The sequence below is a fragment of the Melospiza melodia genome, chromosome 1 (assembly GCF_035770615.1).
Source record: "Melospiza melodia melodia isolate bMelMel2 chromosome 1, bMelMel2.pri, whole genome shotgun sequence".
In the NCBI taxonomy this organism is placed as follows: domain Eukaryota; kingdom Metazoa; phylum Chordata; class Aves; order Passeriformes; family Passerellidae; genus Melospiza; species Melospiza melodia.
In genome coordinates, this window is record NC_086194.1 from 122,029,275 (window position 1) to 122,090,222 (window position 60,948).

Below are 60,948 nucleotides of genomic sequence, written 5' to 3' on the forward strand. Positions count from 1 at the left end.
AAAATGGTAATGACTTTACTCTCTTCTCTCAGCTCGCCAGTTTTTGACTCATAGGAAAGAGAATATTAAGTAGAATAATCCACAGCAACAACTAAGGAGGCCTTGTAGGTGCCACAAGGTGTGACATATTCTAAAGCATCCTGACACTTATTGACAAGAGGGACTGTGGTGATCACAGCCTGTGGCACACAGACCACAGAAGTCATTCAGAAATTCCTGCAGTCAGACTTGAGTGACTTGAAAGGTCTAGATTACAAAGGTTTGGATGCTGGAAATTATTTTGGATATTTGCCTCAAACAAGAAGAAAGAACTACCATCACATGGTAGCTCTTTTTCTTTCAAAAGGTAGTCGTCTTCATAGAGTCTAGAAAAGGGAGAATCTCAGAGGATTCTGTCTGTGATAAATAAAGGAAGGAAGGAAGGAAGGAAGGAAGGAAGGAAGGAAGGAAGGAAGGAAGGAAGGAAGGAAGGAAGGAAGGAAGGAAGGAAGGAAGGAAGGAAGGAAGGAAGGAAGGAAGGAAGGAAGGAAGGAAGGAAGGAAGGAAGGAAGGAAGGAAGGAAGGAAGGAAGGAAGGAAGGAAGGAAGGAAGGAAGGAAGGAAGGAAGGAAGGAAGGAAGGAAGGAAGGAAGGAAGGAAGGAAGGAAGGAAGGAAGGAAGGAAGGAAGGAAGGAAGGAAGGAAGGAAGGAAGGAAGGAAGGAAGGAAGGAAGGAAGGAAGGAAGGAAGGAAGGAAGGAAGGAAGGAAGGAAGGAAGGAAGGAAGGAAGGAAGGAAGGAAGGAAGGAAGGAAGGAAGGAAGGAAGGAAGGAAGGAAGTGCAGCCTCCAAGCTGGGTCCCTGTAAGTATCTGAGACACAGCGCAAAATCAGAATTTCTGGTCCTAGTTAATACAGTACGGGTAGACTCTGCTATATGTGGTATATGTATATCCAATGTTTAGCCATTCAGCATGCAGTGTTCCTTGTCTGCTCAATCTTTGCTTTGGCCTTTGAACCTCACTTGTAATTCCCTACTTAGCTCTTGACCCTTCTTCACAGAATTCTGCTTTGACCTTTGCTAATTTTCTTTCTCTAATCCTGACCTGCTTGTCTTACATTGCTTAAATCTTATCTCATGTGCTATCCAAGAATCTGCTGTGCAGTTTATAGTCCCTAATTTTGTGGTTAAGCCCCTAAGGACCCTCTTGACCAGACGTTCTGGTGAAATGCAGCATAATTCCCAGATTCTGAGTGCAGTAGCTTCATCCCACCTCTAAACCTCATTCCAATTTGACTCTCATTGGGGAGCCTAATTATCCATTCCTAATTATCCCTTCTGTATGTGCTTTATCTGCCAGGGCAGAGCAACCTGGCAGATTAGCTCTGGAGTCATCCATGAGGGCTACCAATATCCAGCCTACCTTCTCTGCTAAGCCACCGCACCTCTTCTACAACTGAAATTCTCTTCCTTCTGGGCAAGTTTTTGGGCATTTTTTGCATTTCTTGTTACATTCCTGTACTTAAGCATGTGAATGCAGCAGAGGCCCTGAACCATCAGTAGATCCCCTGGATCTACCTTGCACACTCCAAGTAAAAGATGTCTTTTTTTGTTTTGTTACAGAAGGCAACAGAGAACATCCTCTGGCAGCAGACAGCCCAAGGCAGGGCTAACCATTCAATCCTCACATTGCCCTTCCAGTCTTGTCATATCTTTTGTGGTACTTTCCTGTGCTGCCTTGCTTCTCCTTCCCAACTTCACCCTGATCTTCATAGTCCAATGAGTGTGTTGACCAAGAGAAGATTCCTACAAGTCCCATCCTCTTATTGATCCCATCTTGCACAGCATATTGTCACTTGTCACACATCTGAATATTCAGTGATATCACAGAGTGACTGTACACCAAGGAGTCATGAGGACATTGCCTTTCCTTTTGTCTCCATCTCCTGAACTGAAAGTCCTTTTTCTCAGAGTGAAACACTTCTCCTGAAAGAAGAGAAGCCCAGCCCCATAGACAAATGTAGCTTCCCTTTCCACACCCTGGCTGGGTCTGCTGGCTCTTTCCAGTGGCATGGGGTGAAGAAGGCAAGATGCTTCCTGCCTGCAGTCCCAAGCTCTTTGGAAGCACCCAAGATGTGGGTGCTACATCACTCCCAAAGAGCTTAAATTATAGCTCTGCAATATGGGTATGGGACTGGTGGAAAAGTATTGTCCTCTTCCGTGCCAGCACAATCTGAATCAGCTCAAAGCTACTAAAGCAAAATTGGCTGTAGTTGCTGTTAGTTAAGTCATGACTTTTCAGAGTAATTTTCCCATAACAGGATACTCAAAAACAGGTGAAAAATCAATCTGACTAATAATAGGAAACCAAAAAGAACAAGGCAAATATTATGCACAGATTCTTCTCCAGGCAGCACAAAGGCAGGTTTTCTCAAAGTCACAGCCAATTTTAATAAATTCTAGATTGCATACTAGATCCCTTCTTTAATCATCTCCTAAGATTTGTGAAGCAGTGTGATCCAAAAAGTTGTTGACTTCTCTAGTAAAGGAAGGTGGGCTGGGTGGATGTCTGTAAATCCAACAGCTAGAAATTATGATTTTCCTCCTTACCTGCAAAAGATACTCACAGACTGACTCCTTTCCTTTCTGGAGAAATAATCCAACATGTATGCACAAGCATACTGATGATTTTTTTACTTTTTCCCTTACTTTTCTTCTGATGGACTGTCCAAGGAACTAAATAGGTGTAGGTTTACTATTTTATTACTTCTGTAGCCTTATTCTGATATGTTTATAAAGAAGGAAATCGACCTCTTCCTGGATACCAATGAACTGTCAGCTTCATGCAGCCAGCTTCTTTGTAATACATGTAAAGTCTTTCTCGTAGGCAGGCTTACTAGCCTTGCTCCACTATAAAAGGAAAAGAAAGCAAATCAAATTCTCAAATCCTTCTCCTGAACTCCTCCTCATGATCACCAGAAGCAGGTAGGAGCTCAGTATGTGGTGCACATCTCGGGCTGTGGTCACTCCTCTCTGTTTTGGGAAGGATCTGAGCAAGGACAAGGCAAGCAGTGTGTCAGGGCTTCCACTGAAAGGAGAGGGCTTAAGCAGAACCCCTCCTGCACACTGAAGTACCCAGAATAAATTATTCACTGTTCCCAAATACGTGAACAAGAGATTCTTCAGCTTTCACCCAAGCCCTTACAATTTCAATTCTTTCCTTCACATGTGTATCTGGAAATGTTTTTTGCTAATATCTAAATGCCCCCTTTCTCTGTCCCAGCAGGAAACCTGGGATGTCCATTAAGAGCATCACAGCTTGCCAATACCCTGAAACGCATAACACTGAGTGAAACACCTGGCCTGATGGTTCCTAGGTTCAGTTTTATGCTTTTTCTCTCTCTCTCTCTCACACACACACACATACACACACACACACACCATAAACCTACAGGCAACTACGTACTTTCCTCTGCAAGTGTCTGGAGGAGAGTTCTGTCCCCTCTACCTTAAGGGAGGGTTAGATTTCAATGGTTTTCCAAGCTGGGCTGGAATCACAAATCAGGCTTAAACTATGGACCCACCTCTCTCAAATTCTGGGAGGTAAATTAGTGAAATTCATGCACAATATCAAATGTCTGAGCCAGGTGGGGATTCCTAATGGCTGGGCCATTACCTTTAGCAGGATTAGGACAGCGACCCCTCTTTGCTTGGGCAAAGAAATAGGTATTGACAAAGAACAGTTAATACATATCTCCCATGATGTGATTCTGAGTCCTCATATATGGTAAGTTTTCTGGGGAAAGACCCTCCTGTACAACCAGTTGGCTCAGTGACCAAAGTAGTGCATTGCAAGGGGGTAGATGAAAGCCAGGATCAGTGCAGGAGGTAGGAGGTTAAAATGGATCCCATCCCTGGGAGGCCTGAGCTCTTTAGGACAAAAGTAGCTAAAGCTTCCTAAAACAGCCCAAGGGCACAATGGAAGGACCCAGGGAAAGAACCTGTTAAAGTTATTTAAAGTCCTGGTGGGTGGCAGTGGTGGGATTTTTGAGTTTTGATACTGGGAAGAGAGAGGAGGCAGCTGCAGTAGGAAGGAGGCTGGGCCTCACCACCCTGGGGGGAAGAAAGGGCTAATAGGGAAGTTCAGGGGGAAAGGGAGCTCTCAATCTGAGCTCAGGGCACCATCACAGCTCCAGAAAGCTGTCCTGCTGCAAGGGTGGTGAGCAACAAAGGACTGGGAAGACAACATTTATTGCAGGGCTGATGGTCTGAGATTGATTTGATGGCAGGATCCCATGTTAGGAAGCAGGAGAATTTTATAGCCATGAGACTCTCTCACAGGTACAAGAGTACTTCAGTTCTCTGTTTTACAACATGCTTTTCCCCGGCATGAGCAGCCCAATGGCTCGTCGGTTCATGCTATCAACAGAGAGAACATTTTGTCTGTAGTGTACCCTTGCCCTCCCAGCATCAATCCGTAATTTTATTTCATTTTCAGCTTACAGAATTTACTGGTATGAAGTCAGAGCTGCTGCACTTCCCTTTGCTTCCTGGCAAGGGAAGGAGAGAAGGAAAGATAAAAAAGCCAGGGAATTGTACAACTGTCAGAAGTAGCCTTTCTGTAGCCAGAGGGAGACAGCCATCAGCAAGAGGCATTTTGCCACTCCCTGTAGGGAAGCACAGCACATTTAAAATGAACATTTTTCCCTGGATTGCTCATCTACTTTGAGCTGTCCTTCTCTCATCATTTTGTTGTTCTATTCCAAAGGTTTAAGGGGATTAGTGACTACTTTATGCTGAGTCTGGAATAATGCCAGGAAGGCTGAAGGAAGCTGAGAACAGCTGTGTCAGATACCCAAATTTCAGGACATTGCTGTGCCCCTGTATGTCCCCAAGACTGCTTTCCAGTCCTAAAAGAGCAGGGTCAATAAAAAGGTGGGCAGATCTGGACCCACCAACATAACCTCTCGGGCTTATTGACACAACAATCGGTTGCTACTTATATTCTTTTAGTGCAAGGCACAAAACACTAGGTAAACAAAATGCTGTTTACCCAGGAAAAAAATCAGTATAAAGGTAGTATATATCACCTTGAGGGGCTTTCCCTAGCTGTGTCACTTTGATGCAGCTCTGCAGTCTGTGGTTTTCCTTCCAGCCTAACCATTTCAAAATGCTTCTGTGCCCTCCCTTGCCAAGCATCTTGTGCAGAGTTGCTCCAAACATGTGACAATCTCAACATTGCTCATGGAACTGGAGTCAAAAACTGTTCTGCCAATCCATTGGCAAACAAGCAGGCCACCTTCTCATCCAGCTCATCTCTACAGCCACAACAGCCCTATTTTCCACAATACCAGCAGTTTCGCTCCTAACTCTACTGGTTCTCTTCTTACTAACTCTCCTAGATGAAGTAGTACTGATAATCCAAGCCTATGTCCTCATGCTCCTATTGAGCCTTTACCTACTTAGAAAAAAGAAAGACAAATAAAGGAAAGAAAACTAAAGTACTAGTGAACAGGTGTCTCAGTTCAAGAAGCCTACTCCTCCAAGAGCATCAAGCATGGGTAGCTGAGAATGCACAAATCAGGCCCAAAACAGCTCCAGTGCCAGCCCACTTCTCCCCAACCTCCTCCATCCAGCCCATTCCTCTGCCTGCTCCGACTGAGGGCCTGATGCAGGAGTGCACATGTGCACAATGACAGGAGTGATGTGTGACTTGGTTCTGTGACAATTGCTGCCTGCTGGCATCGATACACTCTGTCAGACAGAGGCAGGAGCTACGGAGGCAGGAGCTGTTCCCTGGCAGGCACACTGGCCTCACACACTGGGCTTGGCTCTCCAGCACGGAGCCGGGCCTGCCTGAAAGGCTCATCCCTGCCTTTGCCCTCACTCTCCCGCTGCCAGTGTTTCAGTCTTGCACTTGCATTTCCTGCAGTGAGCTCGCCCTGACCTTTGACAGGCTCCACACAGTTAATTAAGTTCGTCTGAAGTTGCTTCATTTTTAGAGGGGTTTTCATTTTGGCTATTCCCTTTCCCGTCACACTGCAGGATACAGCTCCTCAAGGAAAACAGATTCTGTCTTCAGCTGAAAGTCCAGAGAGGTTTTTTCATTGACCTAAATTAAATTCCGGATTTGCATTGACATCAGAATTTACTCCCAGAACTTTCAAGTCCTGCCAAATTCATAGAAATTGAGAGCAGCATACTTAAATATCTGCTTACACTCTTTAATTAAACAATATTTATAGTACAATTGGACATACGTATATGCATTTTGAGTGAATATTAATGCTTTAAATTATACAATTAAATTAATCATGAAAATAAATTATATGCCTCTATTCAGGGAGTCAGCAAAAGCAGGGACAGAAAGGATTTCTCCTCTTTTACCTGCTTAAGAAAAGAGTTGAAATTATATATGTTAATGCTAGAAGGTGGTTCATGAATTAAAATATCACAGGGCCCTCCAAAGAGAATAAAAAGCTAGGTAAGGATGATTAATGTGCTTTTACACAAAGAATGATACATTTTATATATCTTTGACCTTCTAAGGTCAAAGGGATTATAGGACTGTTTGAAGTTCAGGAGGAGCTGAGCAAGGAAACAAGAGGGCTTTTCATGGGGTGATGAGAAGCTGCAGCTGACATTTCAAGAGCAAAAAGCCTATTTTTATTAACTCCTTCTTTCTCAGGTCAAAAATGTTTCTGACAGAAGAAATAAAAACAAGCATGCAAATGCGCAAAAAATTAATCCAATTTCCTCTGCAAGCACACAGACCTCATCTTGAAGCTGAGCAGATGCAGCAGCACCAGCGCGGCCGACCATGAGGAGAGAGAAAGGAAAGACCCACGGGAGGCAGGTCACTGAAGGCAGGATGGCATGGCACTACTGGAGCTTCAGTCAACTCACTTCTGGAAATTTATTAGGGCAGCTGCTCAAATTCTGCAGCAATCATAGCATATTGTTATCACAGATCTTTCTGTTCCAACTTGTGAGAAGTGTGTCCTGCACACTCCTGTGCACAGCTCAGTGGGTAAGTGAACATCAGGGCAGTTATTTGAGCATGCAAATAATGGCAAATAAAGCATGCAAACCAGAGAAAGGAGTGCAGCATGAGGTCTCAAGGGTAGATTAGGTTATTTATCCTCAGTGAGTATTTTACATGCTGAAAAACACTTTCTGCAAGGGAGTAGCGGAAGGATAGACAAAATTTGATTAAAAGTTTTGACAGTGAGATCTTAGAAACATGAATGACAGACCAAAGTGTTTCATTTTATATTTTCAGTATTCTTTCACTTTTTGTTTTAAAATGGCATTTTTACTTTAAAGTTGTCCAATTATTCAAAGGGGTTTAAAAAAGGTTTTACAACCTTACAAAGGAAACTAAATATTTGACTTTCCATCAAATGAAAATTTTTGATCAAACCGAAATTATTTTCAGTTTTATAGTGTAATTACAAATTACTTTTTATGTGACTTTTAGCATAAATTTTCATATTTTGTACACATATGTGCTATATAAAACATAAAGTAAATTATGTGCATCTACTTACTCAGCCACAGTGGTAAAATGTGGAGAAGACAAGGTTGTTCTTTATCTGTTCTGAAATAAACTGAAATTTTGTATTTTAATGCCACAAGAAAGTCCTGAAGTTGAGTCCTGGCAAAACAGGACAAGTACAAATATAAACAAGTATTGGTGACTTAGGGGTCACCAGTATAGAAAGAGTTTGTTTCAGCATCCTCAATTCAGCTACCCAAGTGAAAATTCAGTAGAGACCTTGTATGGAACACTTGGATCAGAGCTTGCTTCTCCCTTTTCATTTTTGTCTGGTTTTCCTGATATTTTATAGACAAAATGAAACTTTCTCAGTTTTCCAAAATTATTTTTCATTTTTTAGCTCTAACAAAGAATTGGGGAGAAAAAAATCTCATTTTTCACTGCCTCCCCTTGCTTACCCTCAAGCTCTGAACACTAATGCTTGACTGCTATTAATGCAGCTTGCTCAATTGAAATAGACTTTGTGAGCATAAGCTGAGGTCACCAACAAAAGCTCTTCATCTGCATAAACCAATTCACATACACAGGTACCATTTTCTACAAAAATCCAGTAAATTGGAAAATTAAAGCTGAACTGGAAGTAGATTGCAAGTTTCCACAATCTAAGGGATGAGTAACTTGATTGCATGCAGAGCAATTGTCTTGGTCTCAGACTTTTTCCTTGTCTTTATCAGGAAAACACAAGAAGGTTCCCTGTTCATAAATATGCTACCACAGAAATGTACAATTCTGGAAAACCTATTCAAGGCTAAACCTGGCCTCTCTCAGCTCATCTTCATAAATAAAGTATTTTTTTCCTCTTATTCTTTAATATTCTCTTTACAGACACCCAAGTGCTGCAGGCAACTTCAGCAAAGATTATTCAGTCAAGGGCTTACTCCAAGCATAAAACTATACCTAGAAAATATGGTATCTACCCTATAAAATCTACAATTCAAATTTCTTTGCTGCCTATAGACTACTCTGCTATAGCTCTTTTTGTGTTGAGAGAAATGCCATGTATGGTCTTGATTTCCAGTGCTCTCTGAAAGGAAAGGTGAATTTCACCTTAAAGGCTTAATTCAGTCCACTGTTTATTCTGGACTTGTACTCTAAATTCACACATGTTTGAGGACATTTTTTCTTTGGTGGGATACCTGCCATGTAATATATGTAGCAAAGGGCAGGCTGGTCAAATTCACCAAATCATTTTGGCTTGAAGAAACGTTTAAAAAGGCAGACTTGGGAGAGTATTAGTTGTGGTATACTTTTAGCTAGTATTATACCAGTGGGAAACCCAGCTGGATGTGAGAAAACACCGCTTTTCCTCCTCTGCCAGAGATGTAACCAATGGCCCTCACTTCCCAGAAGTTCACTGATGATATCAAATCTTCTCATGTTCAGGGCAGGGCATCTACCTCAGTCTGCAAGGCTATCTTGTTTCACTAGCAATCAGTAACTTTAAAAAACCCTGAACTGCAGGTTTCTCACCTTCCAGGTGAGCATCCTACCCCTTGGGGTAAGGAGGCACATTCACTTCCTCTAGCTGTCTTACCTCCTAAAAATCTAAAAAACAGGGTAAAAGCACTTCAGCAGAAAAGACTGAGGGAGCACCAGTAAAACCTGGTGGTTTGGATGTTTGCTACAGAGATCTGAGTTAAAATTCACTACTCTGTGCTCCAGGGGCTTGGTAGCACAGGAAAAGTAAGCTGTACATGTCAGGAGTGGTTAAATGTTTTGCCATGCAAAGAAGGTGTGTGTGAACTCACCCTTCGTCTTTACCACTGCTGTGCTTCAGGAATGGATGGGAGTGAAGATGCTGCCTTCTGGTCTACTTTTTGTTGAATATTTTTTTTTTAAATCTTCAAGGGAAACAGACACAGGAGGAGGTCTAGGTAACCTGCAAGTTGGAACAGTCCTCTGGGCTCATTTCTGTTTTCTAATAAATATTTATACAAAGTTGAAAAGTGACAGAACAGTTCTCTGGCACTAAGCTAAAACTGTCCAACTCTCCATTTCATTTTCCAGTTCTGTGACTCTATCCCTTCATTTCCTTTGCTTTTCTTGTAAAGGCTTGGGAAAACAAATGTTTCATTTGGGATTTAACAGAAGTTTCATTTGACATAAAATATAATTTGGGGACTTTTCATTCTTCTTTGGGGAGAAAAAAATGTTTAAAAGTCTAGATTTATTTTAATACAAACCAAAATCTTGAAAATTTTTGTTTGTTTTTTTTTCCTGGTTGTTTGGTTGTTTGTTTGTTCATTTGTTTGGGAGGTTTGGTTTGGTTTGGTTTGATTTGTTTTTTTACCTCATCACTAGAGAGAAACAAAATCAATTCTTCACATAGCCTTAATGGCACCTTCAGTCAATTCCAACTGTTAGGTCTCATTTCCTTGGCCTCTGTAAGAATTCCAGACTATAAAAGAAATTGCTGCAACTGGAAAAGGTGAACTAAGCAGGTTTAAGGAAAAAACAATATGATTATTGTAAGATAGATGAAAAAGGAAAAAAGAGAGAAGAGAAGAGAAGAGAAGAGAAGAGAAGAGAAGAGAAGAGAAGAGAAGAGAAGAGAAGAGAAGAGAAGAGAAGAGAAGAGAAGAGAAGAGAAGAGAAGAGAAGAGAAGAGAAGAGAAGAGAAGAGAAGAGAAGAGAAGAGAAGAGAAGAGAAGAATTGTCTGATACCGTTTGCAACAAGAGAAGTCCCACTGACAGCTAGTTATTCTGACTTTGAGAAATGTGAAAAGCAAGCAGGCAATGGGAAATTTGCATCTGTTGTTTTGTAGCATTAATGAAAAGAATTAAAAAGAAAAACCAGTCCAAACTCCTACACTCCAAGACTCCTCTGCATGCAAAACCAGGTGAGCCTACGCCAATTCTTTCCAGTGTGTGTGTTGAGACTTGGCTGATGATGCATTCCACAAATAATTCCTCTTCTCTGTGCCTGCAAGACATTTTGGTGTAGGAATTAGAACACAGTCCAGCATTTCAGTTAAAGTAATTATTGAAAATGAGCAAACCCTGAGATACTTCTTTTGTTTTATGCTTAAGAGGTGACATTTAAACTTTCCGAGATATGGAGAGAAATTTTGTTTATGGATCAATGCAGTTCTAAGGAAATCCTGCATCTTGCTTGCTTCTCCTAAAGATCACAAAACCCCTCTCTAAGGCCTCCTTGTCAAAGGACATTGTTAATATGTACACAAAAGGATCTTATTGCACATTCAGGAAAATGTTCCCAATAAAACATAAATTACAGTGCCACAAATATTGGGCAGGACAGCACATAAAATTATTCTATTGCTTGCATAGAACAATTTGCCATCTCCCTTTCTAATGCTTTAATATTAATTAAGCATGTCGCTATCCTTTTTACATGCTCAATTTTAGTTTCTCAATTAATATATAGGAAAACAAAGGAAAATATGAGAGATCATTTTATTTTTTCTTTACTCAGACTGAGAAAAACCAAGGCTCTTGAGAACAGCACACATAAACAAATAGACTTTTTTTAATTACAAATAGCTATTAAGTCTCATTTCTTATGCAAGATCATTCTCAGAGAGAATCTGGTCTGGTGCTACCAGACTGTGACTTCTAAGCCCTACTAGATGTTGTGTGTATATGCATCATAGCTTTGCTGAGGCAAGTTCTATTCTTTGACTCCAAATGTCTCCCCTGTGGCTCAACCCTTTCCTGTTGCTTTCATGAAAATGAGAAATAGTCCTTGATCACAGAGTTCCCAGGTTTTTCCTCACACTGACAAAGGAGATTGTTGTCAGCCTGCTGGCAAGTGTTTTGAAGGATACCAAAGAAATGGGATCCAAGTGAATATCCTCATGCATCAGGAAGAGGGTTGTTAATCCTCGCTAGAAGCATTATGGACACAGAGATGGGAACATGCAAGAGAAGCCAAGGGTGGCAGGGCACTTAAACACAGATCTTTGGGCAGTTCCCCAACTTCTCCCTCTCCTGACCTCACTTCCCAGTGCACTTCCAGGCTCATGACCCCACTTCTGATTGCCAGCCCTACTCCTGCAATCAACTTCCCATCAAGCCACCTCTTAAGTACCATGACCTCTTGTTTGTAACCCGGTGTTTTGAGAGGCTGGTAAAGAGGCAACTCCCTTGTGATTCCCTCAGCACAGATGCTGCCAGCAAACCACAGAGATCTCAGCCTGCCTGCTCTGTACTTCCTCACACCAGGATTGGAGGCATTTCCACCAAGGATTTTGTCTGGAAGAACAATTGTCTTGCCATTATGCACTCCTGTCCTTCAAACTATAGAAATAAGAAGTTTAAGCCTTCAAAATACAAGAAGGCCAAGATGTCTCACCCTGGGCAGCCTGGATGCTCAGCCTGTGATCTCTTAGGATCAAAGGCACATTTCCACTGACCACCCAGACTTCTATGGAAGAGAGCAGCCACTAGACAATGTGAAGCCACACCTTGCCATGACTCTTTTACAGTCACTTCACCCACAATTTGCAGTGTTCCTTGTGTTACTAACAGAGGGAAGGGGAAACTAAGCCATTCTGGTAAACCTCCCTTCATTTTAATCCTTCCTCATCAAGCAATGCCTCAGCTCCTGACTCTCTGTCCCTTCATCTCTGGCTTTCTCGCATTTTACCATTGAAGTCAGAGTGTTTTTAATAGTGTGAACTTTTTCTGAGGTGGTCTTTAAAGGAGAATGTGTATCTAACCACAGAAGAACTACAGACCCAAGTCATTATTTAGGACTGAAACTGATGCCTAGCCAGCGTCACACATGCTTTCCTCTTCTTGGTATCTCCTCTTCTGAACTGCCCAGAATCCCACAATGTTTCATTTGCCAGACTGCAGATGTCACTGCAGATTGGTAGAATCCCACAGGGACCCACATTCAGCTCTCCATGGAGGATCCACACAGGCCAGCTTAAGGTACACACATGCAGGTCCACTAAAGCAACAGAGGGGAAAATGCATCCAACAAAATGTTTTTCTTTTAATAACAAATATTTTCTTACAGTGTGTTGGTACATCTGCCACACATTAAAAACGCCATCTCTGACTGCAGTAACCATATCAGGAATCTTGGATTCAACTGAAGATTTCAGATGCCTGTTAGTAGTAATGCCACATGACTCCCTCTCCCTGACCCTGTTTTTGTGAACACAGGGGAGATCCTCACACCTTTGCACAAAAGCACAGAAGCATGGATTGATTTTCTTTTCCCTTAGTGAACATGCCTGCCAGAAAGCGAGCCAGGAAATACCAGCTTCCATCGGCACTGCTGCTGTGGGTGGCTCCAGGCCGGTGCACCCATCCCTCTGGGGGAACAGATGTTGCCACTGATTCACTTTGCAAGCATGTGAGTCAAAGTTTGCATCTGTGACAACTTACACTAAAGAATTGTGAGCAGCTGCAGAGCAAAAAGCACAGAGCGAAAAGTCAATCAAGATGTAAGGCAAGATACGGCATCAACCCTGAAAACTGACAAATGGAATCCATTTGATTCAAGCTGCAGCAAACCTACCTGAGCAGAAGAAAGAAACAGAAAGAAGAGACAGGCAGCAATTCACTGAGTGCCCCATGTACAATCCACAGTGACTGCTCTCTGATGCCTTACATACCTCCTCTGACATAAGAAAAAGCTGGAAGGAGTCTGTAAGATACAACAGAACTTCTGATCTGAGTGCTGCAATCCCTCCCTGACTAGTGAATTGCTCAGAGGGTCTGGCTGAAGCACCTGGCCATTTGCAGCCACAGAAAGATCTAGGACATTCTTCATTGCAATGAAAATGTTGGTTCAAGTCTGCTGGTCAAATTCCACTTTTGCCATTTATTTCCTCTTTGATTCAATATTGGCACAGTGTCAAAACTAGGGGAGATGGCTTCTAATTGGTATGCTCTGCCTCACACCACAGGCTAGTGCAGTTCAGCTCACACCAGTGCAATTGAAGTTTATATGTTGCTTGTTGTCTGCAAAACAGGTCGAATTGTCTACAGGAAAAGCACTGCCTACATAAAGAAAACTTCTTCACTACTTCTGTGCCTGCACAGGAAAGTGAATACTGGGCAGAAGGAAAAAAAGTGTGCAAATATTTGATCAACCTCCTAAACAAATGTTTCCCAGCTGTTTTTTCCTCCTTTACGTCTGCTTTTTCTGGATATTCATGATATTGGGTTTTACTAGCTCAAATGCTTGTACAAGGCAGAAAAGCACAAAGTTGCATATTGAGGAAAAACAAATTTTAAATGGGCTTTATCCCCTAACTTGGCAATCAGCAGGATTATGTTACTACACAGGTCAGTCACAAAAGAGAAACAATTCCACAAGTCTTAAGTAAATTAAGGCAGTGATGTGAGAACTTTCTCAAACTTACAGGTAGCATTGGTAGACCAAAAGATAGTTATCTTTATAATCTTCAAACAACTTATAATGATAATTAACCTAATTTAGTCAAATTCAGAGGTTTCACCAGTCAGAACACTTTTCTAGCTAGTTACCAAGACTATAATTATGCAAAGGGAAGCAACATCTTCAAAATTATGTTCTTTATGAATGTTTTGTCTTCCAAACCCATGTGGTCCAGGGACTTCTTAAATTTAAAAGGACCGATTTGACTACATGAATAGTTTCTATTTCTTCTTTGGGTAGGACTTTCCCTACTGCATATGCTACTTGTAGCAGCTTAGTAGCTACAAGCTGAGCAGATATTTTTCAATGTTTTCTTGAGCTGCTGTAACATAGGACTGTCTTCAGCATACAGAGCACTTCCATACATTTGCACTGTGTTTTTCCATTGTTTTTATAACGAACACTGCAGTTATAAATTGCATTTAGCCATACTGAACTTCATTTATCTAGATTTCTTAAGCTTCACCAAATTTTTCCCAGTTTTTGTCTTCCTATCTACATCTTTCATCTTGACTTGTCTAAATTATTTGGGGGCCATCTGCTGACTTTCTGCCTCTGGGCTCACCATCCTTTCCAAGTTATTATTGTATACACGAAACATTGGCTGTAATACAGAAACTTGTCAGACCCTGCTCTTAGGATTTTGTAATAATGATAACTGATCACCGATAGAAATTTATTCCTTCCTGCTTTTTCAGCAATAACAACAGCAGTGACTACTTAATTTTTTAATAGTTGCTGTTAAAGGTCTTTCGAAGTCTAAATAAATTTTAACTCCTTTTAATTTATCCACTGACCACTTCATTGACACAGTCAAAGAAGTCCAAGGATCTGCTCAGCACAATCTCCACTGCAAACACTCATTGTGATCTTCTAGATTAATTTTATTTCAATAGTTCAAAGCCTTTTGCAAGGCTTGAATGAAGGGTTCCTGGCCTGAAACCTTCTGAATCATGCCTAAACCACTACAATATTTCTTTACAAAATAAAGAAAGACAAATAAAGAAAACTTTCAAAGAAAACCTTTTGGAAAAAAAAAAAAAGTGAAAGGAAAATTTTTGTTAATTTGCCTAGAAGAGTTTATTTTCATTCTGGATTTTAAAAAAATCATCCTGTCCATCTTGAAAGAAACCTTGTTTTATTATTTTTTTATAGCTATGCTTCAGCTTGGCTGGTCTAGTCTAGTTCTCTAGACTGATAAAAAATCATGATCTCTGAGACAATTATCCCTCTAGAGTACAATCCTTTATGTGGATATTGTCACATAAATATAGGTTTTGTAGCAAGAAGCCATCAGTAAGGAAAATAAAACAGTGGGGTTTTTAGAGAAAAGACTGAAAGTTGTTATTATGCCACTGTGTTATTTCTCATGCGACTGCACCTTGAATGCCCTGTGCAGTTTTGTTCCTCTGAAGCCAAAAAGGATATATTTGAAGTGGGGAAGGTTCAGGAAAAGGTCACAAGGATGATCAAAGGTGTGGATCAGCTTCCCCACCAGGAATCACTAAAGAGAATAGGCTGGAAATGAAATGAGGAGCGGGGGTAGGACAGAGGTCCATAAATCACACACACACACACACACACACACACACACACACACACACACACACACGAGTGTGTCATGGGAGCAGACGGGGCACAATGGGAGCTCTGTACCCTCAGGGCAGGGACCGGGCACGGCTGCAGAGAGGAGGCACCAGGTGGAAAACAAAGGAAAGGCAGAGGCTCTTCACACAACGTGTCATTAAACTCTGCAGCACCTTGCCTCAGGATGCTGTGGATAGCAGCAGTTTCAGCAAACAGCCAGACAAATTCACAGAACAAAGGCTTGCAGGGGATTGCTGCATTTTACAGATGCAACTTCCAGCTCACGGGAGATTGAGCCCCACATTGCTGGCTGGCAGGAGAGTACACCAGGCAAGTACTACTCACTAAGCCCTGTTCTTATTTTTCCTGGCCATCGATGGCTCACCAACACCAGAGATAGGACTCTAGGTTAGATGGGTGTCTGGTCTGACCAGCACTGTCATTCCTACACTCATGTTTTCTATCTCTGATGCTGAAAACCACTTCTAGTGACAGATTTTTGTTAGCATCCAAACCATCTCATATCCAAGCTACCCGCCAACCCTCTTGTGACAACCACAGCTTGCTTTCAGCATCCTGCTTGCAACATTTCAGTCCTTCCTCTTTGCCACAGAAGAGGACCTTTCTGGAGATAAATCTTCTCTGGAGTCACCTGAGGAACATCCCACCAACTGATAAGGAAACACAACTGTACTGATGACAAGGAGAACTGCACAAGTTGCATGACAAACAGATTTTGGTGTTTACATTGCAAAGTATAGAAGATGTCATGCACAATGGATAAATTAATCCACAGAGCACCTGATGCCCCATGCTTTGGGCACTTAATCAGCATGACTTGTCAGAGAAGAATTACCAAGGGATAGGCTGATCTGAACCCAATCTGTAAATTTAAAGCCAAAGCAAAATGTTCCAACTTTTTTTAAAAAACTAAAACAAAAACCCAAACAAATACCCAAATAAACACATAAAACTGAAACAAACAAACAAACAAAAAACCCATAAAATACTCCTGCTTTACTGATAAACATTATAAATGCCTATATGATATTTCAATAGCTACATTGGATTATCTTGTCCCCAAAGGTAAAGAAAAGCCACTAAAAAAATTCATTTCAGATAAATGAATATTGAGATATTATGGAGGAAACAAGTAAATATACTTGATTGTCAAGATGAAGTATGGTATTTTCAAGCTTGTCCAACTGTGATTAAAAATTCAGGGCTGGCTTGTGAACATTTTGTCTTGCCTACTTACAGGCAAACATTCCACCATTTGTTCAAAAAAGATACTTTTAAATTTATTTATACACACTAAAAGCAAAAACACCAACACAGCAACAACAGAACATCCAACAAAAATCTTGTTGCTAAATTTGACAGGATCAAGCTAAAAACCCTTTGGGCTTACTTAATAAATATTCAGCCTTAAAAGGGTCAGTAACACTTATCCTGGACTCATTCCAAATGTCAACTTTTCAGAAGGCTCTCAAAATAGGCCTTTCATGCTAGTGAGACATCCTGCACTAAAAATTAGCTCTGCTTAGAAAAGTATGGGACAACGTGACCTACTTGACATGAAGAACTAAATTTTATGTGTTTCATTTCTGCAACTGTCACCAAAGCATTGTATAATTCAGTCAACATGATGGCAGGCATTTTTTCAATTAAATCGGCTTTTCTTCAATCAGAAAAATGTGATTTTTGTAAACACAGAGTTTTGATGTTTGTGTCCTTTAAACAATCCCAACTGATTCCTTTTTTTATTGTTTTTTAAAAGTTTTGACATTTACTACTTCAAAAGCACAAGAGAAGTCCTGATCTCCTCTTTGTTATCTTTATTTATGTTTTTCTTCCCATTGAAAAGAAAAAGATCATAAAAAAAAAAGTATTAAAGATACCTTCAATATTTTTACCTTGCTGTACTCAGCTCTGGAAAACTGACAAGACAACAAAGGTGTCACACAAAAATTATTTAAAATGTAACTCACACAATGCACTGTAAGTACACTTCAGCTGGAACTCCCTGCACCCCAGGACTCATGGTGCTCGGCGTCCCTCTTCTTTCTTCCCGAGGAGTATGTCCCTTTGGATACCACCTAATCCTTGGCCATTCCTTCCTACCACTACTCTGGTTTGGGCATGATCTCCTCATGCTACAAAGTGGCTGGGCTGAGGAGCACTTACTTTTTGGGCAGATCATTCCCTGGTCAGGATCACCAGGTAACCAGAGAGCAGCTTGTGCTGGCCAGAAGAAGTGACAGCTCTTCCAGATGGAAATGAACATCCAAAACCAGAAAATCCAGCTCAGTTCTCTCAGGACCTGTTTGTTAAATTACAGACCCCATCTCCAGAAAGGCTGGACCAACCTTCCCAGCTCCCACCAGGAGAGCAGGGTACTCCTGGTCCCAGAGGTGCCAGCAGCCGCACAGGAGGAACAGGCAGCCCAAGGAGGGTGTCCTGAGGGGACAGCCTGTGTCCCACCAAGAGGCACAGCTCTGCCCCTTCCACATGTACTGGCCACTCCATAAACCCAAAATCCCTTGTCCTAGGGTGACGTTATGATGCTTGTATCCCCATTCATGTGTTCTGTTTATGCTGGATATTCTGTTCTGTGCCTTCAAAACCGGCTCTGAAGAGCGAATGTTTTGTTTTATTATCAGCCTGCTCCCCATGACTGGAGGGACACAGAGATGGGGCAGTACATAATGCTGCTTTTGCTTTTTGCTTGGGTTTTGCTTTGCACTTGCTCCTGCTTTGCTCCTGCTTTGCTCTTGCTTTTTGCTTCTGCTCATTAGTTAGTTTAGCTAAGCAGTCCGAATTTTTCCCTGAACTGTTTTTCCTTTCCCTTTTTTGGAACCACTCAAGCCTGCTCTGGATTGGGACCTGGGAACACCGAGATTTTGCACCTTGTGACCAGAGGGACTGATAACAGAGCGACCACCCCCAAGAGAGAGACTTTCTGAATTTGTCATCCTTTTCAGAGCAGTGAAAGAGTGGTGTCACCCGGTATTGTTCATTGGTGTGCTGGGGGGTGCTGTGCCTGTGAAATAAACAGATTCTTTCCACTTCTGTCTGAGGAATCCTTCCTGAACTGGTTGGAAGAGGGGGCCATGTGGGTTTGCTTTCTGGAATTTTTCTCCTAAATTTGCCCTAAACCAGGACATCCCTATTAGCAAAAGCAAATCCATCTTTTCGTGACAGCACGGCTGCTGCTGGCCTTGCGAAGCGCTACGTGTGCATGTGCTGCGTGCCCGAGTACGTGCTGTGTCAGAAATGGTTATGAGAGAAATTGATGAAATTATGCACAATGTTAGGAGCTTCCAGGAGAGAAATAGCAATGTTTACAAATGCATAAGATGAGATTTCATCAGAAACAAACTATGTGGATATGGGATCTTGCTTCATTCCACATTAAAAGCACGTGTGCCCCACTGTTGGATCCAATACACTTACAGGCAACAGACCTCACTCAAAATTAATTTAGCTGCCTGGCCTACAGAGTACGTGCATGAAAATTTATGGTGTGCCTCATCTTTTCCTGAATGTACATGATAAGGCTTACCTACTCCTTAAGGTTATTATGAGAACATTTTAATCTGATTGAATTTAATTCAGTGCTTTAGTGTCACTTACCTACAGCTTTAAGAGTGAAATGGATACATCGTTTTATTCCAAGTAGCAGAGTTGTTCACACAGAACCGCATCCTCCAGACACAGGTATAGACAATTCCCATAAATATTAGATTATTCAGGAACATAACAGCATGCAAGAATGGAGTCTAAAATTTGTCTTGGTGCCTAGTCTGTAGATTAGTATTTGTTGGACGCTGATACTTATTATTCATTGGTTTTGTTTTTTAGTTCTGTTTCTGTAATAGCCTGATTTATTTTGCACAGTGGTCCACCATTTCATGGAATAATTTGTCTTTTCTGAAAGGGATCACATGCTAAATTCTTTTTCCTTGTTTCTTTTTAGTATTGTACCATTATATTTTAAAATTTCAAATAAAAGCATGACTGGATTAAAAGACAGCTAAATTACGCCTACATGGATACTAATATGCAGCCTCTAAAGTCTTAGCCAGTCGCCTCACCAAAACACAAAGCATATGGGAGAGAAGGGGGCCTAAAACTGAAAAACAGCAATTCTGTGCTTGGATTGTTTAGTCTGTGTGGTTGAGGGAACACGAGAATAGGGTAGGAGGGCAAGCATTGGAAGCCTAGTGCAACTATTTGGATACGTAACGATGTTAAAGGACCCCCACCTGCATGTGTAGGCCAATGTGGTATGCAGTTAGACCTCTGCTCTTCGAAAAGCTTCTATTTGTGTTTGTTTCCTCCAAATCTGTACATCTAAAAATTTCAGGACACGGTGCAACATAATTGCATCCACAGCCTTGTGTGGAAGACTGAACAGCCTTACTCCTAGAAGGAGACCACACTGGAGATCACTAAGAGCTCGGATTATGATCTTTCCAAGGCCCTGAGGTAGGGTGCAACAAGCCATGCAAAAGGAGTTGTACAAAGTGGGAATGGCTGCAAGAGCCCCTCCACCTCACTGAGCCCATTTGCGAAAGGGAACTGCACACAGCATTGACACCCAGCGTGCTCCATGCTGAAACACACACAACTGGATCACTCATGCTTCCCAGTTTGTGCATTTTACTGAGGGACAATTATAGCTGGAAAACTGTGACATTTTTCACAACTGCAATTTGCTATTTTTCTGCTTTTATTTCTACTCAGGCAGATAAAGTAAAAAAACTTTCCAGAGCCCACATTTCTTTGCCCTGACACATATTGTGGTATGTTGATGAAAAGACAACAGTTTTCTTTGTCCTTGCTCTGTTCCCAGAACAAGCATTCAAAACTGAGTTATCTTATCTGAGGAGAATACAGAAAGGACTGAGAAATGATGGTGCAACATGAAGTGATCTGATTTCCAGAGGAGAAGCAGCCCTCCACCCGCTGTGCTGTTCCATTGCTGCCGAGCAGTACATCAGGCAGCCAGTAAGAAAGCATGGCAATTACAATGTGTTTCTCCCTGGTAGATCATAAAGGGATTGTCCCAGATGGGTAAATATATCCTATGCTCACCAGGAAACACAACTGAACAGAATCTGGAATCATTTCAGTCTGGGAAGTAAGGATGTCTTGTAGACAAAACACTGCTGAGCATACACAGAAAGCTGGGTACCAAAACCTGATTGTAAGACCTGATATTCAAATGTAGATTATTTTTTAAATGCACGTTAATTTTAATTCCTCGAGATGGAGTAACATTTTTCTGTATGCCTAACAAATATTTCTTAAAGATGCTTGGTTGTATAAGAGGCTTTGATCCCCAGGTCCCCTGTTTTATCCCCAAGCCCCTTCACTAGGTTCACAGACAGGATTTTGTGGTAAGTAAGGCAAAATTTTTCTCTTGCATTTCACAGATGTGGTGAAAAGTTAGTAATTTCTTGCTTAAATCCTTGAAAAACATATTTCACCTTAAAGTAGGGAGCTGATTAAAGTAGTTCAGAAAATTAGAAGCCAGTGGAAACAACAGACTACCACAGAGAAAGCTACATAAACTTAACTGCAGTTCAGGAGAAGCCTTTGCTTAAGTTCAACAGTTCCTTTAGCTTCAGTTTCTGAATGTGTGTGATAAGATTATTTGAGTTGAAATAATTATAAAAACTTATGTGGGTTAATGTTCATTGAATGCAGATTTAGCCTGCAAAAAATTTCTTACAATGGCAGGGCCTTTCCAAACAGATGTTTTATTTTAGTTTTACAAAACCAAGCTGTTTAATCTTGTGACACAATCTACTACAGTTCAGACATAAAAGGATTTGGCATAGATGCATATATATACGTGTGTGTATTTGGATGTATATATATATATATATATATATATATATATACACACACATATATATATATATATGAGTAGACCTGAAGATACACCTTAAGTATTTTAACACTAATATTCAGATGCAGCAGAGAAATAGTAACAGAATAGAGTGTAGTTTGTATGATAAACTGTACCCTGTTCTACCTAGCATTTCTTCAGCTGCAGCGATTTATTAAGTGTCCTTCACCAGCAGATAAATATTTCTTTACAAACAGCTTATAAAACTTCTCTTGTTAACAGATCTCTCCAAGTGTTAAATGCCACCATATCTCTGAGGTGCCACTCCCTCTATCATTATAGTAAAATATTTTTTTGCCTGTGGATGTTTTGAATTGTCTTTCTGTGTCCAAGTCTCTGAGACTGTTTAGACAAGTAATGGTTCTTTCAACTTCAGCAGCAAGTGACTGCACTATTAAATAAAGCCCTTCTGTTCAGCAAGAGGTCAGGTTAGACCACGGATCCCTTGGTGTTACCATCACAGAGAGAAAAAGGAGCCTGAGTGCCTACAACATAAATTCAAGGCATGAAAAGAGAGGAGGCAAAGTACAGAAGCAAAGGACTCCACTCCTAAAGTCCATGTTGGACTACTGCAATGAAGGCAAACTTGCTTGACACTTAGACTATGGAAATGTGCCCATTCCCACCCTCATTCATACCTTCTTGGAGGCAAGATGCAAAGCCTCCAAAATATTAAAACTTCAGACTTTGAAAATGAACACTTAGAGCCACTTCAGGCCCAAATGAGATCTGAACCAGCATCAAGGAAGCATAAAAGTGGGTTAAAGAAACCCAGTTGTTCATTTAGCATAAAGGATTACAACATTGGCATTGTTTTCTAAAACTAACATTTGCATAGAGAATTCTTCGTTCCATGTCAAATGTGAAAAATTTTAAATGCAGCCCATCACAACTCATGCTCAAGCCTGGACTGTTGCCACTTTTCCTACTACAGAAGTAATGCTTTTAACTTTCATAAGTTAAAACACAGACAAGCACCAGTACAACAACAGAGAAAGCTGAGGACAGAGCCTCTTTTCTGTTGCAAACAAACACACCAAGAATATTTTTTGCTATTCTACCATATTAGACACGACCAAAAATTTATACAACAGCCTCAGGGAACATCTCCTCCTTTCCTTTTTGTGGGAATGAATCTCCTTCTCTGCTTGCAAATTATTTTAGAAACATTTAATTTGTGAATATTTAAATTTTTCATGAGTACACCTTTCAAAGTGAGATTCTGATAAGTTTTGCAAGAAATAAGTATGTCTGTGAGATTTATGATTAAGGTAAGGCCCACAGAAATTAAATGAGATAACGAGCATAATGCTAGTTCATGGTTGAGCTAGTACTGGAACTTGAGAGTCCTGCTTCTGAGTTCTCTGATGTTAGGTTGTGTGGATTTGAAAAGATAGACATCTTGGACTCCCAGAGGAAAGTGCCCCAGACGAAATCAATCACTGTCAGAAGTGGGTGAGATTCCACTGAAGTCATGCCAAGGGTGAGTTGAGCAATTCGTCTTCAAAGAAGTTCATTGCATCTTATCTCCAGGAAGATATTAATGATATTAATGGCACATTTATGCAATGTAAGTTTCAACATGCAAATTATTAAGAGATTTCTTCTAGTTGTTTGCACTTGCTTTCAGACTGAACTATAAAGGGTTTGTCACTAGCCCTAGAACCTACCCCACTTCTGTTGAAATCAGAAGTGAAACTCCCACTGACTGCAGTACAAAACTTCTGAACTGTATAAACTTGGACAAAACCTGGAAGAACCTGGTACTTGGTGATAGTGTTTTGCTGAGAAATTGAAGAAATAACAAGTAAAAGGATAAATATTGTCATCATCAAGAATCATGGAATCAATCACAGAATGGGTATGGCTGGAAGGGAGCACAGTGGGTCATCTCTGTTGGCAAAATGTAATCATTCTGTGATTCTAATTGCCATCCTTTGTTTAAGGACTGCCATGCATCTCTTTGTTCCTGGGATATCACACTAGGAACCATTCCCAGTGCTTACATCTAAGGCATTGAGCCAGTGAACAAGGAATGCACAGCTCTTCAGAGCAAGCTTCTATCCTGTTAACATGCCCAAAACCCAAGCACAAGCACGTCAAATAAGGCTTGGGATGTTCACAAATAGCTACAGACTCATGTCAGACAGTAACAAAATGAGTAACAACAGTTTGGTAATGGCTGACCATGAAAGCAATCAAATCATGTAAGCAATCAAATTAATTTCTTTCAAGTTCTTGGTTTCCCAATCTTAATGTTCAAGTGAGAGAGAGCCTGAGAGTAGTGGAGCACATTGCAGAGGGCCCTTTACATCCAACCATCTGTATTCCTCTTCCCTTCCTCCCATATTCCTTGGAGGTGTTAGCCCATAGGAATGTGGACCCTGTGGCATTGCCAGAAACCATTAGCCATGTTACTGTCTACATTCATAATATACAATTATAAAAATAGGCAGTAGCTAGAGAAAGACATTTTACAATTTTTAAGTGAAATGTCAGATCCCATTCACTGCATATGTCTCTTTGTGCCCCTATGGAAGAATGAAAATCCACAAGACGTGTGGATATGAACTTCACCCCTTCCTCTTCTTTCTAAAAAGTTTCATTCATCACAGGCAGCTTGCTCCCATGTCACACACAACAATGCTCAGAAGAAAATTCTGCTCCCAGGACATGCATCAATGCAGTCTCATCAACTGGCTGCTCACTTTGACCACATCAGCTTCCTCCAGATTTGGGAGAGACCAAAATGAAAGCAGCAGCAGCAGCTGTCTGCCCCTTGATTCACAATGGAGGCAACCTCTGTAAAAGTCTCCTTTAAAAATATCTCAGGGAGTCTACCACACTTGTATGATGACCAGAGAACTCTTTGTGTATACGCCTTCATGTCAGACAATTACTACCAAATGTACTTTTTCTTCCTGTAATGTGATGGGAAACAGTTTCAGTAATTAAAGAGCAGGTTGAAGGGGATATTTTTAGTAACCTGATAGCTTTACAATCGCTGAATTATCCGCCAGGAGTAAGTCGCACACACGTGTGGTTATAATTGGAGTAGCTGCGATTATTCCAATGGGAAAAACAGTTCCACAGGTCACCTGCACATGGAGTGTTTATTTGTGCACACATGTGTCCAGCAGAGAAACAGCAGTGCTAGGGTCAGCACACCTTGGCTACCTGCTCCATGGTCCACATCTTTGCTCTCTGTTTCCCTCCTGGAGCATCCCACACACGCAGCCCCATACCACACAAGGGAATGCAGGCGTGAGTATGTCCCTTTTGCCAGGTGTGTTTTAAAACTCTCCACAGGTCCGTGATCCCTGTTGGTGCAAGGCCAGGAAGCAGTGCAAAGGGAAGGGGCTGAAAGAAGGGCTGGGAAAGGGGTGCTGGAGCTCCCAGGACCACAAAGAGTGGATGGGATAAAAGGCTTGTCTCCTGCTGCTATTCCTTCCGTGGGAAGAAAACATACCTCTGTGTGCTGTTTGCCACAAGATAATTGCAACTTTGTCCAAACACAAAAGCCAGGAGAGGAGGGAGAAGGGATGACCAGGACAGTGATTGTCCCCCTCTCCTCGTCACTGGTGAGGCCACACCTCAAGTCCTGAGTCTGGTTCCAGGCCCTTCAATACAAAAAAGACATTGAGGCGCTGGTGCACATCCAGAGAAGATGGTGAAGGGTCTGGAGAGCAAGTCCCACAACAAGCTGCTCAGAGAGCTGGCATTCTTGACCAGGAGAAGACAGGGCTCAGGGAAGACCACATCTCTCTCTACAGTTATCTGAAAGGAGGATGTAGCCAGGTGGGGATCAGCCTCTTCTCCCAGGCCACCAGCAAAAAGATGAGAGGACATAGACAGCCTCATCCTGCACCAGGGAAGCTTCAGGTCAGACATCAGAAAGACTTTCCTCATAGAGAAGGTTGTTAAGCATTGGAATAGGGGGTGGTGGAGTCATCGTCCTTGGAAGTATTTAAGGAACAACTGGATGTGGCATTTAGTAGTGATGAGTCGAAAGTTGGACTCAATGACCTCAGAGGCCTTTTCCAACCTAATTGATTCTGTGATCCTCTGGACACCGAGGCTATGCAACTGCTTGGCACAGTTGCCTGTGAGAAGCAAAGACCCAAAAGGGGACAGAGCAGCCCTCTGCTACTCTGAGCAGTTACTCACTCACTCTTTTCTAGACCCTAAATAGCATCAGCCACAAAAACACAGACCCGTCTTACAAAACCCTGCCTGTTATAGTCCTGCTTCTTGTACCAAACACAGACATAGGAGAGGAAAGAAATCAGCTAAAATTCATCTGGTTGGTGCCTTTCCTTTCCTTCTTCTCTACTCCTTTTATTACTTAAAATACCTGTCATTTAGCCACTGGTCTGAGAAACTTGGAGCTTCTCTCCAAGAGGATGCTGGTAACATTTTCTTAGTAGATAAAGAGTTTTTCAACAGAACCTGGCAGCTTTTAGGTAACTTACAGAACACCTTACAGCTGCAGACAGAATTGTCTGGGAAGGCTGCAGTTTCATTTAGGCAGTCAGCAAGCTGGCTGGCTGCATATGGACTTGAAGCCCATATGCATGGATAATGCATTATCCAGTTGTTTCAAAGACTTTATGCATATAGAAAATAGACATATTTTATACATATATACATACAGTATATGTACATACATCACCCATACAAATATATGCATATAACACACATTTTACATTGGTAAGTAGATGGAAATGATGGAAGGAATTCAGAACTTACTGCAGTTGATTGGGAATACCCTGAGACAATGTATATACAGGCTGTCCTGCATAAGTTATGGAGACTTCCACCTTGGAGATATTCAAAAGCCATCTGGATACAGTCTTGGGCAACTGGCTCTGGGTGTTCCTGCTTGAGCAGAGAAGCTGGACCAGAGGAACAGTAGAGGTCCTTTCCAACCTCAACCATTCTGTGATATTTCTCATTGAAAGCCATATTCATGTCATTCTATGTGCATGTGAGCTCTCACCCAAGTTACAGTTCTTATTGTACAAACATTCCTTTTAGTTGGTGACATAATTCACAGACTAGTTACTTTTTCCCACTGTTAGGGAAACTGAGGCCCTGAGAAAGCGAGTGGCTTGCACCAGCTTTGCACATCAACTAGAGCAGAGGCTTGCCCCAGGCTTCTGTTCCACATCAGCTGCCAAGACTAGAAATCATCTCTCCAAGACTTCTTGCTGCTTCCTTCTTCTCCTCCTCCTTACTCGCAAACTACTTGGGAAAAAAAAATGCTTTTACATTTCTTTGGAGTCAACTGTGCCCTTGGTGTCCATGCTGACACCTTCAGTATATCATTGCTGAAAGTGTTGGTTAGCCCCCTTTGGGATGGAGCTTTGATAAAATACACTTGTGCTTGAACATATCAGTGGTTTTGAGAGCCTGAGTCTAAAATTCAGTGAATGCTTTGAACAAAAGTCAACTTTGTAATTGAACAAAGAAAAATTGCCTGCAGCCTGGGTATGTTTGAGATATCTGCAGAACACCCGGATTGTCAGACCTGCGACGCAAGATCAAGGTTGAAAGTGGCTGCTGCAACATCACACTGAGAAACAACCAACCTTAGCACAAGAATGAGACTGGATACAAGCTGACCAAAGCTCTGCTGCAAAAACCCAGGGGCACTGTAAAACATATACTTTCAATTGAAATATTTTCAATTTCTGTTTGGCCATTTGTGTATCTAATGCACATTGCAAGAGACCCATCACCAAATATAAACACCGAACAAAACCATGAAAGAAAATTTCCCACCTGCTCCCTCAAGGCAACACTCAAGTTCTACCCAGCCCAGCTGGCCACTTGGCTCAGATGTGGTCAGGAGGGCAGGAGGGCTTCCTCCTCCCCTCGCTAGGGAACAGCTCTATTTTTAACAGGGCTGCCTGGAACAGATTCAGCTTCCTACTCTTTGTCCATCCCCTGCTGCAGAAGTTTGCCAAGGGAAATGAGGACCACGGGCAGTGCTCTGTAAGGGATGAAAATCCCATTTCCCAAAGGATGTTATTAACCTGGAGAAGCATTGGCCCCAAAAGAGCTACAAGGAGAATAAAAACTAGGAAAGTAGCTCCCAGGTGCATTAGATGCTACTTGAGACTTTTAAACACAGGCTTGTCAGATCACATTACTACATTTTTCAGTTTGGAAATGAAATCTGCTTCTTTAGATAGTTTATACATAATTGCCAAAATTTCCATTTTTTCAAAGAAATTAATCAAAATCAAAGTTCAATTTCAGTCTGACAAAACATAAGCAGTAATGAACAACACTCTACATGCATTTAATTTTTTCCAGAAGTTTTCCTTTGTTTTCAGCAATCAGAATCATTATTTCTGTGATCCATTGCACAGCTCTTCAGAGCAAGAAGATATAAGAAGGTCATTTTTTATCCAGATTGCAACAGATTTTCAATCTGCTGGTTTAGCTGTTTGAGGTGGTTTACTTTCCCTTAAGTCACAACATCACTAAGCCACTGTGCAAACAACGGGAGGTTCAAACAACATTTGTGAAGACATTTTTGCCACACCCATTTTCATGGTATTTGAGTGCCATGAATGGATGGCAGCGCTGCAGAGGGTTAGGATGGCTGCCTGTGTGCTGGGTGAAGAAATACCTTTGGCCCCTGTTTGCTGTGCTTCCAGATGAATGCCACCAACATATGAGCACTGGGTGTTCCAGTTGGTGTTTCCAACAGCCTCACCCAAGGACTGATCCACCTCTCGCTCTGGTCAATGGCAAGACCCCAGCCAAGCTCACTGGGAGCTGGACCTTGTTCTCAAGCTCTGCTTACAGCAACAGCACCATGAAATTTGTGGTTGTAGCAAAGTAATTCTACAAAGAGAAGCTCCTCTTTGCCTCTGAATCGTCAAATCAAAATCAGATTTTAAATGCCAGAAGTGAGTGGGGAAACAAGAAGGAGAGAGCTAATTTTATGAAAAGCTATTGGCTGAGTTTGAGCTCTTTACATCTTTCTTTTATTTTTTCTGCCTGGGGTTGCCCTAGCTCTGCAGGGTCTACTCTTACATCATTTTTTACCTTTATTTCCATCTACTTCTTAAACCATTCTAGAAAAACTAAAAAAAAAAAATCCCTTATTTGGATAACCAACCTCATTTTTGTGAGACCATCAAGTCTATTCTAGCAGATGGGCTCTGTGTTTTCATGTGCATGCACATCTCTTTGTGTATCTGAAAAAAAAAAGAGAAATAGACAGTGGCCTCAATAACTTCATTTTACTATGCTTGGTCTATGCTTCCTATGTTTGCTTCCAGGCAACAGACTTTAACACATGCATTGTGTCTTGGATGACTAAAATAAATTCATTTCCAAAACACACTTATCAGATTAGTTATCTACCTATACAGGGAAAAGCAATAAAGGATAGACCTCTGTGGTAATCTTCTCCACCTCAGAGCCTTAGTTTCCAGGACAGCCTTACCACAGGTACATGTTTGACAAAACTAAACCCAGATTCAGCATCCCTTAAAGCAACCATAAAATTCCACTGTCTTCAATAGCTGCAATGAAGAAAAAAATTTCTGGTAGAGGAAAGTCAAGTAGTTTGCATAATTTGGGAGCCAAACATTTAGGAAATATTGCCAGAGGTTCTTCCAATTACTTTTTAAACAAAGAATAAGGAAAAAAAATCAGCAGCTTAAACACCTTATTCTAAATATTTAAAACCAGTAGAGGAAGTAATGGATAAATCCCATTTCTGCTATACCCCATAAAGTATGGCATTTTCAGTTCAGAAAGAAGGAAGAAACAAACCAATTACCATTTCTTTCAAATTGTTAAACAGATTTACTTCTTCCTCAAGCAGCTGAAGCCAAAATAAGAAGACGCATAGTGAATATTTCTCTCTATCAAACAGTCTTCAGGCTTATCTTGTGGCTTCTAGCTCAAGCTGGATGTGTAAAAAGACTTCTCCCTACTTATTTTGATTAATTTGCCATGGGCAATTCACAGAAATCTGACAGACGCTTGATTCTTTGCGAATTAGTCACTCCACTCCTTTTCAATAAATCTTTACGTCCCTTCTTTTTAAAAACATAATACAGCCATTAGTAAATCCTAGCTGTGCTGCCCCATCCTATTCTTCTCCATAGCATAAAGTGTCCCACACACTCGCTGCCTCCATTCTTTCCCATCCTCTCCCTCTTTTAAGTATCTTTCGCCACCAGATTGGCATTGGCTGCCAGCCAACCAGTCGGCACTTTACCTAGACAAGTGCTATGCTGATATGCCTAGGTCTTTGAAGTGTCACACAACAAGTCCAACAAGTTAGTTTTCCTCCTATTTTAATACTTTTTGCAGAGGGCCTCAGTCACAAAGAACATTTCCCATCAGGTTTGGGGTTTGGCTTTTTTCTTTCAAAACTGCTCCTTTCTGTGAAAACTTCTGCTGGCGATTTCCTTTTTGAAATGCTTTGACCTCTATGGTATTTTTGAGAATATGCATGAGAAATGCCTTTGTGAATGATATTGCATTATACCTAAATTAGGTATACACCCCAGGAGCTCCAGTTCAGAAAGTCATGGTTGGATTGGTTAATGCCATTTTTAATGAGAACTGATGTGACATGCTGCCTAGATCAAAGTGCAGAGAGCTGTTATTTGTCACTGCTTCCCATTACAGCACATTTTGAAGAGGGATACGGCAATGAAGCAAGTAGGACTGGGTATATTTAAAGAAAAATAGCATGCATTGGGCTGATAAAATACATAGCCTTAAAATGACAAAAAATCAAGGGAAAAAAAGAAGACAAGAAAAAACAAAGTATAGTTTGTGCTGTCTTTTGCAAGTTCTCCCATATCTGAACTCACTGGGTATTGATTTCATTTTGTTTCATTACCACATCTGAAGCTGCACTGATAGTAAACCACAAGCAGAGCCCAATTTACAAAGTTGTCCATTGGAGCAGTGAAGGCATTGCTTTCCTCTTATGAAAAGCTGTTTGCTGCCATGGGGGCTGGTCACTTCCCAAGGGAGAAACCATGACCTTCTGGGATAACTGCCTTTTGTAAGAATTGATTTTTTGCAGGCAATTCTCAGCCTCATCTTTTTGCAAATTATTATGTTGCTCGATCTGGGGATGGTAAAACAGAATGTGCCTATAAGAAGCCTCTCCTTTTGGACGTTGCTGCTTTTATGCAATTACATTCAAAACCCCTAATCTTTCATCACTGCTTACAGTGACACTGGCCTGCCTTTTATATCCAGGTAAATAGCAAAAGTTACATTAGGAGACTTCCTACATGTCATATTACCCATGTGTGTGCCAAACACATGAGACTCTTCAGACTGGCTTCTTCCACCAGGTGGGATCCCTTAGTAATAACCTGCTCAACCAACAATCCACTTTCCCACACACATCACCTTTCCCTTCTCCTTCTAACACCCATTTGCACACCCAGCATTATATTACTGTTAACCCTGAGTTATCAGTGGCTTCTCTTAGGGGAGGCAACCAGCAGACACAGATCTGAAGTACATCACAGGTCCTCAAGATTCAGAAATGCAGACGTTTGTACTGTATTTTGAGTGGATATTGTTGTTTTCCTTGCTCATTGTATCTGACTCATTTACTGAACTTGCAGATAAAGCAAAATTACTTGGGTGTCTCTGCTGTTGCACGATTGTTACAAGTGGCAAAATCAGAATTTTGACCTGGATACACAACACTTTTTCCCAATGCACTGTGTCTACAGCATGAATCACCTCCCTTCACACGCTCGCCTGACAAACACCTCTGTCGCAACTACAAGAGAAGACAATGAGCAACCAGCGCAACCAACATGAGGTAAAGGCATTTTTACAGCCTTACCCTGTGTTACTTGATCGTGTTCATGGACACCTGTGTCTTAGAGGATGTTGCCTTTCTCTGTCCATGTCTATCCAGGTCATTGAGAGGATGTCTGATCACTATAGGCTTGTACAGACCACCACCAAGTGCTCTGGAAACCACCCGTTCGGGATGGAAAGACATTTGTGTGAAGGCACAAGCATAATCGGGGGAATCCAAGGCACCAGAGCATTGACTCTGACTCACCACTTACTTGCTTCTGTCTCAGTTTCCTCCCTATATAAGTGAGGAAGATTAAGTTTATTCTTCCCTCTCAAGGGACTTGGAAGGAATCAACACTGTTTGTATTTCTTTTTAAGCATGCAGCGTGTAAACACTTTAGCTGTTCAAAATGTAGTTATGTTGATTTTCTCAACATTTCCTCCAATTTGTTACACATTCTTTGCCATGAGGCCCTACTGCTGAGCTCACAAGACCTAACATAAACTGGAAAATATGACATCCCTATCCAGAGGACATCACAAATGAAAGTCCCGTGATTAAACTCAGGCACGAGTCACTCACAGGTACATTAAGTCCATGCGTGTTTGCATGACTAGGGCCTAAGACTAGAGAAAAAAGCAAAACTAATCAACAAAATACATGGGGGAATGCGTGCAGGAGAGTGCAGCACCAGAAGTATCACTGACACGCATTTTTAGCTTATAAAACGCCGGATTTACATGGAAAGCAGTAACTACACCGAGGTTTCCTTTCGAAGAGAGGACGCACACCAACTTTCTTTCCGTCCAGCTTACGGTCGCGACGGCGAAGTCGCGCTTGGCACCCCTGGGGAAGAGAGATTCCTGCCGGCCCCGGGAGCCGCAGCCCAGCCGGCAACTCCGTGCCCGCAGCCGCGGGAGGACGGAGCAGCCCCGCTCTCTCTCCCACGGGATCCGCAGCCCGCCCCGTGCCCATCCCAGCCGAAGGCAGAGCCCCGCGCCCGCTCCGCGCCGCCCCCGCCCCCGCCCCCGCCCCGCGGACCCGCCCGGCGCTCCCGGGCGCCCCTTCCCCCGCCGTGGGAGCGAGCGCGGTCCGGCGCTGCCGCCGGCCCAGCGGCGGGGCCGCCCCTCCCCGCCCCGGGACGAGTCCCCACCTCCCGGCCACTCCTCCTCCTCCTGCTGGAAGGGGAAATATGAAGCGGAGCCGTCGCCGCGCTGCGCGGAGAGGAGCGGGGACGCGGCAGCGGCGGTGCGGGCATCCTCGGGCACCGAGCGGCGGCGGCCGAGCCGGAGCCCTGCCGGGTGGGCGGCGTGCGGGGCGGGAGCCCTGAGGAGCGGCGGCGGCGGTCCCGGAGGGTGCCGTGTCCCCGGCCCGCCAGCCGCCTGCCCCCCAGCGCCGGGCCGTGGGCTGCCCGCGGCGGCGCTGAGGCGCGGGCGGCGCGGCGGGAGCGGCGGCGGCCGGAGCGCAGGAGCGGGCGAGGAGCGCTGCGAGCGGGGAGATGTCCGCGCCGTACGGCAGCCTGGTGCGGTACCTGTTCCCAGCCCTGCTGCTGCACGGTGAGTGCGCTGCCGGCGCGGCTCGGCCCCCCAAAGCCGCTGGGGTGCGGGGGGCCCAGAGCCGCCCTGGGGGCGCGGAGGGGCGCGGGTGGGTGGGTGCGCTCTCCCGTGGTGGCCGCGGGCGCTGGGTCCCGCCTGCCCGGGCGGAGGATGGGAAGCGGGCAGCCCCCGTGGCTCTGCCTGACCCCCGTGTGAGCGGAGCCCCTGCGCAGCACGCGTGGAGCGGCACCGCCGGTGTGGGTAAAAGCACGCCGAAAGCGCCCCGCTCCCGAGCGGGTGTCGGCGGATTGCGTTGCAGCTCCTTGGATGGAGCAGTTGGTCCGGGCACCTCGCACAAAGTTTCTTTACTCACCTCCGGCGAGAGCTGGCGCTGCCGAACTCCGGCGCGTTTGGCCGAGACGCCCTGCGGGGCCCGCGTTCTTCCTCTTATCGGGAAGCGTTTTTTGGCGTGGAGATGTTACCTGGGAAGGCTTCGGTGGCAAAGTGTGCCAGCACCGGATCTTGTGCGCAACTAAAATTGTTTTGCTACAGAGCACAAAACTTCTCAGTGTTCTTACACACACTCCTGCTTTGACAGCCTCTCAGTTTAACCCTGGACTGACATATCTCTGCAGGCAAAATTTTAGTAAGAAAAGTCAGCGTATTTAAACTTGAAAGTTTATCTTGTAAATTCGTTTTTAGGCCTTTAAACAGATAACCTATCTTTTCAGAGAGCCAGTGTTCTTCAAGAGAAACTTCTGAAAAGGAGGCAGTTTAATGAGCTGCTTAGGTATGTCTAACATTTGGCAGCCAGATTTGAAAAATCTGGGTATGATATCCTTCTGAAAGTGCGACTCAAGCTATTCAGCATCATTTTGGAGAGTGTTCCCAATTCTGAAGTCCTTTGTAGCATCCAGGCTCCATCAGTTAAATTTCTTAGGACCCCAAGCTTTGTTGTAAAAAGAGGAATTTTTTTAACTGTTAAAATGCAAGTGACCTACATGGATTCAGTGGGAGATCTGTGAGCTGGGGTTAAGGATTTCAAAGCTATTCCTGGGGTTGGTTTTGTGAAGCAGGGATTGTCTCTCTCTGTGTTTGTACAAGTGCTAAGCACACACTATGGTATTTAATAAATAATAAAGAGCATGGGCTTCTGATGGTATATTTTGTTTAGAGAAAGAAAGAGTAGGAGGCTCTGATCCCCAGGAGGGGGTCGATACTCTTCTCACAACTCAGCTATGAGATCCGGAGAGCGTAGAAACATGTTCAGCTGAGCCAGACCTGACAGGACGCCATAGGTGTTCTTTAAACTCTGTGATCTGAGATGTAAAAGTTGAAATGGGAGACTTGAAGTTAGAGGGTAAAGAGAGGAGGTGTAATTGCAGGGTTGGACTCCCTGGCTCATCTGCTTGGAATTACAGAGCAGAGCTGAGTGCTGGCTGGAGCAGGAAACAAATCAGGGCCAGTGATCAGATCAAAACAGCAGCTGCCAAAAGAGGATGATGAAGAAAAGTCATCCATTTCTTCCATCTGCAGTTATATTTCACCAAACAACATAAACCAAAGTTCTTGTAGAAAGATGCAACTCACTGCCTTGTATATGAAGACAAGGACCTTGGTAATGTAGCAGTCCACAGTTTGGATCAGAGTTTCAAGAGTTTGGAAACTACTGCCCTCTTACAAACTTGAAAATTATATCAGTGGCACTGAAATGTAGCTCGTGGAAATGTCTTTACCCTGTTGGCTTTAACTTGGTCTAGAGCTTTTCCATCCATGCCATAAAGTCAGTAGAAGCATCCTTTGATCCGCAGCTATCCCAAATTGCTAATGTGTAAGAATAACCAGCGTTCCCAGGGGACTGCAGTGTTAAGCCTCTCTGCAGCATGCAGCATTTTCTTTCTGGATTTCTATTGCATATGGCAATTCGAGGGTTAAAAGTGAGTGAGTGTGGGTGGGTGGTTGAGGCTTTTTAGGGCTTAAAGCTTTGTGACAGAAGTTAAAATATCCTGTAAGGCTCGAGCTTCTGCTTTCATTACATTAAGAAATGCCTGCTTTAACGTCACTGAGTTGAAATTTGGAAAAACTAGTCTTCATTAATCAAAATAAAACCTGTACATGTACAGTGTCACAAAAAAAAAAAAAAAAAAAAAAAAAACAAAAAAAAACCAGGTTTGCAGCTGGAAGTTGTCCATTATCACTGTTTTCTTTGCTTAGACAAAAAGCCACAGAAGTTTCAGATGCCAAACACTAAGATCGTTCAAGTCCAAAAAACCTGAATAATAAGAGCTACGTTCAAGTGGATTTAAAACAAATTTGGGTAATTTATTTTGTAAACATAACCTTTTCTTTTTATAAATACAGATGCTTAAAAAAAAGCTTTAGTATATTTCTGATTATGCTACTGTTAGAGTAATGAGTTAGAAACTTTAAAACAATTAGTTGACAACATCATGGAAATGGTACTAATAAAGACGATGAAAACAAGACTGATAGGCTTTTCGGAGAAAAACTTTTTATGCTTTTAAAAGTTCTCTGGCAGTGTTGCTTAAATTAGTTATATAGTAGTGTTTTATTTCAAAACTTTTTCAGGAAAATAATAAGTAAATGCATCAGGAGATATAAATACCCATAGCCATAGAATAAACATATATTGTGCTCTGTGCTAGAGACATATGTGATCTGTTTCCTCAGTTAAATAAAAAGATGGGAAGACACAGTGCTTAGTGTAAGAGTTGGAGAATTTGCAGGAAGAGTTAGAAGACGGACTAAATTTTATTCACACGTTTGTCAGAGTAAATTCCATTTCACTCATTTTTGTAGCTTGACTGTGGGCTAACACAGCGGTAAGATGTTGATGTCATCAACAGAGAGGACAACTTTTTTGTGCTCTGTAGGGTGTCTGTAGAAAGTAGGCTGGCACACAGTGGAGCCCAAAAGTGCCTCACCCACACTGGAGGCAAATACCTTCAGCTATCCAAGGCAAGGGTAGGATTTCATTAGTGAGGTGACTGTTTAGGGCTGGTAGAGGGCAGGATTATCTGTAGTGAGTTTGTTTAGCACTGTCTTCACTTGGACACAAATGCCAGGGGAGCTGGGGCCAACCAGCATGAATAAACCCCAGTGCCAAGGTGTGGGTACAGGATGGAGCAGATGCTCTGACAGAGGGCAGATGTTTCTTGCATAGAGGGCAAGCCCAAACTACCATTGATGCTGAAGTGCACAGACATCCTAGCACTGCACCCATTCCTGTCAGGGGCAGAGTTCCCACTGCCCTGAAGGAAGATGGGCTTTAACCCTTCAGGGTTTCATAAAGAAGCCCTCTTTCTGGGCAGTGCCATTTCACCTTGCGCATATAGCAGCAGCCATCCCAATTAAGAACTTCAGCTAAGCAGAGGTTATGGGCTGTGTAGCAGCTTGGCTCTTGGTTCTCTAACCTCTTCCAAGACAGGGCATTGAATGAGGACCAAGCTATAGGGTAACAGGGGACCTCCATGCTGGCCCTGCCAGCTTTGAGGGGGTTTCTTTTTAGCTGTCCCATGTAGACATACTTTGGATCCCTCCTCAGGATCTTCCATGCTTTGAAGCGTTCATTTTTCCTCTCTTCAAAAGCTGCACTTGGAAGCTCTGTGTGCACAAGAGAGGCAACAGATACATGTGAAAGGAAGTCATTGTCCTGTCTGCTTCCCTGGCCATAAAACCCGGCTTTCCTTTCCCAACCCTTTTGTTTGTAGTAGCTAATTTGGGCCCCAGTCTTGCGAGGACTCTTTGAAGTTTCAAGTGCAGGGAAAACACTGGTAAACACAGCTCGTGGCTTGGTAACAGGACATTATATTCTCCATGGCAATTGTGTAAGCTTGCACTGGAGCTAAAAGCCTGTCATAGGCATTATCTGACACTATCCCACATCAAGAAAAAGCATGATCCAAATGTCTATTTATTTAATTGTGCAGGGCAACTGCCCAGATAAGGAGAGCTATAAAGTTAATCCAGCCAATTATTCTTTATCTGTTGTAAGGTTTTTCCAGTTTCAGACAAGTTCTAACTTGAAAAGAGGTTGCTGCAGGAGAAAAGCATGAATGTTAAAATATTTCTGTCAGAGTTTAAGCCATTGCTTATTTTGAACTTATGCTATCACTCGAGGTTGTTTTACTTCATAATAAAATTTTGTTCTTCTGTATTTACATCACTAGAAATTAGGAAAAAAAAAAAGTGGTTCCTGCTGAGCAATCCCAGCCTAAAGCCAGGTTTGAATCCTACTCTGAGGTAACATGTCTCCAACGATCTAGCAAAGGATGAACCTGCTGAACACCTGGTAGCTTTCAGACTGGTTTAAAACGCTACACTTGGGCATGCTCGAAGCCGTGGTTTAGATTCTGGTAGAGACATTCATTAAAGTGGTAAAATCTAAACAGTTTAAGATTATTTGCCTTGTGCTTTAGCAGTCTGGCGTAGCTCTGAACAGAATTTGGCCTGGGTGTTGAGGCACAAATTAAATTAAAACTATCTGTGTTCAAGCACAACTCTACGTATTATCTTTGTTGCAGTTGTACAGTATTTGCATGCTATTTTTCAGAAAACCAAAACATTCATTCTAGCAGCTTGCAGTTTTTTTTCAGAAATGTTGGCAGAGAGCTTTGTCATAACCATTTTTGAATCACGTTTGGGTAATGGGCTGCCAACAGATTGCCCTTTTAAGATCTGTATTTTACTCGCAGCTATGTGCAGAAATCTTTGAAGAACTTGAAAGTAACCTATCTTCCCTTAACAATTATTTTTATCTTGAATGGTTGTTCCCACATCAGATACAGGTTTATAGGTCAACATGAGAGCCTGAAGCCCTCTGTCTGGTGTGGTACATGCTCGTATCCACGTCTTACTGGCGTGGCAGCTGTGCAGGCCTCCACTTTCCCACTCGGATGGATGTTGGATCCTGTAAAGTATGATCTGAGATCACAGGCCCTCAAAGACCTGTGTGATCTCTGAGGGTCTGGGCAAGGATCCCCAGTGAGCTGTAGCACCTCTCATGCTATATTCAGTTAGTTTCATGCTAAAGCTGTGTCACTGCTTGGGCTTGATTTTGAAAGGGAAGCTGGATATCAGCTCATCGTAACATGCTTTTGTTTTGCCACCTGGTATTTCAAGTGGATTTTGGAATTTTCCTTTTCCTTTTGAATTTGCTTCTTTGTGAAAACAAATGCTGTGGGGTAGGGGATACAATCACACCAATCTCTGGTTTGGTGTAGCTAAAGTGAGAGCCAACCAGACACTTCACAAAATTATTGTTATTCATCTCACGCAAAGATTTTTTTGTTTGTTTGTTTGAATTCTGTCACACTTTTGATTAGTAGCATAATGGGTGGATTTTTGGGTTTCTATTTTTTAACAAGTGGGTAATATTCCTTGATAACATACAAAAATTCAAACAGTCAGTCAGAGAGAGTCTGAAATATTCTCAGTTGAGTCTGTGATACTCAGTCATGGAGATACTGAAACCTACCATCTGTCAGTGCTATGGAGAATAGCAGACTTGGATCTCTCTGAATGAAAGTAATGACTCCAACTATGTTGCAACTGCATCTACTATCCAAAGTGGGCTTCTAAAGAGTCATGAAATTCTTTTCCCAGTTTTGTGAATGTATGTTTTAACCTTGAACCTTTCCAGCAATGTCTCATTTAACATGGCCAATTGGATCTTTTAAAATAAGTGAATCATCCCTGCAGTCCCTCAGTTTGCAGAACACCTCGTGTGCACTGCCAAGGGTGGGGCAGGGGGGCACTGCACTGCCTCTGAGCACCTCCTGGGAGGAAAAACACAGAAGATGGAATTTGATTTACTGCTCTGTGTGGGGAGCATTTCACTGGTCTCAGTATTTGACCTGCAGATGGTACAAGGGGAAGTTACATCTCCTTTGTGTGGCAGCTGTATCTACAGGCATATGTCAGTAACTGCAAAAGTGTTGAAATTACTTCTTTGTAAGGAAGGAGTTTGCACTAAATTGAGTAGTTACTTGCTCCAGCAAGGCAAACATAGGTAAAGGTCCCATTGCTGTCTCTCAATTTTATACCGTATTTCATATTCTGATATTCTGGTCCTGTGATGTTGTTTAGCATTACTGAGAGCAGCCCCAAGGACAAAGACTTGGAGTTGTTGGTTGATGAAAAGCTCAATATGTGCACTCAGAGCCCAGAAAGCCAAACATCCCAGGCTGCATCCAAAGCAGAGTGGGCAGCAGAGCAAGGCAGGGGATTCTGTCCCTCTGCTCTGGGGAGATCCCACTTCAAATACTGTGTCCAATTCTGGGGTCCCCAGCATAAGAAGCACGTGGACATGCTGGAACAAGTCCAAAGGAGGCCACAAAGATGGCTGGAGCACCTCTCCTGTGGCAGCAGGCTGATAGAGCTGGGGTTGTTCAGCCTGCAGAAGAGAAGGCTCTGGGGAAACCTTAGAGCACCTTCCAGAACCTAAAGAGATCCTGCAAGAGAGCTGGAGAGGGACTTCTTATGGAGGCATTTAGTGATAGGACAAGGGGAACAGCTTTATCTGAAAGATGGCAGGTTTAGATTAGATCTAAATCCAATCCTTTCTTTCTTTATGAAGAAAGTCTTTACTGTGAGGGTGAGGAGTCAGTGGAACAAGTTGCCTAGGAAAGTTGTGGATGCCTTATCCCTGGAAGTGTTCAAGGCCAGGCTGGATGGGGCCTTGACCAGTCTGGTCCTGTAGAAGGTGTCTCTGCCCATGGTCAGGGGGAAGTGGAACTGGATAATTTTTAATGTCTCTTCCAACCATTCTATGTGTGTGTTTTCTACACCTCTCCCTGTGTCTCTGCAGCCATCATTAGGTTCTCATGTCTCTCTTGATTACCTGAATTTGTTCTTGCCTTCATTTGTCTCAGTTGGATGGATAGAGTCCCAAACAAATACCTTCTTTCCTCTAGGCCTGTTGATGGAAATCTCCCTGCTATTCCCTAGCTGCAGTTTATCATTTGCAAGTTGCAGACAGAACTACACTCATGTGACATGGAGAGCTGAGATACAATTGCTTCTGAGCTGTATCAAAGAAGACACTGTGTAATACCACATAAAGTTTGACTCCTTTTCAAAACCTCCTTCTTTTTATTATTTCCTTCAGGGAATAATTGGGAATGTCTGATGTGGTTACTGAGTTTTTTCTTTGATATGTGCACGTACAAGATGGTGGCCTCCCAAAGAAGGATTTTTGCTTGAAGAAATTAAATCCCCAAGTATGCCTAAATGAATAAATCATTTCTAAATGCATCTGTATTCATGAGTCATATGACATGAACTAGGCAAAATACAGCTGCATAAAAGCAGTGGTACAATAAATATGCATTGAAAATAACCAGTTGAACAATTTCAAAACTTTCTTCTGATGGCAAATTTCAAACGTTCAACAACTTCAAAGGAAATGCGAATTTTCAAAGTCTTTTTTCAGTGTGAGATAATTTGTCTGCAGGAGACACCATGTTGAAAGATAGTGCTGGTGGCTACAGCCTCTGCCATGTACCTTGCATGGACATGAAGCAGAGGCCCAGCCTAGTCAATCCTGCCTCTCCAAAGATGTAGTCAGTTCCAGCAGAGCATCACCCTGTCATGGCTAGACCATTTCTGGCTGTGGAGTGGGAGCTGTTTGGTGCTAGCATGAGTGACTCTGCTCAGCAGTGTAGGAATACCTGAGAAATCTCTGACATCCAGAAAGGGAGAAGTACTGATCCCCTGAAAATCAGGCTTCTGTAAGGACATCTCAGGCAGTGTGCTCAAATATCAAAGTATTCCTAGTATTTATTACCTTATAGAAAGCAAGGCCATAAATTCTCATTCACATTGAAGAATTGTTTGTTACCTGCAACATAACAAAGCTATCAGTTTTTCCAGAAAAGATTTTGTAAGGTTGTATTCATTAATCTCATTAAATCCCAGTGTTGTTCAATGGTGAGCACTGTTTAGGTTAAAGTGTTTATTGTATTCTTTCTGATCATTTTTTACCCTGTCTCCTGGACAAGTCTTTGCTTCTGTTTAGCTGAGGAATTGCTGTTTTTAAATGGTTGACATGTATTTATAATTTTGGCAATGCCATTTTCCCAGGTGCTACCCAAGTTTCTTCCAGAAGATCTAAGACCTAGCCAACATAATAAATCACCTTTTTTCCCCTTTTTTTCTCTTTTTTATTTTTTTTCTCTTTTTTTCTTCTTTTCTTTTTTTTCTTTTTTTCTTTTTTTTTCCTTTCTTTTTTATTCTTTTTAATAGGAAATGGGAAAGACTTAAGAAAGTGTCTACCTAACACTAGGCATGTGCCCAAATGTCAGATGGGGCCTGGGTCATAAAGCATAGGATCCTGTACTGGGTGGTTCCCACTGGTGATCCCCAACAGCCTCATTTCTTATCCAGGTCAGCTGAGAAGGCAGCAGCAAATATGGGGATGAATCCCAGACCCTGCCCCTGGAAGCTCTTACAGTGAGACATCCCTTTCCTGAGATGGCTGCCCCAACTTCCCAGGCACCCAAACAGCCCCTTCACCCGACCCCTTACCCATTTTGTAGCCCTCTGGTGCTCAAACTCCTTCTGGTGATGTAATAGAGTTTCCAACATGTTATGTAAGGTTCATGTTTGTCACCTTTTAACCCCTAGATGTGAGGTTTTCTTTTGATCCATGTTTTCCAACATATCTAAGAGCAGGATGTGTCTAAAAGAGTAAAGGCACAATCCTTTTGAAGCTATGTATTCATTTTGCTCCATTAATATTGTGTAGAGAGCATGCTAGTAAATTCTGCATGTATACATTACTAGAAACCAAAATTACTGTGTGCTGGAGATAAAGTTAGCTTTTGAAATTCCTTTTCCCCTTTAAAATAAAAATAGAAGGATCTGCCTTTAATTGACCACCTCAGTCATCACAGAGGCTTCCTGTGTGCAGAGCCTTTGCTTTTAATATCTGTTTTCCCTTGACTTTAAAGAGTAGTCTTTATTTGCAAGTTTATTATAGAAGCGTTCAAATTAGAGGAGGGCTGAAACCGCAAAGTTTGTGTCCGGATCTGGATGCAACTTTCTGAAAGTTTGAAAGTCTAGGTTTTTGATTGTCCTGACCAGAGATTACAGAGGTGTCTCTAAAGTTCAGTTTCAGAGCCACATCTCCTGGGTGTGGAAACACAGCACTTCAGTTCGAGCTCTTTTCCTCAATTTATTTCATAAATTTATTTAGTGGATTATGACAGAAAGGAAGAGCTTCCCATTTTTTTTTTGTTTGTTTGTTTTCATAAGAGAAAATAAATGTAAACAGTATTTGCCCAGACACATAACAATATGAACAAGTGTCATTCAACACAAGATGGTCACAGTGTCTTTTGTCACATTGAAGGCCGACTCAGCAGGGTCTCATGATGTAATTTACACTTTCTGTCACAGGGCTGGGAGAAGGTTCTGCTCTTCTGCACCCTGACAGCAGGACCTACCCTCGGTCCTTGGAGAAGAGTGCCTGGAGGGCTTTGAAGGAGTCACAGTGCCATCATATGCTGAAACACCTTCACAATGGAGCCCGCATCACCGTACAGATGCCTCCCAATATTGAGGGCCACTGGGTCTCCACTGGGTAAGGAAAGATAAAACAAAATGCTTGGGATGAGGAAGAGAAGATGATAAAAAAGCAGAGAGGGAGGGATGAATATTCCCACTTCCAACAACAGAAATATTTTCTTTAATATGGTGATGCTCTAAATTCCAGATGTTCTCTGTATGTTTATGCATAAAAGAAGAAGGAGCAGCGTTATGAACATTAAAATAGCGTGCCATAAAGCTGTCTTGATGAATCAATTTAATGTCTGGATTTTAAGCAGCATGCTGTGAAATATCTTAAAATCTCTCTGAATAGGAAGGAGCCTACCAAGCTGCCAAAATGGATGCTCATTCAAACATAACATTGTACTATATTTGTCTCCATGCTCTTGATCCATTGAATGGGTCCTTGTTTTCAGAGCATGGGTCTAGCACAGGTTTTATTAGCAAAAGAAATCAAGAAGCTGTATTTCACTAGTTCTGTTACTCTTTATATCTGGTGACTTGTGTTTCAGAGAGCTGTTTTGCTTTCTGTGTCTCAGCAGGCAATATTCACAAGCTCATTGGAAGTGACTTGTAGTAGGAAAGACTGGGTTTTTTTTTAACAGAAAGGAGTGTATTTCAGGATGAGAGAAAATGGTCGCAAGTTCCTCCAGGGAAGGTTTAGATTAGATATTAAGAAAAATTTCTTCACTGTAAGAGTGGTCAGGCATTGGAATAGGCTGCCCAGGAAAGTGGTGGAGTTAATATCTCTGGAGGTTAACATCTCTGAAGTGTTCAAAAGACGTGTGGATGTGGCACTTGGGGTGTGGCTTGGTGGTGAACATTGTGGTACTGGGTTAAAGGCTGGACTCAATGGCCTTAGAGGTCTTTTCCAACCTTAACAATTCTACAGTTCTGTTTATAGTAAGCAGTGTAGAGGTGACAAGGGGAACAAGTTTGAAGGCACAGGAGGGCTTCCTACAGGAACTGGAATTTAACTGCCATTTACACTGCCAGGAAAAAAAAGGGGGGGGTGGTCATTGGGAAGAAAAAGAAAGAACTGACAGAACCTGAGTATTGTTGAATTTTTGAGTGGAAAAGCTCAGGATAGGATCCTGCATATCCACAGCAGACCAGAGATCATGGAGTTGCACAGAGAAGCTTCTAGAGCAGCTTATAAGCCAGTTCTTTTTGCTGTTCCCTGGACATATGACATTTCACTTTCTGATGTTATCAGTCATTCTGCTAAATCTACCGTGCAAAAGAGAGCAATAGATGTTAATAAGCTGCTCCTATTTTCCACAAAGAGTTGAATCACATGGTGGTCCCTAGACAAAAGGCAAAAGCAAAACACAATTCAAAGTATTTAAGCCTACAGGATAAAGCCTTTAGTAGATATGACACCATGAAGCAGTGTGCTAATAGCAGCAGGGGGAACTGTTGGATAACAGGCAGGCCACAGATGCCTAGTTCCTCTTCACTCCTATTCCTGCTGGAGGGATTTAAGCACCCAGGTGTCTCTGTGGACCCATGTGGGTCATGTTGCCCGTAGTAGACATCATGTGCCACCTTGCTAAAATGTTGTTTCCACACTTTGTTTCCTCCCACAGCTGCGAAGTTAGAGCGGGCCCGGAGTTCCTCACAAGGTCTTACAGGTTCTACCACAACAACACCTTCCAGGCCTATCAGTTCTACTACGGAGGCAATCGCTGCACCAACCCCATCTACACCTTGGTCATTCGCGGCAAGATTCGCCTGCGGCAGGCGTCCTGGATCATCCGCGGCGGCACCGAGGCCGACTACCAGCTCCGCAGCGTGCAGATCATATGCCACAACGAAGCCGTAGCCAAAAAATTGAGCGCGTTGGTGAACCAGACGTGCCCTGGATTTATCCCAGGAGATAGTCCCTGGAAGCACAAGGAGAGCTATGATTTGCTGAGAGAAGAGAACGGCTGTGAATGCACCAAAGCTCTGAATTTTGCCATGCACGAGCTGCAGCTGATCCGTGTGGAGAAGCAGTACCTGCACCTCAATGTAGACCACATTGTGGAGGAGCTATTCTTGGGAGACATTCACACTGATGCTGCTCAGAGGAGGTTCTATCGTCCCTCTAGTTACCAGCCTCCTCTTCAAAATGTGAAGGTACGTGTCTGGGGGTTTGCATGTGTCCTCTTTTTAAGACATTGCTGATAAAGCCCAAATCAGTCAATTGTTCTGAGTAAGTGCACTGATGTAACCTAAAATCTATGTGTGCTTCTAATACAGGGGGTTGATTACAGCCATAATTAACAGAAGATAACAGAACTTTGTGAGAACAGTAACTTTGCTGCAGTTTATGTGACTGCAAATATGGAAAAAAGTAATCTCATGAAGTAAACTCAGTGAAGGCCACTCTGAAGATGGAATCAGAGACTTGTAGGCAGAAGTGGGAGTGGTTGGCTGGGACCATGGTTGTAGGCTAGCAGCTGAGAGGAATGTTTCATATAGAACTGAGATAGCAGAAGAGGAACAGGCATCAGTGGATACTTCTATGGCTGTGGGGGCAACCAGGGAGAGAGGAAATCAAATATGAATATCAGCAGATGGAAGTTGAGTGATCCATAACCTGAAGAGGAGACAAGGAAATTGGAAGGTAAACACATGGAAGGGGCAGCATGAAGGGAAAAAAACTGAAGGACTGCAGAGGTCATGGATCCAGACGTAGGCACACACACTAATGAAATTAAAAACAGGTGAATTTTGAATGGGGCTCTTGATAATTCAGTTTTCAAAGGAGCCTCAGAGTGCCCTCAGCTTCATCGGGAATTGATCAACCCATAGTAAGCTAAATAAAACTCAAACAGGAAGCAGAGACACTGATGGCCTGTAGCAGGAAGGCTGTTATAGATCTTTCCTGGTGACATTTCAAAGGCAGGCAGCAATTGGAACCACATTGCCAGGTGCTGCTGCCATCAGTGTGCTCCAGCTGGGCACTGCCAAGTTACCAAGGACAAGTTTGAGTATTCTTTTTGAACTTACTTTCCCAAAATAGAGAGTTTCAGCAGCAGAAGATGTACCACAGCACAATCCTCTGCAAAATTTTGGGTTTTTTTAATTGACCACATCAACTTTACTGATTTGCGTGTGAGGGTTCTTTGCTAGATCTCTTCCTTACCGGTATCTGTAGATAGGAATTATCAGACACCAGCTATATTGTATCTGTTCTAGAAAACATTGTAGATCTTTTTCCAGCTGCTTGAAAGAGAGACAAAATCTTGATTTAAATCGCTGTAGCTGAGTAGTTTTTGTGGTCTAATCTAGATGTTTTATTCTGGGCTGATATATAAGACAGCAAATGCCTACATTTCCACCTTGTAGTAATTTCATTACAGTCAGAGCAGTCAGATGTACTTTCAGACAGCTTTAGAAAATTCAGATTGTTGTCCAGGCCTGCTGCAATTTTAGGTAATGATTTTCCTGCCTGCGTGTTCTGCTACCATAGCATCCTTTTTTCTCTCTAAAATATAGTGGCTCTAAAATACAATGTTCAAATTTAAGGGACCAAATTCTGCATAAGAGAGGTGTGTTTCTTGAGACAGGTTAGCTAAGAGGAGCTGGGCCTGCTGGTACTAGGCTTTCAGCATGATATAAATAGCAATACCATAGAAAATGAACCTTTGCTTCAGCTGCCATGAAAGATTCCAGGATGTGGGTTTGTTGGTTTGCACCTAAGCATGAAGATCCCTATACCAACAGGTTCTCAACAGGCATTCTGACCTGCTGTTTGCCAAAAGCAGGAAGAATAGTAACACAAGTGCTTTTTCCCCTTTTTTTCTGGAAGTCCAGGCAAACATACCGTTGAAAGGTTATAACCCTTCCTTTTTGAACTCTTTTCCTTTTTTAATTGTTGCTCCACTGGGACCCAGCTGAAAATGAGTTTAAATGCTAAATTGAGTTTAAAACTACAAGTCACAGACTCCTCTGGAAACTGGACACCATGAATAAATAGAAACGTTAAATCAACTTGTTTTCTTAAGGTTTCTACAGTCATACCAAGAGGTTGGGGAGGCCAGGAAATTGCTTCTGAAGTGAATCAGGTGTATTGTGTGGAATCTTTCATTTAAGGCTTTTTTCATTTCCTTTTTATTTATTTATATTTTAGACTCATAAAGGCCTGCCTAAAATAAGTTAAGAGGATTCACATTTTGAGTTAAATTTATAGTTAAGCCTCTATATAGAAGAAAGTTCCACCCAGCCCAAGAGTTTACACAACCTGTAAGTTGGATGTGGTAGCCAGATTCATTACTTATGTGGTTGAAATGAACGGTAATTAAAAACAAATGATTGCTGGATATGTTAGGAATGCCAAAGCCACATGATCAGGACTTTAAACAAATAGAATTGGACCTTTTCCAAATTCCTGCAGCGATTTTACCACGGGATGGTAAATCAAAAGGGCTGTCCAAAAACCAGACAGCTTTATGCTGAGCTACAAATCTGAATAAATTCACAGATTACTGTATCTCAAGTGTTCATATAGAATCAGGGAGCTTATAAAAACATATAATATGTCATCTCTAAAGGCTTTACGAACTCTCTTAGATAAGAACATACCTTAAACAAATTCCTCCTGTAAAATATGTGTAAGTTCTTGAGTGCAGATGATGAATAGGTCACTATATAGATTTATCTTGGCTGTTCTCTAACCTGGCTCAAGGTACTAGTTAGGACTGGCTGATGAATGGAGATGAACATCTTTGATGTCTCTTGGCATTGCAAGTTTATTGAGTGATTCAAGCTATCACACATGCAGCTTCTTCAGCCAGTGTGAGGGAGCACATGGCTGGGCAGGGCAGGATGGGGGAACTGCTTGGCCATCATCACATATGTTATACAAAATTTTCCCAGTTAGGACAACATCAGGGAGGCTGCCTGGTTAGTTGTAATCTCACAGAAGTATACAGGGACTTGTAGCATGAAGAAGGCTTGAATGCAGTGTTCGTTTTCTGTGCAGGACAGAAAATGTCTTCAGAAATGTCTGCTCTAAACTACAAAAAATGTGTACAATAGCAGTACTGGGAGACTTATTTGACATGTAATTGCCTCAGCAATATTGCTTTGTAAACAAAGAACTCCTTGTGCTATTTTATCATGTGACAGAGTAACTGGAAATATCAAAGCAGGGCTGTGATGACCGGTCATTCTGATTAGATCATTACTTAGGAATAAGGCTATCATGGCCAGGAACATCACAAGAAATCTAAAAAGCACTCTAGGATAACCTTCACTCTTTGTCATGCTCAATCAGTTGCTGGACACACTGTTTCAGTAATATGTTTTCCCTTTAAAATGTGACTAACGAATTAATTCTCTATTACAACTTTATTTACCTCTGGGACCTGACTTCCAGCAGCACCTGGAATTTGCAGCTGATACAGATTCAATGTATGGAGAAGGACTGGTTCTTGGGCTTTCCTTTAGCCAGGAAAGAGCAAAGGGTGCAAGGTTTCCTGTGCTTTTCAAAAATTTGAGTCTTCATCTCTTTGAAACACAATGACTTCATCTCTAGGGGAATGCTATGTACTTGTGAAGCTCCCAGGGAAATGCAATCATAAGTTAATAAATAGATGTTAAACACATGAAGTGCCTCAGAGAAATATGCAAAACTCAACCAAGAAGCACAATTTTGGCAGACAAAACTCCTTTGTTTGTCCGAGTGATGCCACTAGACTTCTAGGTTAAGGCAACACTTGAAGGGTGCCTTTTGTCCATTTTTACTTGAAAAGAGCTCTTGGTTAGGAAAACAATGAGGGGAAGCAAGGTAGGAATATTCAGAAGAATGGTCAGGTGGGTTAACTCCAGGTTTATGAACAGTAACAGTGTGTGTGGCGCCCTAAGGAGATGAGGGAGCAGCAGCTTTTAGCTGAGGGTGGCTCTGGCCGTGCTCGGCAGCGCTGTCGGCTGTGGCCCTGCGCCTTTGAAGGTGCCACATCTGCACTGAGCACTGGCTGCTCTGCAGCTGCAGTAAAAGCCTGCCACAACTCAAATGCAGCACCAGGGATCAAAATTAACCATTTAGCCTAGCCCAGGCCTCCAGGTCAACTCAGCATATGTATCTAAACTACTGTCACCTTCCTTTGGCATCTTAGCACAGTGGCTTCATCTTTTGTAAAAGGGCAGGGAAGACTCAGTGGTAATATTGCATGGTTTAGAGGGCTAGATAGGATGCTTTTTAAGGGCCTAATAAATACATAAGGCAGCTTTATTCAGGAATACTTTATTCTTGAAAATGGACATTCAAGCTGTCCCTTCGGGTTTTCCAGGAATTTTTTTTTCATTAATACTTCATAAAACATTCATTTCACCATAATTTAGTATCATTTTAATGGGACAGATGACATGCAAGCACATTCATCTGAGAAGTCTGGTTTTCTTTTTGTTCTTGTATTTTGCCCACACTAAAGTCATTTATACCAGAAAAGAACAACCAGAAGACTTTTGCATTTAATATTGGTGTTGTTTATTTCAGTTTTATGCAGGGTTGTGCAACAGAATCAACATCATAGATCAGACAGTTGTGCAATGGTAGTGCCTTGAGATTCCTTCACTATCTTTCCCTTCATAAGAGCAGTTAATAAAAACCATTCCTCAATATCTTAGAATATATGGTACGTATTTGCAGATAAATCTGAGCGTATCTCCACCCTCCTTCCTGCTTGCAGCACCTCTGCTCCCTACCAAAAGAAATATCCATCTGACAACTCTGCAAAGGAGTTACCGCTCTCTCCAGCATTTTACTTGCCTCAAGATTTTTAATTAAAGTTTTAAATCTTCGTTTCTCTTCATTCCATTTGGCAGGCTGAGTTATAACTGTGTCAGCCATGCTTGTCAACTCCCCAGAGCCAGCCTAATGCACATTAGTCAACTCAGCCTCATATGAGGTCATGCAAAGCCTGCAAATTATCATTTTTGTACTGGAGAGAATTTGTGGTCGTTTTTTAAAGTGTTGTCTTGGTCTGCAGTTATCTACAGTGGTGGAGGAGAGAGCCTGATACTATCCTGAGCAATTCATAAATGTGTCCTTGCTGTGGACTTGGCTCCTCGGCAGTGTGAAGCAAAGCCATCCAGCTTTTTTTGTTGAGCTGGAAGCATTTCCTTGAATTGATGTTCTCCCAAGAATTTCCATTTATACTCATCCTGGCAGCACTGGTTATTAGCACTAACACCTGGTACTGTGTTTCCTTGGGTGGTGAGGCTTAAAGCATGATTCATTCCAGTCCCACCAGTCCTGCCTGTGAGGTGTGCAAGGCCATAGCTGAGTGTGGCTTTTCTTCCCCCTCTTTTTCAGCCCTTCCCCTCAGGGTAATACATGCATTCATATGGCAGGGGTTTCTTACCCCAGCTCTTGTGGCTGTTGGCCCCTTCAACATCCCAGGATTCTGCTTAGATCTGTACTGCACACACAGTTCAAGCCTGAGCCCATGCCTGAAGAAATGCAATGCCTGGTCTCTCATCTCATGTCTCCCTGCAACAAGGATATGCTGGGTACAACATGACCGACCCAGCCACGTGCTATGTGACATAGCCAATGTCAGATAATTAGTCTTAGGCAGTCTTAGAATTCCATAGAACTTAAGAAAAAATTAAATTGTGCTGGGAGTGTTTCTGACTGTCCATAGCAATTGGGAAAAAGATGAAGGAACCTCATGTTTGTTTGCTTTTTTTAATTGGAATCCTCCTTGCTTGGCTTCCAGAGCTGTCTGTCCTTATTACCACTTCAGCTGAGACAGCAGGACGGAGTGATAAGAAAAAATGTTGGTGGGAATTTTTAGATACTAAGCTATTTTCTCCCCAGCTACAAGAACTGAGTTTTCAGCCAGAGATTCAGGCTTGTTTTGGTACACATGGCTTTGTGGATTAGTTCAGAAATTGGCTTTAAAGAAACACCTGGAAGGATGAGAAATGTTGTCACTATGGCTTTGGCACTGCAGAGCTGCAAGGAGTCACCCATCATGGGAAGGAATCTCCCAGCTATTTTAGGGCCCAGTCCTTCTAGCAAGGCCCCAGTATTAAAAATACTGCACTGTGCACCTAAGATAATCAAAACGTAGAACCTATGTCCATCCTGTCCTCTGCTTGTTTTATTGCTTTTTAGTTTATGTCATGCCCCAATGAGCTTTTTACTAGAGAGTTCTTAATCCTGTTTGGACTCAAACGTCCTTTGTCTCTGTTCCCTGTTTTCTTTGAATGCCTGTTTTTAGAAAATAATCTTTCCCTGAAACACATGGAAAGGGATTGAATTGCAAAGCCTCAGATAGTGTAATTAAGAGCCAAGAGCAGCTGACCTAAAAAAGCAAGAGTGAAATATACAGTCAATTGTTAAACATAAATTACTCCATAATTAAGCCAAATTGCCTCATAACAGAACTAGCTTTTTCCCTTGCCCATTACATGGGCAAAAAATCATACTGAGGGAATTTATACGTGGCATATTCTTCCACTAAGAAGTTTATAACGTTGTGAAAGATAGTATCACAGCAAAAAAGGTTTATGCGGGCTTAGATTCAAATGCTGGTCTCAAGAAAGCAATGGATTCAGAGTACATCCAGCGAGGGGCTGGAGCCAGCTGGTGTCTCACAGCTGTGAAAGGGATGTTTCTGCTTCCTCTCTCACCACCCCAACCTCTCCCTGCTGCACTCAGTTCGATGCAAAAAGTTTCTGGTTACCTCAGCCCCTTCATGTGGGCACACTGTCAGTGACTACAAGGCCATCAGGTGGGACATTCCTTAGCAGCCCAGCTGGCCAGACCCTCACAGCTGGGGCAAAGCCTTCACAATTAGAAGGGCTGCGCAGAAGTACAGTAGTTCAGGACCACAGTGGTCAAAGAACTACAAAGGTGAACTACAGACAAGTAACAGAGTTAACAGGGACCTTCCTGGGGTTTGCCAAAGGAGTCGCCTCTGCTCACAGTGTGATGGTGGCCAGTGGTGACCAAAAAAGAAAACAGGCTGAGTTGTTGTTTGGTTTTCTTCAGGTTTTGAACAAGGGCATCAGGAATCCTTGGTTCCCAGGTTAAATTGCCTTGGCTCACAAACTGGTTTTGGAGGATCAGCTCCTGGGAGGAAAATGTGTATATAAACCAAACCAATATACTGCTCTGCCAAGGTCTCCTCTAGGAGATGATAGAAGCTTTCAAATGCACTTCAGAGGAGAAGGGACTGTAACAGAAATTCTCTCCTACTATTGATAGATTCAACTTATATGAGTTATTTTTAGTTTTATAGCACTTTTCTTGCTTTCTGGCTTTGTGAGTGGGGCAATCACAGCCATAAAGTTACTGTCATCATTGCCCTTAATGTGTCAGGGAACAGTGCAGCCAGTCTGCTCCATGGCAGGACAGAAATGTGTGGTTAAAAGGCACTGGCATCTTCATCTCCAGAAAAAAAACATTATTTCTCTTACAATTGAAGATACTTTTTGTGGATATATCTGCAGTAACTTCACCAGTTGCAGTTAAGTTACTCAATTAAATGTTCTTTGTATTTCACTAAGGTACTGACAGACCTCAACCTGCTTGCACAATTTAGCTGAAAAAAACATATCTTAAAATTTGGTAACAAGCTCCACAGTGTTTGGAAAGGACTACATCCACTTCAAGAGCATGTCAGCGCATGTGGTCTCCAGAAGATCATGTGTTTAGGGGTGGAAAGACCCTCGGGAGGTCACCAAGTCCAACCTCCTTCCTCCTCAGAGCAGGGCTGGTGGCCAGCAGTGGTTCAGATCAACCAACACAGATCCTGTGCTTTCATCTCTCAAGGACTCTCCTCGATCCTTCCTGGAGAGAGGGAGGTGCACTGGCAGGTTACTCACATCCACCACATTCAAGCTGTGAGGTGTTTTCCTGAGGTGCATTGAGTTAAGAGCTAAAGCTCAAGATGCAGCCATCTGGGAGATTTACAGAAATACTTTTTCTATGTACACCTTTCCAGCCCTCTTTTTTGAGGCCTCTCTGAGCACCCTCTGTAACATAAATGCTCATATTCACAGCTCTTACTTTGAAGTCCACATGAGCTGCTATGAAGCTCAGCGTTTCTCCCCTCACTACCTTCAGCTCTGGCTCACTTTAGAGGTGACATTCACACCATCTTCATTAGTGCCCTGAATTCCTCCAATAAAATGACTGTAGGTAGCTTCAGAGAATCAACTTACAACACCCACAATATGTCTTTTACACATATTAAACAGGGTTTATATTTGCCCCAGACCAGACAGTCATCCAAAGTCTTTTCAGCAATAGTGAAATCAATGAAATGGCTGCTGTTCTGTGTCCCTAGGATGTAGAAAAATGGTCTATACAAAGTAACTATAAATGGTGTTGCTCAGAAGGTGGAAGCCTCAGCCTGAAATTTCTCCACAGACTTGGAGCCTGCAGGCCCCTCCTAAGACACCCCAGGTACTCACATTTGGGGCCAGGGGTACTTGGCTGCTTGAGGCTGCTGCATGGCCCACAGTGATGAGCCACCCTGGAGCTCAGCATGTATCACAGCCCCTGTTCCTGCTGGAGAGGGCCATAATAAGGCTTTCACCGTGTCCAGCAGCAACCAGCCACATCACACACTTCCCAAACTTGTGTTAGGGCTCAGCAAAGCTGAAAGAGTAAAAAACACTGGTTGCTATTCTCCCAAGGTGCCATCCAAAAAGAAAGAAGTCCTTATGACACTCATGTTTATCTACAGTACTTAAAGTTAACAACTTAAAGACAGACAAATAAGAGTTCAGCAAATGTATTGATTTCTGACACAGGCATTGCAAAATCCCTATCATCATAGTAAATTACCATCTGCCAGCTTCTTGTGTGATTTGAAGGATAAAGTCAGCTTTTTCTAGATCCTGAACTAAAATGTTAATTTCAGATAAATGCAGACAGGAGAATTCATTTCTTACATGCCCCTCTGCTGTGCAGTCTTATGAATACAAAGCCAAATAGTACCACTAACAAGATCAGAAATGACAATGCATTCCTTAAAGTGTGGAGCTGGTGTCACGTCAGCATGAGGTGGCTGGCCTGATACACTGCCCTGTATCCCAGGTGATGCCAGCTGAGGGTTCCTCTCTGCTTTGTTTCAGAACCACGACGACAAGTGCATCCCGTGCAGGATCATCTACCGCTCGGACGAGCGCAGCCCGCCCCTCCTGCCCCCCAAGGCGGACCTGACCATCGGGCTGCACGGAGAGTGGGTGAGCCAGCGCTGCGAGGTGCGGCCGGAGGTGCTCTTCCTCACCCGCCACTTCATCTTCCACGACAACAACAACACCTGGGAGGGCCACTACTACCACTACTCCGACCCCATCTGCAAGCACCCCACCTTCACCATCTACGCCAAGGGACGCTACAGCCGCGGAGTCCACTCGTCCAAAGTCATGGGTGGCACGGAGTTTGTGTTCAAAGGTAGAGAAGCGTGATACAGTGGGGAGGGAGGTAGTTCTGGACCAGAGCAGTTTCCTCATAATGACTTGGTTGCTGATGATTTCATTCTGGGATTTTCAGGAGTTCATAATTTCTTGGGAAGTTTGCAGGCATTGTGTCAATGCCCAGCCAAACTATACAGCTGCATGGCATTTCACACCACTGAAGCAATACTCATTTGAGGCAGAAGTCCTTAAGTACACACAAGAAAATAAGACTCCACATTACTTAGTGATCTTGAAGTCCAGTGGCCAGTCATCAAGCCTCTAAAAGAAGTGGTTAGATCTGTGTCCTAGGGCTCCTTCCGTAGAGAGAAAAAAGCATCTTCAGAAGGCATTTCAGATCTGAAGGGGTATAAATAATTTTCTCTGGAAAACAGATGCAGCAGCATGCATCTTTTCATGTGCTCCCAAGGGGCCCTCAAGCAAATAAGGGTGTCCCTAAAGACAGCTCTGATTAAAGATGCCAGAACAAAGACAAAATGTATCCAACCCAAAGCCATTGGGTACTTTGGAAAGCAGCTCTCGGTGGTGACGCCATCCATGGCTGAGAAGCTTTCTTTTGCAAGCAGCCCCATGGAACCCTGCTTAAAAAGAGAGCTCAGGGGCCTGAGCCACTCACACAAACAAACATCTCCAAACACAACATCCCACCACGGCACCAGCCCCAGCGGAGCCTCTGGTAGCCTCAAGCCCTCTGTAGGCTCTTCTCCTTATTTCAGTTACCACATTACAAGTGTAAAGCATCTTACATGGGTCTAATTTAGAAAAGCATCCAACTAGAAGAAATAATTTATTTATCTGAGATGTTTTGTAGGAGATGGGAGATGCCCTTGCCTGTCAGAACTTTGGCTCTTTAGGGCTGCATGTGCAGCATGTCCCAGCTCAGCTCCTGGCATCAAATCCAGCTTGCATTTCTGGTTTATGTTGTGCCAACGTACCTTACAGATCAAGGTCACTAATTTGGGCTTAGGTAAAACTTTCCGGTTCAATTTCTATAAATTACCTTTTACTCCAGCTAGAGTAAATAATGTGAATTGTAGAGCTGTTGAGTCAAATGGCTGTTTATAAAAGCTCAGGAAAAGCTCACAACAAATCTTACTATAAAATGATCTGCAAGAGAATTTGGGATTTTTGTATGTTGGGAGGCATGAGGGATGGTTATTTGCTTCTGTTTTGGTAGCACCAATCCATTCAGATCCCTTTTTTTTGATATACAATGTCAAACACACACCAGGAAAAATCTCTATTCAGCTTCTGCAGGCTCATTCATTTTGGCTTTTCTCAACTTCTTTAACTTGGCTGGAAAATGAAACTTTATATGCCTTAAACTCCTTTGAAATACAAGCAGGTTAGAACTAAAGAAACTGCAGCAGTTCTACATTTGATACTGCAAGCTGCAGCCAATGTTGAGAGATGAGAAAAAACATCTTTCTGTAGGTCATCTATATTTTATAATTCATGCAAAAAAGGACAGGTAATATAGGATGATAGTGCAACTGTGTTGTTTTACAGATCTCCCAGTGGGAAGTAATTATTTTATTAGGTTTGCAGGGTAGCTCGCAAATGTTAAGAAATGATGAAAAATATGTGATAAATGCCCCACTTACGAATTAATACAGGCAGTAATAAAACATGAGTAAAGTTTTATTGTTTCCTCTTTTCCTTATCTCCTAGTACAACAAACCAGGCTTTATCTGTGAAGGATTGTCTGGAATTTATGAAAAGCTCTGCTTAATCTCTGGCTGAGATACGTGGCCATCAGGTTTTCTTCAGCTGAGTTGGAGGGAGGTTGTTCTTTGCAAAAAGCAATTTTTGCACAGACAAAGACAAAGACAAAGACATTAAATGGTGCTCCTAGATTTGCTGGCCACACCTGTAATGTGAAAAACAAGTTTATGAAGAAACAAGGGGAGACAATTTTGATTTAACAGGTGTGCCCCAATCTGCACGTTGGCTTTGCTGTTGTTTTCGTCCCTCCGCTAACAGCTCCCCTGTTCCTCTCTCACAGTGAATCACATGAAGGTCACTCCCATGGATATATCCACAGCCTCGCTGCTCAATGTGTTCAACGGGAACGAGTGTGGAGCCCAGGGATCCTGGCAGGTTGGGGTTCAGCAGGACGTCACCCACACCAACGGCTGCATCGCGCTCGGCATCCGCCTGCCTCACACCGAGTACGAAATCTTCAAGATGGAGCAGGATGCCCGGGGCAGGTACCTGCTCTACAACGGCCAGAGACCCAGCGACGGCTCCAGCCCCGACCGACCCGAGAAGAGAGCCACTTCCTACCAGATGCCTTTAATTCAGTGCACCTCATCAGAACCCAGAGCTGAAGAGTCACACGAGGAGAATAAAATCAGGCTCTACAGCAGCAGGGCACCGGAAAAATATCGCAGCACCCCAGCTCTTGCTCTGTTGTTTATTTGTACTGTGTCATATTGGGACATTCTCAGCTAGAAGCGAGGAAAACTTCTTTTTCATGACTACAGAGCCAGGATTCCACCAGACTGGGGGTTGTTTTTCTTCAGACAGAAAAGGACATTTATTTTCTTGATGCACTTGAATGCCTGAGAACTGTTGTTCTTTTCCTTACTTCCCTCTTCCTCCTCGAATCCCGAACGGCACTCGTTTGATGTTTGTGCTTTGAACTTCATCCAGTCTGATCCCTGGCCTGACACGACTGCACAAAAGTAATTGCACTTTAGGACTGCAGACTTCTGGGGGGAGGGAAGGGGTCTCCTTTTATTTTTTTTTTAACTGCTGGGATGAACTCTATGATCCTGCTTCAGTCATCTCTGCCATCTTACTGTTGTGGTACTCTTATCCCCAGTGCCTGATTTCTCATCAGAATTTAGCTCTGGGGAAGGGCTCGGTGTTGTGCCAGTACTGTGATAGCAGCTTCCCCCTCTGACTTCACAGCTCTGATGTAGATATGTATATAAGGAGGAAACCCACAAAGATTTATCTTGCCATTATCTCACAGCTCATAATACAGAAAGAATCAGCAAATCAACAGCCCTCTGTTCAAAAAGTGCTAAATTTGGGTTGATACCCCTAATTAAAACAAAAATACTCCAAGTAATTTAAGCTGTTTTTACAATCATTAAGTTGTAAAAATAACCAGTGGTTTAGTATTTTCTCATTCAATTAACTTGGCTGTGTAATTGCTTCGAGGCCTCCCTTTGTATCTAGAGAGTAGCTACAATGAAGCCCCCTCAAAGCCAGCCAGCAGCAGCAATTTTCCTGTCAGATGCAGGTAAGCTGCCAATACGAGGCTGCAGGAAAGACTTCCCATATTCCTGAGGCCTTACGTACTCCACGTGCAGTACTTGGGTGAGCTGGGTGGGCAGAGTAAAGCAAATGGGATCTAATGTGTTCTGCAGCCCTATTTAGCTGCATCTTTTTAGTCATCTGATCTTGTGTAAGAACAGAGAAAAGGGTTACGGCAGCAAACACACTGTAGTAAAACAAGAAAGCAGCTGGAAACACCCCCTTAGATGGAGGAACACCAGCCCAGTCTTAGAGAAGGAGGAGCAAGAGATGCACTAATGCAACCACGTCCTTCCTTTTCTCCTTGCTGAAGTGTCCCAACACATGCCATGGTTTTATGGAGCTTAAATCAGCATTGGTATGGAGAGACACTGCTGGGAAGGTGGAGAGACAGCCCTCAGAGAGCATTTGTCAACTAGAGCCTGCCCTGGAAACTCTCAGGTTTCTCTCGGTGGTGAATACATCCTTTTGTGCACTGATGCAAGTCAGAGCAGACTCTGGAAGCAGTAGGGGAGATGTTTAAGGCCAGCAAGGGGTTGGAAGTTCATAGATGAACCACGTTCCCATGCTTTAATGGGGAATGAATTGAGAACGTAGCTTAATCGTGTGTTTGGGCTGTGGCTTTTACTGATGTACACATTTTGGCTCACAGGAAGAGCAGGAACATCTGTAAGAAACATAAAGAAAAAAGTTGTAGTGTTTCTTCACAGCATAAGCAGCTGCTAGCTGCCCAGCCCAATACTGTGTCAGAAAAAGAACCTTTAATGTATTATTTTCAGTATCCTAGGGAAAGTATGTTTTGAATGAAAGTCTTTCAACTTTACATAGTTAATCTTCATACTGACTACTATAGCAAAACCATTCCTTGAAAACATGGATGTGACTTTCCTCAGGATTGGAACAGAATGAGTTCACCTAGTTTTGAGACAGCAGAAAGACAGGGGGAAGGAGCAGTATCATGGATAGATGCACTGCTGAGTCAGACCACATCTTTTCATATTTTTCCTCAGACAAATAAAAACTCACAGAAAACTGTTACTTAAGAGTCAGGAATGGAGCTCTGGTTGGCTCAGTAATCACCAGACAAAGTATTTATCCATCCTTTTAATGTTAGATCCTTCTTCAGCCTGTTGGAAGGATCTGAAAACTGTGGTGAATTGAGCCCAATGAGCAACAGCTGTTCTGATCAGCATTTCTTGATGTATTTTTTGCTCCATGCAGTCAAATGTACTTGAAGAGCCAGCTCTGGATCAGTTGCTGGTGGGGAGCACAGTTTTAACTAGAGGGTCAAGAAGGAGGCTGGATGCCTCTGACAGAGTAGCTATGAACCAGCATGGAGTTTGGTTTTCTCTAGATTGAGTTTTGTAGTCATCAGAGTGATACCAGCATTTCTCTAACTGGGCTACTGAGCTGTTACAGTCAAACAAGTCCCCTAAATACCTGCTGCATTTCTGACTTCTATTTGAGATCTAGCACCAGGAGTGAATTCACACTTGGGTTTTTTTTAAAGGATGGGTACTGTGTGGCATTCCTTGGATCACACAAGACAAGCTGCTTTTACCACCATTGACCACTCCCATGTGGTCCTATCTCTGAAAAAACATCCGTGGTTAGAATTGTCAGACTGTGTCACTGGTTAGAATTGTCACTGTGTCACACATACTCAATCCCAGCTGAAATCTGCACATCCTTGTGATGCAGGATGAAAGCAAAGACCAAAGGAGCTTTTCCACAGCATGATTTTCTATACTTATCAGGGCAATCATCTACAGTTTGTTAGTGCCTTGTGACTCCTCTGTAAATTGTCTAATGTCAAAAATGTTGCAACAGTTTCAAGAGAAAGATCTGTCCAGTTATAACCTCTAAAAGCACATTCACATCTCAGCTGTTTTGAATCACAGACTCTCAAAGGTCTAGGTTTTAAAAGGTTTATGGTTAGACTACATGAAAATGTAACTCACTGTACAAATTGTACCATAAATGTTCTTTTCCCCCTGTTATTTAAAGACACTTAAAAAGGAAGTATTTTTAAAAGATCTTCACAATGCATTACATGAAATCTTACTGGGGACTTCTGTAGTTTATTTGTAGTGTTGACAGAAACAATTTTATGATCTGGGTTCTTAGCATTTGCTGCACCAGCTTACCTCCACGTGCCTGTATATTTTTAATTTTTCTTTTAGCCAATACAAGTCAAGTTGGACAAAGCTGTAAGTCTTCAGAGTGCACAGTTTATGTGCTGGTCTGTATTTTCTGTGAGGCTTCTCCTTGCTTGCAGGCACAGAACGAGGAGCTAAGCTTACCCCCTCTTTTGGTTTCATCACTCACTAAATTAACTGCTGCACAGCACCACATACATATGTGACACAATATATTCCATTCATTTTATTTCTCCAACCTGACCTCATGTGCTGGCAGCCCTGGCTGCTGAAGAGGTTAAGCTGCAAGTGGTTTAGCAGTGAAAGACCTGCAAGCTGGGTGATTTGTCCCTTGCTGAAATGCAGAAGGTTTAAAAAAAAATTTAATCCATTAATGTTGGTATCTTTAGCTGTTGCCAATGTTGCCAAGACAGGTGAAAGCTTTTCCCTCAGTAATATCCTACTCAAGGATCCACCTGACAGAAGAAATGGCAACCTAAAGAAATGCTTAGGCAAATTGTTTCAAGAGGCTCTATTCAAGAAATAGGACAAAAGGGATCAGAAAAGTCAAAACAAGTGTTCTTACTCAGTTTCTATACCATTTACTTATTGTGCCTGCTGTCCTGGGGTAGAATGTCATTTCTATGAACAGAAGTTTGTATTTTAAGATATAATGTCAGTCTTGCTTGAGTCGGAGTGTGCTTGCCTAAAGTGCAGGATTTTAAAAGAAAAAAAAAAACTTTTTATTTTTGTAAAGTTATAGAAGATATTTTTCTTCTCAGCTATGTTCCAGATTAAACTGCTGGGGAAGTTTAAGCACTTGTTAAACTATTGATTGAAATAAAAAAAAAAAAAAAGCCTAACTGTAAAATTAAGGATTTTTTTCCTCTTCTATATGTTAGTTTCCTGTTCTGTTGACTCTCTAAGTGTAAAACAAATGTTTGGTGTCTTGGAAAGAAAAGCCAAAAACCTGAATGTTGAGTAACTTGTGCACAGAAAAGCTCACTTTTTACTACATACACATTTTTTGTTTCAGAACACCTCTGTCACTAGGAACAGTTCTGATGGATACAGACATGGGATTTGGGGTTCACAGCACATCTCCAGGTTTTCTGAATAAAATTGTGGCTGGAGGTGCCCAGTGAGTAATGAGAGAGCGTGGTGAGAACAGCTGTTGTTCAACAGAAACCTAGTATTTTTCATAAGTAAGATCTAAACAACAAACAACTATTGCCTCTCTGCTGTTACATCCCAGTTGCTTTAAGGGCTACAGCCTGGGGCAAGGAGCAGGGAGGGAAGAGCCACTTCTTAAAAAGAAAGAAAAACCTGAAACAAACCACGAAGGAAGAGCAAGACACGGGATAACAGAAGTATCTTTGCTCAGTGCTCTGCAGTTTCACTCCTGCCTCACACACAGAAAGAGGTGAAATACAGTCTTTGAGCCTTCCACCACCACGATCAAAAGCTTTGGAGTTTACCCGTTCCTGAGTTTTTCAAAGTGACTCAGGAGACCCCTGAAAGATGAGTTCTGTTTTCAGGAAATATGCCCAAAATTACAAGGTACTCCAAGTGCAGAGGCCACAGCCTCTGAAGTGGCCTCCCTTCCTCACAAAGCAGTGAGTATGGATAAATTCAGGCAATTTATTGCAAAATTCTGCAAGATTCTACTTGGCATAATTTACTCAGTCCTGACAGAACAGGGAAGGACAGACAACAAAAACCAGCACCACTCATTCTGGTTCATTCTGTTCCATTAACTTTCCATCATTTTTACT

General features: G+C 42.5%; 1 protein-coding gene across 1 annotated transcript; it reads left to right on the forward strand.

The window, feature by feature from the left end:
• The first annotated feature begins 32,699 nt into the window (after positions 1 to 32,699).
• On the forward strand, positions 32,700 to 60,325 carry APCDD1 (APC down-regulated 1). The gene is made up of 5 exons (XM_063166085.1): positions 32,700 to 32,789; positions 42,189 to 42,372; positions 43,928 to 44,459; positions 53,424 to 53,745; positions 55,774 to 60,325. The coding sequence occupies exons 1-5, from the start codon at positions 32,732 to 32,734 to the stop codon at positions 56,220 to 56,222; spliced, it is 1,545 nt and encodes a 514-aa protein (XP_063022155.1). The 5' UTR covers positions 32,700 to 32,731; the 3' UTR covers positions 56,223 to 60,325.
• The last annotated feature ends 623 nt before the right edge of the window (positions 60,326 to 60,948 follow it).

Excerpts from the sequence above, each read along its gene's own strand:
- APCDD1 (XM_063166085.1), top strand. The coding sequence starts at position 32,732 with ATGTCCGCGCCGTACGGCAGCCTGGTGCGGTACCTGTTCCCAGCCCTG. Across the intron at positions 44,460-53,423 it reads CTCCTCTTCAAAATGTGAAG|AACCACGACGACAAGTGCAT; the intron begins GTACGTGTCTGG and ends GCTTTGTTTCAG. Across the intron at positions 53,746-55,773 it reads CACGGAGTTTGTGTTCAAAG|TGAATCACATGAAGGTCACT; the intron begins GTAGAGAAGCGT and ends CCTCTCTCACAG.